A 71,180-nucleotide genomic window follows, 5' to 3' on the forward strand; every position below is an offset into this window, starting at 1 on the left:
TTAAAACATCTATTTCAACCATTTGTCCATCATCTTTAACTAAAGGTTTCAACATTTTGCTGCTTGTTGGCTAGTTTTCAGACACACCCTCAGCACATGGTGTTCAGGTGTTAATCCCCTAAGACTTTACCCCCGAGACATTGCAGATTCCCATGGGTGAGCACGTCTAGTTGGGAATCACCAGATTATGATAGCTATATATTGTAACTGCCAGCAAGTGCAAACATTTCTGTATGCATCTACATGCAATCTAGTCCAAACTTTCACTGAATTCCTTTTCCTCTTGCTTTTCTTTCCATAATAAACAAAGAACAACCAATACAGTGACCTTCACTTCTTGCACCCAGTTGCTTCCACTTCACTCCTTTATGCTTTCATACTGTGTGCTGCAGGAATGATGTTAATGGACCTCAGCCACAGGTGAAAACGTCATTGAATTCTAAGCATGGAAAAAAAAAAAAAAACTCAAATCCTTCTTCTGCAGCATTTTAATCATCATGTAACAATCACAAGCTCACTTATGTACCATCATTTTCACACAAGCGCTCTAACAACCAAATTACACAGGCTTAAAGTTGCCCTTGTGTAATCCTGCAGTGAATGCCTGGTATCGGCTAACCTGTTCTCACACACCTTCCCTATTCCGCGACAAGGGAGAACGAAGCGAGGAGGATTAGGATGCAGAGAGAGTTCTATAATCTGTGTATTAACAGCAGCCAATTGAATCAGGCTGTCTTGGGCAGGCAGATTTTGGGATGTAATCTGTATCTGTGTTAAAAGCACAGAGCTAATTGGAATGAAGAAACATATGCTTAGATTGCTCAAAGATGTGGAAGGTATGTCTACACTCAGTCATAAAGAAATATGTGTCATTCTCACACTCTCCTGCCTGTTTTATTAGTCCACACACACACCACTACGCACACAGCATCTCTGCTCCTGCACATACACACACACACACACAGAGGAATCTGACATCTGAAAGTTGCAACAGATCGGAAATGGCATTACATTTTCCTACTGATGAAACATGAAGAAGGGCAGAAATAGAGGAACAGAGCGTGTGTGTGTGTGTGTGTGTGTGTGTGTGTGTGTGTGTGTGTGTGTGTGTGCGTGTGTGTGTCCAACAGCTGAGTTCCCTCTGTATGAAAAAATAATTGGCTCTTAGTTCTGGACCAAGAACTTATTATTAGACTGCTGCCTTTGCAGATGAGACTGCGATTTTACAGCAACACAGAATGCTTTTCTACTTATCTCTCTGAACTGTTGTTTTACCTTTTGCGCTCCCTGTTTAAACTTCAAGTCATTTTGGTGCTAATGTTTAAATCCACTTTCACCCTTATTGTGATTCTCTCGGCGTTAGGGGGCGGCTTTTCTTTAAATGCGACGTCTGAGTTGCACCCTCCACCCCAGAAAATAAAAACATCAGCCCCTCATGTATCATAAATGAGGATGGTTCCTCAGCCATCTTTTCTGGTTTAATAAGGGTAGAAAAAAATGTCTGCTATGCTCTCCTCCTACTAACCAGTGACTTTAATTATTGACCAGACGAGGGAGGCTCTCCAGCACACTTTTGTACGCACACAAACATCCTAGCGTACATGGGCACACATGCATACAAACAGTGGTGAGTGATATCAGGACAGGCTTTTACAGTACACTGTCACCAACGCGGGGGTCAGCGAGGAGTCAGCTGGATAATAGATGAGCTTGAAAGAGGCAGCCAACAAATCTATAGCACTCGCCTTACACCCTGGCTGTCTGCCCGGGTGCCTGATTTTCCTTTCTGTGTGTGACAATGTGACTGTGTTGGAGGAACAGAGAGAAGAACTGCCAGTCTGAGGAGACACTTTCTGCAACACAAGTGAGAGGGAGACTGGCAGAGACAGAGGTAGAGGAGGGAAGAAGGGAAAGTAGAGCAGGATGCCTCTTTGATTTATTGTGAATGTGGTTGAGTGTGCACTACAAAAATCCCCTTCATTTTAGCTGAGCATATGTTAAACTGGCTTTGTCCCATTTGTTTGTTTACATAGTAACTGTGCTGGCATTCAAGTACAATTGTAGAAGCCATCAGCTGATTAATCAATTAGCCAGTTGACAGAATCAACAACAATTTTGACAGTCAATTAATTGTTTAAAGGGTTTTTCAGGATTTTCAGCAGCCAATTAGCTTAGCTTAGCTTAGCTTAGCATAAGGACTGGAAATAGCAAGCCTTGCTCTGTCTAAAGGTGTCGCCAAAAATTGTTGCGTTTGATATGGTGCTAAAAATCACTGGGTCCATCTTCTCAAATAATCAACAGATTCATCGATAATAAAAAACAATCTAAAGCTGGATCTCTATGTTATTATGAATGTTAGAAGACAAGTGGAGCAGAGGGACAGCAGTCTGGTGCAAATGCCCTGTCTCACCACACACGCTGATTACAATGCGTTGTAGTTATCGATCGATACTGCTTATGTGGCTTCACCCCCTGACCGCCATCATTAACACCTTCCGCTGTGTCCCACCTCTGTGTCTCCAAGACCTCCTGCCACCTCAGCCTTTCTTTTCCCTTGACGTCTCTCCACGTTCCCTGTCGAGGTTGTTTTCACCTCTTCACACCTCTCTTATATAGAATAATTGAGGGTGGGCCTTCAGTGGTTTTGTGAGGATCAATTTGTGGAAAAGGTTTAAAGGTTTATCTTACTTAACATGATAAGAGTAATAACGTAAAATCACACACATCTACAAATTGGAAAATCTACAGAAAGAATCCAATTAAATCCACGAGTTAGATTATTATCATTGTGCTGATGTGAAGCCAGTGAAGATCCTTGAGTTCAGGTGAGTAGGCAACATCTCACCTGTACAGTTATGTGTTAATAGTCAGCTTAAAGACTTAGAGGAGAAGACCAAGATCACTCTCACGTCTGTATGATAAATATGTAGCCTTATCCAGTAGCCAGTTAGCTTAGCTTAGCATTAAGAGAAGAAACGGGGGAAATAGCTAAGCTGGTAACCAAAGGTAACAAAATCCACCTGCCAGCACCTCTAAAACTCAGTAATTAACACAATTTCTTGTTTATTTCATACAAAAAAAGTGTAAAAAGTTATTTGTTGTTATTTGTTGGACTGCTAAGCTAAGCTAACAGGCTTCAGGTACAAGTTTAGGCTTGCCGCAAAGACATGAGAATTGTAACGAGCTTCCCATCTAACTCTGCAAGAAAGTGAATGAATATTTTCCAAAATATCAAATAATTCAATAGGAAACAAAAAAGGATGACATCCCTCTGCATTATTCACAGTATTTGTGTGCCTTCCACTAACTTTCCTTCATCATTTCTTTCCAGTTGTGTTCTCTTACATCAGCTACTGTCATTTCACTGCAGTCAGTGCAGGTTTTAAAGTGCTTCTACTCTTCCACGTCCCCAGCTATATGAATACATTCAGTTCAAAGCGTTCAGCTGAACAAGAGCCCTGTACTAGCAGTCTAATTCAGCAGTAAGACTTGACATTGTGCTTGTTATAGTGAAATGCAAATGCCCGACTGTGATGTAAACTTGTGAAAAACATTTTATCTGTTATATAATCTCCTCCACGCTTTCATTCTGCCACCAAGACTGTCTGGCTGCTGTGTTCTTCAAGTGCACTTCGACATGAACATCTGCTGGGCCGGATCGTCTAGACGCTCCGTTTCAAAGACCTTTTAAAAAACTCAAATCAATAAAGTTGCTGCCTCATCAACACACTGCTTCCCTAGACGCCTGGCCACAAGAGGCCCGCCAACATTGTGATTCTACAAACTCAGCAGCACCATCAACTAATCTTTATCTTCGTGTCTCTCTGCATGCGTAGTCATTGTTGTAAGTGAAGAAGACTTCTCTCTGTGAGGGAGAGCCCCGGGATAAAGTTGCTGTGTTTGTTCTCACTGTTTGTTTATGCTGGATGACAATGAACCTTCATGTTTGCATGTGATTATGTGTGCTTATGTGTTATCTGTGCATGGGGGAGTGTAGACTTATGTACAGTAAATGTTGGAAAATGTTTCCACTTACATTTGGTGTGGTAATCATCTCCCACGGTTGTAAATGTACATGTTTAGTGCTTAATTTGTGTGCAATATTGTGCCTGTATCTACATTTTGTGTATAGTAATTATTCACATGTACGTATCTATGAGTAAGACTGCACTGTAAGGTAAAATCTGCAGACATTAGGAGACAAAATAATAGACTCAAATAATGATGGAAACACAGAGACGCAGAGCCATGAACGACAAAAATATATATTTACCTTTTTTGCACATTTAATTTCACATAAATTGCATGCATTATTGTTAATTTGGCCCTGGATTAATGGATTAATGAAATACAAATGATGTCCTCATACAAGGAGACTGAGTTAATTAACAGATACTCGTGACATTTGTAGATTAACATTGATACAAATAAGGATTTCAAAGAGATATAAAAATTAGCTTTCAGAAAATTCAAAGGGATTCAAATGTTAGCTATTTTGGCTTTGTCTTCTGTCTGCTCTCTTCTTCTATTCAAACAACCTTTAATCTTTATTTATAGATCGCTTCCTCTTTAATTTCGTAGTCGTTGGGATTTTCAATTATGCAGACTTTTTAAGTATACTAGCTGGAATTGATGAACACATCTCATGCCTGACCGTGGATCATTTGACGATTTCAGTTAATGGTTTCGGACTGTGTTTGATATTAAGCTGAATGTACAAAATACAGACCATACTTTGTCCTACAAATGCCCTCACAACTTTACAGAAGCCAACACTCACTGGCTTTCCATGCGTATTTGAGTCATGCATTGCAGCCGATGGTTTCCTCTTCTGTGCGTGTGTGTGTGTGTGCGTGTGTGTGTGTGTGTGTGACTCATTTACAGTGGAAAACAGAAGGGTTTTCCAAGTTCTATAAATATCTGTGGCAGCGTACTCTATGCATGTTGCCTGCAAACATGGTTAAGTTATCACATGTACGCAACCAGGACAAAGACACATTTCACCACACACTCAACATCCTCCTTGTACAAGATCTGATCATGAAAGGATGCATCTAGTCATGGATTGTGAAGCACTACTTGAAATATGTTTCCTGAAATTAATCATGTGTGACAAGAAACAAAGGGGCAAAAAAAAGAGCCCAAACTCCGGTTGATGGAGGACAGGAGGCCGATCATTATGAGTCAAACTAAAGGGAATAACTGTAACATGTAGCTGTGCAAAGGGCAAACAGGAAATTGTGAAATGTAATGGCTGAAATAGTGAAAACATCTGCCCAGTACTGGCAGCTGAGAAAGAGGTGCCTTGTGGGAATGGGTGGGGAGGGAAAGGCGAACGTGAGCAAACCAACTCGCATTGATGAAGAGCAGAGTTAATTTAGATGGAATTGTTCAGACACACACTGCCTTCTAATAGCATTACTGAAACAGCTCTCCCATCAAGGACAACAAAAACCCTTGAAAACCTGCGTGTATTCATTTGCAACTGATATCCTATGCGTTACTTTTCCAGTTTCCTGTTTTGTAAAAGTAAATTATTAAAGTAAATCTTTGTTGGAACCACGTCATCAGTGCAGTTAGAGACTGTATGTTCTGTGTATGGGCCTCTTTTAAAAAGGCTCTTAATCACACTCGTGCAACCGCCTAATTAAGATTTATCCTATGAAGTCAAATGGTGTATCTCCATTTGTGTGCAGTTATGCATCCGTGCATGTGCGTGTGCATGTGTTTGTGTGAGTGTGCTTGCTCTCCATTCTATTAATAGCGGACCTCCAGTAGCTGACCCTGCAATAACACATGTTGTCAGTCAGCAGGCCAGATTATGACCCATCAGATTGTTACTCCGCCATCTGGGATGGGATTTCTCTGATTCCCCTAACCCCCCCCCCCCACACACACACACACAGAAAACCCCACTAAACATGATTACTGTACAAACTGTAGAATATTGTGTATTTCAACATGCAAGTATATAATTTAAGACTAAATAAAACCAACCCCTTATATTTCAGTCAAGCATGTTTCTGTCACATCATGTTACAGTGAGTTTAGATGGTAATCAGCTGTGGGTAAAATGACAAATTCATGCTCAAACTCCCTGCTTCCTTTGTCCCTTTTCATCCTTTTCACTTTTCATTCTGGTTTGCCTTCGTGTTCTTATTCTCCTCCCACTCACCTCCTCGAAACCACTTCACACAGTCACACACATAAATGCTATCTGTCTACAGACATATGCATCTGCACATATGGACATACAGTACGCCTACACCAGCAGCCTCTCCAGGATTATTTTAGATGTGTGAGTCTGTGGGACTCACTGGCATACAGTACATACCTCCACAAGGGGGAACCAGGTGGTGGGTCTGCTGAGGCCCCCACTGAAGAGTCACTAATCCTGGGTCACTGCTGGCTGTCAGGGCCTGCAGCCTGAAACTCCCACGCATCAACACAGCTTCACAGACGACACGAATGCTCTGTAGAGTCACTCTGCTGAGGGATTAAATGCACAACTCAGGACTGTATGTTCAGTATGTTCTCAGACACGCACACACACACACACACACACACAAACCCTTACTTGAACCTCCTCAAACATTTTTGATTAAAATACTGTTTGTGCTCCTGCAGTGCATTTTAAAACTGGATCACTGCTTTGATGTATTCCCAATCTAACTCTGTAAATATAGATACACAGTACATAAAGATAAATGTTTGCCATACTCGCTCACGCATGTTTGAGGGCAGAAGTTGTGCAAGAGAGTACATGTGAGAAAATAATGAATTCACAAGAGGGAGAGGCACAGAGGGTGGGGCGCATTTATGGATCTTAAGCAACGTAGAACAGCTGACAGTACTGCTTTTTACACACACACACACACACACACACACACACACACACACACACACACACACACACACACACACACACACACACTGCACAATAAGACTACTGCTCTGTCATCGAGTGCTTACCACTTCCTCCTCCGCTCTACTTGTCTCCTCCCTCTATCCGCATATAGTATAGTACTACATGCTCTGGTTGACAGCTCATGCCGAGCCAGCACATTCCACGTTATTACTACTTCAGATGTTTGTGGCCCAGAAGTGCGCCGATTGGTTGAGCTGCCTCCGACACTGGGGCTACTGAGAACCAATGAACAGCCTGCTCTGGGGAGCCAGGACACAGACAGTAAATTCAAAGGGAACTCCCTCTGCTGGGTAATACAGAGAACGGCTGAGTTAGTCTAAACTCAGACTGAACTGCCTGTTAATGGAATGTAATCTGGCATTCGCTTCACAAGGGAGGTTACAGTTGTGTCCTAATTGCTTATGCTCCTATTAGCTTTTATATTTGCTCTCCTTCTCGCTCTATTACCTTCCCCAGCTCCTCCTCCTTTCTTCTCCTCTCTCCACTCAGACTCTATCTTACTACTCAGTTTCTGCACACATCTTCCTCCCTTATATGAATGTGTGCACACGCCGTTTTTCCTTCCTTTACCTCTCGCTCTCCAGATCCGTCCCCTCCTCATCCACTCATTTTTTCTCAGGATGTAGTATATCAGTCGGTCGCAGTCCTGCAGCTCAGCCTGCTGCTGCCATGCACTGATGCCAGTGTAAGAATACCAAGTGAATTTGGCTTCGCCTCACAGATTTACACACTGGATTTCATCAGTAATAAACAAATCATGGACAACAGCTTCAGACGTGCAGACATGCAAAAACCACTAGAACAAACACAAAGTACAAAGACCTGTTGTTGCTGATCCCCAGGAGGGAGTGCTTAACCCTGTGCACTCTGAGAGCATCCAAAGGCCAGGAATGAGGTTCTGTGAGATATCTGAGGGTGGAGACTCCCTCTATAAAAAAAAATGTCCGTTTGGTATCAGTCTATTGAGTCAGATTGAAGGTCAAAATGTGTTTTTCTCAGTCAAAATCAAATGAAGCTCAAGGCAGGTGTGATTAATACTGACACCAATTCTATTGAATTTTCTTAAACTCACTTAGTCTTCACTCCCCGTTTTATGTAGTTAGTAAAGATGTGAAAGAATGTTGTTAAAGGACCAATGTGTAGGATTTAGTGGCATCTAGTGACGAGGGTGTAGATTGCAACCAACTGAATACCCCTCGCCTCACCCCTCCCTTTCTAAATGTGGAATTTGTAGGTTGGACAGAGACAAACGATTGCTAATGTTGCTCCACATTTGTTTTTTTATGTCATCTGAGAAGCCACAAATCCTTAACAGCGAGGATGGCCACGAATGCAAGCAACTGTTTGCTAATTAGTTTGTCATATCAACACCAGAGCAATAAAGGCAGTAATATGCAACTGTTGGGTTTACAGCTTGTTTCTGCTGCCCTCAAGTGGTCAGAAAATCAGTTAATTTCCATACAAAACAATATTCTTCTTAAAACAGTGTTGATTGGGGTGTGTACAGTGAGTCTTTACTGCAGCCCTTCGAAGCATGTCATCCCCTCTCTCTCCCCTGCCCTTAGGTCTCTATTATAATGAAGCAGAAATGGAAAAAAAAAAAAAAAAAAAAAACAACTTGAAAAAGATTTTCCCAAATTGGTCAGTGATATTTGCTAAAACCCCATTAAAGCCCTTAAAACCTACACACTTTCACTGCTGCAGCTTCTGATGAAGTTTTAAAGTTGTACATTACTGTATGAAGTGATGTTCAAAAGCACCGTCCTCAAGTTTCCTCCTTTGTCTGTAAGGGAAGACGACTTTGGTTCTGTGTGTGTGTGTGTGTGTGTGTGTGTGTGTGTGTGTGTGTGTGTGTGTGTGTGTGTGTGTGTTTGGGTGCGTGCGTATGCGTCTGTTTGCCTTTCGTCTTTCCTGTGCGTGTCCATGTACTGTGTGTATGCGACAGAGAGCAAACAGGGAAAGCTGAGCTGTGCAGGGCATCTCTTGTATAATAACTGAGAGCTTTAGCGAGGCTGGATGAATTTTAATAGAGTTCTGCGGGGTATTCCATCGCCTCTGGTCCCACGGCTCAAAGATCAGAGAGAATTTTCAAGCACGGTGTCCCTCAGCCGCTCGTACTCACTCCCTCTCATTCTTTCTCTCTTCATCCCCCCTTTTTCCCCCCCTGCTCTTCTCTTCCCATTTTCAGCTCCCTTTTCCAATCCATTCCTTCCTCTTGGGCTTTTGTCTCTCTCTTAATCCCTTTCTGTGTCTCACACTTTCTGTTGGTTTCTCTCTCCACTCTGTCTCCCTGTGAAATTTGTATTAGAGCCACTCGAGGCGTAATTATTGCTAAGCCGCTCTCAGTTCCCTGGCACAGAGAACAACTCATGACTCTCAGCACAAAAACTTGCTACTGAAGGACAAAATGCTGTGATGAACTTTTAAAATCATGCACAATGGCTGACAAAATGTTTGGATAGTTTTTTTCTACGCATGGAGATTATACAACAGAAAGCTAATTTTCTCACTGCCTCGAAGCCATTTATGGAGTTTAGTACTTTTTTTTAACTCATATCTAAGTTCTACAAGTTCCAAATTTATGGAGGGTGTTACACATTTATAATTCAGATGGTCCATTTACATACATTCAACCACTCCTCACTGGCATCAGACCTCACATGTCGGTGCAAACTCCAACATGATCTACTGATCCCGATAGGAAAGGAATTAAAACGGGAAACACACACGAGGAATGTGCAGATGAATACAACAAGGTAAACCCCAGCTGCATGACACACACACACAGCTCAAGAGTGCCAAACTAAAAGACTAAAGGCTAGGGAAAAAAAGACTTGAATGGTGGCTTTGATTTGTGTATTTTGTTTCATGTGTGAGCATGTTGGAGTGAGAAAGTTGGCGAGAGACTGGTGATAATTACTAATTCATGAGGATTAATGGTTGCTATTTAAAAACCTACCATTCTGAGGAGAGCCGAATGAACGCTGTGTCTTCCTACTGGGACCTAAGACAAAATATGCCCCCGGCTAATCTTACATGAATACAGCTCATAAAAATTCAGCTCCACAGCACTTTGGCTCTGGAAATCCAAAAGATGAGTCTTTAACTGAAGTTATGCATTAGCTTGTGTTACCTAAATGAATTGTCTCTGAATAACATATGAGCAACTCTATTAATTATCTTAGACCTTTCAAGGAGCTTTAATTTTTGTTGTTTTTGGCGGCCCCTGTGGTCAAAAGCAGTAGTATTTCTGCAACCTTAGCGCTACATGCTAATAAATCCTACACAGTGGTCCTTTAAAAAGTACTAAAGGTACTAAAGTTGAGGTACTAAATCACCTTGTTTCTCACTCCTTAAGGGCCCAAAATTGTTTCTCATACATCTTACAAGTGATGGGATACTGTTGTATATGAACACAGCATTTTCTGCTGAAGTTAGAACAGTTTTGGTTATTTCACATGAGAGATTTCTTTACTTGTGTTTTCTCTGAACTCTTCTGACTGGTTTCAAATGGAAGAGGCTCTGTAGAAAAAAATATTTAGCACCATTTCAACCAGAATCTGGTGATAACGGCTGGGTTGTTTCGTCTCTGTCCAACAAAATCTGATTCTTAATAAATAATAACTAAGGATGTTTTCTTTCCTTAGATGCTGCTCATTTGGTCATGAGAAATTTATGATCCAGAGGAATAACAATTTGAATGTTTAAAAGTTGAAAAAGTAACACAAGTGAGACCTTAAAATCAACTTTTCCAAATTTACAAAAGCACAATCAGAAAATGCTTCTTTTGTGCACCTGATCTCACTGCAAATCTATAACAGGCTGAACCCCACAATCCCTGTGTGACATGTAATTAATAAAGGAAAGTACTCACACAAGTAAAGTATCATTGTTTATCCAAGTGCATAATCCTGCATGACCTGTGGCCTAACGATAATGTTGCTCCAGTAGCGAGTTTGCAGATGTCAGCAACTCAAATATAGCTGATGTCACAAATGCTGTGTGAGGGTTAAAAGGGACGCCTGTCAGCAATGTGTGCATATAATGTGTTCACACCGTTAGTGGAGCTGTGAAGACAGACAGCAAGGTGAGAGGGCAGGAAGGCAGGTACTGCAGAAATATATGAAGTCAGCATGTTGTTTTTGTCCATTTTAATAAAGGTTATTTATTTGTTGAGAAAGCACAGGTCATGCTTTTCACCACTCCATGCAGAATATTTGAAAATACTGCCAACATCCTGTAACTACAGTCTATTTCCATCTGCTGTATCTAGGCCACAGCATGCATTGATGTGTTGTCTAACGTCGCCCCCATGTGGCAACGAGTGGTTTAGCAACTTATACTTGAAGATGCAACTTCCCAAATGCTGTTTGTAACTTCTATACGAAATTCTCTTTTCAACATGAAAAGAGCAAAACTGTAATTTGGGAGTGTACAGGAAAGACAGAGACGACATCACTGCCACTGTAGATTTAATGGCATCCTGACGGTGGAGTTTGGGTGACTTGTCACCGTTCTTAGCTGGAAGTTGGTCTGTACTTCAGTTTAAAGTACTGCCAAATACTGACATTAAGGTGCACACCATGTGCCTGTTTCACCAGAGCGTGTAATGTCCTTTACAGGTCTTTAAGTAAAAACTAATCCCTTTAATCCTGGATTCTTATAGCACAGCAGCTCAATTACCCACATGCTTGGCCATGAGACAAAGAAAATTGATTTCTTAATGCATTTTGAAAATCCTGTCAATTATGTTCACAGTTTATTTTGCTAAATCAGCCGTTTTTACTGTCTAAACTCTGAAACTACCTCAGCTTTGTCCCATAGGTAATAATGGCCCTTCCCATATGCCTGCTGGTATGTTTTAAACTTAGTCAGTGCTGAGTAGACACTGCACTGTCATCAAATACATGTTCCTCTCTAACATTACCTCATGCTTTTCTAAGTTCCACGCTGCACTCAAACGTCTCCTCCGTGCACAGCTGCAGCCCTTTACTTAAGAGCTGCACAGATCAAGGCTGTCAAAAAACATGCCCCCCCCTCCTTAATGATGCTGCACCCGCTTTGGATCAAGGCCACCAATTAAAATTTCATTTCAGCAAGAGCAAAAAAGTCATCGAGAATCTAAAAGAAGAAGCTTATGTGGAATCTTTTATTTAATCATCACAGCCACTCCCCCAGCGTTAATCAGTGTCATGCTCTACATGCCCGATCAGCAGCGAGCCTTTGCATTCAGGCTTTATCACAAATTGACTGGTAAATTTAAATATCATGCGCACGACAATTAGCAAAATGTGTGAATTTGTGTTTCATTCAAATGTGAAGACGTGGATATTTGAGAGCATGAATCAAATCTGATTCCAGCTGTAACATTTCGCATGAATCGTGCACGGCTCGGCTATGACACGACATCCCGTGGTCATCTATTTAATACCAGTGGACAAATCATGAGCTGCCTTTCTGACTGTGTTGTTTGGCATCCAACATGAGTGTACTTGCTGCTTAGCACAATGCAAAACATTAAATTTTATTGCAAAATTCAATTAAATACACTGAGCCACAACATTAAAACCACCTGCCTAATATTGTGTAGGTCCCCGTCCTGCCGTCAAAACACCTCAGACCCAACCAGGCATGGACAGAAGACCTCCGAGGGTGTCCTGTGTTATCCGGCACTGAGACGTTAGCAGCAGATCCTTTAAGTCCTGTGAGAAGCGAGATGGGGCCTTCATGGATCAGACTTGTTCCAGCACATCCCACAGATGCTCGATCAGATTGAGATCTGGATTATCTGGAGGCCAAGTCCTTGAACACGCAGACTTGAAAGTGTGTATTTGTCCTGCAACACATGAATGCCAGGACATCTTTCTCTGCACAACTCCCAGCAGATGATCAATGTTGGTCACTTCACCTGGTTTTAATGTTGTGGTCGGTGTAAGCGGCCATACTGTGTACACTCTGTGGACTGCTAGACCAGCGTTATAGTATGTGAACAAATCATTTATAATCTTTAATACCAGAAGAGTTTTACAGTGTGCATAATTAATAATCTGACATGAGCAGTGGCGTTCAATAATCAGACAATCAGTGGTTCTGCCCTGAGAATTACGAGTCTGAAGACAGAGAACATTTAACATTTCCTGTGTTTAAACGTCACACACTGGAAAGAAAAGATATTGTTAGATTTCACTATGACAGAAAGATAGCAACACTTCTTCAATAAAGCATCCATAGGCACAAAGCATGGATACAAATAAGCCTGGGGTTAGTTTCCCTCAGTCCAAGTGCTTACAAATAATCAGAGTGTAACAAAATAAACCAAACATTTGATTCACCATTATTACCTTGAAAGATATAAGATGTTGCAACCTCTTGAACCTAATCATGTTTAATCCTGCTTTAAAGCCCCTATGTGTACGACTCACACGCAATTATAGCATGTGCCAAATTATTCTGACTGTGAAATTTGGAGGGCGTATAAGAGTCTTTTCCTGTCTGGCCACTGGGGGTCGCAAGAGCTCCAAGTTTTTCAATCCTACACACAGGGGCTTTAAACTTCGCAAAAATAAACCATATATGATGACATAGCACACAAATTGAGATCCACATCACATGAGGAAGAGTCTCGGGATAATCCGGAAACACTGGGCAGCACCTAACATAGAAAAGTCGCAATACTTCAGAGGGTTTCCTGACAGCTTGTTTGTTGATTCAGTGGTTAAAAAAAATGAAACTTACACCAAAAGATGCAAAGTTGGATTCTTTTGATTCCAAAGAACCAGACCTTAACCTGCATGTGTCCAGTTTTAAAGTGCAGTGAGTCGCTGCTTGATCCAGTGAGCAGATGAGAAATGCTTTTTTTCAAAGCTCTGTGACTTATTTAAATGTTCGAGAGTCTGCAGATGCAGGAGAGGCTATCTGCCCCCTCTGCGCTGCACAACAATGGTCCCTGCGACAATGTCGTACACAGTCCTGTTGTGCTGGAAGAAGAGGAGGGTGATGAAGACGGGAAAGAGGAAGGCAATGGAGAAGTTCTTATTTAGTGCCCTCACTGTGGAGCTGTGAAAGTTAGGACAAAAGAGACAAAACAAGACAAGATGTTAGATGAAATACGTCAATACTTTGAAAACAACGTGTCCATTGTGTGATCACTCACGCAGAGAAGGAAACGTTAGATGCCGGGACTACGAGGACCCGGTTGGGTCGGACCAGTGTGGACGTGTCGCACGTCACCACCCGCAGGCCAAGCAGGAACTTCCCCGGCGTGGCACCACCAGCACCCCAGATACAGATTGTCTGATTGGACAAGAAGGAAAGGTCAGATGCACGTTGTCAATACCCCCGTGGATTTCTGACCATGCCAATAAAATGCATCGTACAACCAGTAAGAGCAGAGCTTGTCTACCACTCCGTCACATGAGGGAGTAAAAAAGACAAGAAATTGAATTTTCAGGTTTACACAAACAAGGTAAAAGGAAAGGAAACGTGCCAGATGTCATTAGTCTGAGCCGAGGAGCGTGAACGTCCCAGTGCTGGTTCCCACCTGGGAAAAGAAGCCACTGATGCACGAGTTGAACAAGAGACGTGATACATGACTTCATCCCAGGCAACAATGAATGCAACGTTGCATCACTGTCCTTTGTGGGAAATGCTGTTGTGCTGTAGATGAACTGCGACTCCCCTCATTAAATACAAGCATGTGGCAACCAGGCACCGAACGTGAAAGGTTAAAATGGGGAATTTTATATTTTAACTCAGTATTTTCTTTTATTTTCGTCTATATGACCCAAAACATGACTCACCTCATAGATGCACACTAGCACCCTGTAGACCAGAGCTACAGCCATCATCTTCTGCAGGTCCTCCATGGACGTGTTCTCGTCAATCTCCTCCACAATGAAGTGGGTAATGAATTTGGCAATGTCCCTTTAAAGAGGAGAGAAAAGCAATGATGCAAAACTTCATTCATGCAAATGCATGTTGCAGAACTGGCCCACAACCAGTTTTATTGGCCAGTTTAGACTCTGTTTTCCATACCCTCATTTGTTTATCTGTTTTACTATGAAAGATCTGTTTCCCCTGAATGGTGTTTAACGGCTTCACTCACTTCATACCACTCAGATGCATGATCCACAGCACAATGGTGGCCTTCACACAAAACAGGATGAAGAAGTCCACAGTCTCCGCCAGGAACCTCTGGAGAGGAGAGGGGATGGTGTACTCCCGTCCTGTGTGAGGCAGATGTGAAGACAAGTGTACTGAGAAAGCTTTTTTCTTTCTATTTACACATTTCTACATTGGCCTGCCTAATGTTTACACTCAGACAAATCGCCTTGAATCAGTGACAAGCTGCTGAAACGTGCCAGAGGTTAACAGAGCACCCAGAGACCTCTAAGCATATAAGCTTGTTTTCAAAGGGCTACTTTCTTAAGCCACACTCATGACCTGGCTTATATAAAATCAAGGCCACACATTACAGGAGACAGCCTGCAGTAGGTAGCCTACTACAGCAGCTGTCTGTCAAACTGAACCATACCTGCCTGAGGTGGATTCCCATTCTGCTGCTGGGCTGGCCGTGCATCAGTCGCTGCGGTCGGGGTCGCTGCTGAACTGTGCTCGGTCTGGGCACCACCCGGATGAGTAGAGGATGCTGGGAAACTGAGGGGATAAGGGTAGCTGTACCAGTTTGCCGTGTCAAAAGCCGGCTGCCCGCCGCCCGACGATGAGGCAGGTGTACCCGGTGTCTGAGCGCTTGTCCCCGGCGGGTGAAAGCTGCACGGCGGGGGGAAGGCTGTCAGAGTCAGCCAGCTCTGCCAGTTGGCGTAACCCCAGTAATACTGCCACATCCAGCGCTGCAACTTGGCGCAGTATTCCGCTGTTGCGGTGGTAGGCGGCTTCACGTCGCTGTCAGGGGCCTCACGGCGGATGTCATTCATCGTGGTCGCAAACATGACTGACCTAACTTCACACTCTTCGCTAATTTGCCGTGAAAACCTTTTTAAATGTCTTCGTTATGTCTTTTCCTTCGTTCGTTAGCTCTCAGCAGGTTCCGAGCAGAGCGCTGGCTGAGGTACCGGTAAGTGTTTGGAGATACAGGGATTTCCGGGATCGCTCAACGTCAGACTTTACTCTCTAGATCAGCGTCATTGTATAATTTTCGCTAATTCAAAGTTAATAATAATGTGTAATTTAGAATTACAGCGCCTACCTTGTGTGTTTAATAGATATCCGCGAAATACGCTAATGTTGTGGAAATAGCTAATATCAGTCCCCCCCTGCTGGCATTAATGGTATGAGCCTTTTAAAGGCGCTTCCTATGTATTTGCCCAGTGTTCAACAGCCCCATCATTAGGCACTAAATTCACTTTCTCACAGCGGCTTGTACTAACAAAGACTATTTATTGCACCACTGGTAAACATAAAATAAGATATAAAAATAATTATATATTTAACTTTATAGCTGTTTCTATAGAGATTAAGCTTTTATTGTTTTCTTCATGTTAGTCCAAAGCATACACTGTGCATGTCCACTCATTTCATGATGACCAGCGTGTCTCTTGTCACATGTAATTTAATGCTGTGTATCACCTTGAAATGTTTTAGTTGCATCATTGTGAGCTCGATAATTACAGAACAGAATATTTTAGGAATTAAATAGATTCTGCAGGTTCTTCAAGGAACAGTATGAAGGAGAGCTTACATTTACCTTAAATTATCATATTATCATATACATTGCCATATATTTTAAGTTGAATATCTATCACACTGAAGGAAGTTCAACATGTTTAGCTTGTAAGGTCATTAACACAAATCTTTTCGGTACGGCGGCTTTATTTATGTAGCACATTTTAATTCAATTCAATTCAATTCAATATTCCTTTATTCGTCCCTCGAGGGGAAATTCCAAATTTCACAGCAGCATCAATAAGTGAACAGAATATTCAAAAAGACAACAAGTGCATACAATTAACACAGTATATACAAAGGGGTGTAATAGAAAGAGAAAGAGAAACAACATCATCCTAAGAAAGTGTACCGAAAATATTGCACAGGTTATTGCCCAGGTGCACAGACTGTCTCACATGTTCGTGTTCAGTTGAGTTATTGCACTGATTGTAATACAAATTATTGTACCCCCTACTTGGAGCAGTTTCTGTTGTAAAGTCTGACAGCTGCAGGAAGGTAAAAGGTGAAACCTTTCAGTGAAATGAGGAACTAAGTTGCTTCCTTTTTTTAAATTGAAATGAGTGACTCTGCACTCAATCACAAATTTCTATGACAAGCAGGTGTGGAAAAAATAAACACTGCTGCAACAGATAAGTGTCCTTCCTCTTAATAGTATCTTAATGAACACAACCTTTCAGTTGCACCACAAGAGAGCAGCAGAGGCCAGTTTATACATACTATCATAGTCATCTCTATTATTTCCATTAACAACATGTATGTCAAACAATGGCATAATCTCATGTATGCAGTTGGGAAACATTTCCTAGCTGCATTTTTCATTGTATCATGTTTGCCTTGGGTCAGGTATATAATACATTTTTTTTTAAGCACATGCAGGTTTTGACCATTATCTGTGCATCCCAGGGGTGGGAGGCGGGGGTTTCAGGCTGCAGCCACTTTTAGGGATCCCAAACGTCTGAGTTTAATGACAAGTCAGTTTTGCCACAGAGGCCATCAGGGTCAAAAACTCCAAACTCTGTGAAAGCTGCTGCGGAAATGGCTTTGATTCAAAAGACCTACTGACCAGTCAGCTGATTTTGTTAACGCGCGCGCGCACACGCACACACACACACACACACACACACACACACACACACACACACACACACACACACACACACACTTTCTCTCTTTTCTATAGGCGCCTCTTTCCCAATATGCAGGAGTTGCTCACTCATGTCTCCCACTCTCTCCTCCGTTCCACCTCTGCTCTTACTTCTCTCTGTCTCTTTCTTTGTCTCACCCTTCCTCTCATTTTTACTCCCCCTCCCCTCTGGTCACTAAAGGGGTGAGGCGGGGGTGGATCGGGTGTTGTATTTGCTGACTGGGCTGGCCCAGCTCTGTGGGTTAGGTGTTAGGTCCGCCAGTTCTAAATGATTGTGCCTGGCCCAGTGAATGGAACCAGTGAGGCGGACGCCAATCCGACCCCAATGAGCGTTATCCCTGTCGACAGAGGCCATGCGATGACTGTGCCCAAAAGTAATCGGGCCCAAATAAAAGCCACGTCCGGCAAACGCTGACCCCCATAGAACCCAACAACCTGGTGGGATTAATGCTGTGGAGGTGTGTGAGTGTTTGTGTGTCTGGGAGAGTGAGTGTGTATTGTAGGAGAGGGGTGAGTGGATAGGGGAGATTGGGTGAGGGGGTTAGTGTACTAGTAGCAGGTGGCCAGTGTATGAAACAGATCTGGAAAGTAACTGAGTACATTGAGCATAGTTTTAAAGTAATGCTTTTATTTTATGAGGCTTGTTTCTTGTGTTTTGCACTTTACTTCCATCACACATTTACTCCATCACATCTGACGGCTGAAGGAACTTCTTAGAATATGTTTGTTTGCAGAATGAATGAGCTCATAAAATATGATAGTGAGAGTTTCAGCATTGGACTCACAGCCTTAGATAAAGTGAATTTAATTTTTCAACCTACTCCTGTGCTGACCATCATTAAGGTGCACATAAATACAGGTTTGCAATAAGAGCAGCTAAGAGCACTGGTACACAAATCTTCCATGCCAAATCATACTGAGATGAGGGTATCTTTAGCAAATATTGAGCACACTGGCACATCAACAGAACTCACAGTGTGTTACTTGTCAGCTGAAATCAGAGCTAATCTAATTTACCTTTACTCTTTTGAGTCAATGCAGGTTGATAGCACGGTGAGTGCCAGGAGATGAACATGTTGCAGTGCAGTGTAAGCAGTGAAATGTTTGTGCAAACTCTAATGTCACACAAGAAGGGAAACATGGGCTACAGGAGCACACGCTGGTTGGCACAAAGCACACGCTCTTCTGGTGGGGTCAGGTTTACTGTAGAGACACATGACACCTGTAAGAGGACATTTGCACGTTTAATTTTTCTTGATGTTATAAGGAAAATTTCTGCCCTCTGCAGCAGCCTAAATGTTGACACAAAGTTTGCATGCATACATAATGCATGGAAGACAAGTTATTGAATTTTTGCCCTTAAGAAAGCCTGTGCACGCCAAAGAGAGTGAGACAGACAGGAGGGAGAGTGATGTGTGTGAAGTTCATACAGCTTCTAAAGGTTCTTGTGAAAAAGTTTGCTGTGTCTGTGCAGGATGTGTGCCATGCTCCGAGACATAAACTATAGGAACAAGGTCACCAAATCATTGCTCAGAAAGGAACTCAATTTTCTGTGTATTTGGTCTTGCTTTTTGTAAGGTGAGCAGTGGGGGAGGACGTATTCAGGTCTCTAAGTGAAAGCCCTGCATTGAAAATATAACTTCAGTAAAAGTATGTAAGTATAATCAGGAAAATGTACTAACTCATTGCAGAAAAACATCCCCTGTGACTATTAGACATTCTATTACTGTTACTCATGCATTAATGTAAAAGCAAGGTTTTACTGCAACTATTTCATTATGGATTAATATACTGATTATTTTCCTCCTTTAATAGATTGATTGTTTGTAAAAATCCTGAAAATAGTGAGAAATGTTGTCTCAGAGCCAAAAGTGACACCTTCACAATGCTTGTTTTGTCCAAACCTCAAAACTGTTAATCTCAGATGGAAATGATTGAAATAATCAAAAGGAAAAGCAACAAATCTTCTCTTTTGCAAATCTGGAACCATGAAATGTTTTTAAATAAAAAAAGGCCACCACTCAATTTTAAATTTTAATTTTAAATGACTAATTGATTAATTGACTAGTTATTTCAGCTGTATAAACCGCTGAGTCGTTTCATTTATTACAAAACATCATACTTTATAAAATCTTTGTATGTTTTCTGTGCGCAAATCTTAAATAATAAACATAGTGCAGATAAAAGTACAATGTTTCCCTCTGAGATGTAATGGAGTAGAAGTAAAAAATGATTTCCCTAAAATAATCTAGCATTATACAACTAGCTCACATGGGATCTTAAATAATTTGGTTTTTAGCCGACTAACTATCAGTGTTGTCTATTTACAATGGGCAAAATGAGTGACTCCCACAGCTATGTGGGACTTGGCCAGTTTACATTACGCCTCCATAGATAGCAGCATATCAGGTCTAAGCTAACAGTGATTTGGACCAAAAAGCAGCGACTCTTGGAGGTTGAAATTCATCATTCAGATAAGTTTGTCAGGAAGCATCAGGGGAAATATTCCACCATCGTCCATGTGGGAGCTCAAGATTTAGGTTTCTGCAGATTTGGCTTTGTTCTGTCCTCATGAGGTTTTCGTACTGGCGTGTTGCCTTGTACAACCGTGCACTGGTTTAAGCTCTTGGTGCTCACAAAGGTTAGAGCACACTGAGTTATCCCGGTCAGAATGTGTTCAGTGGGTCGCAGGTTAAAGAAATGAGCAAAGCATTCATCAGTCGCCGGAGAATTTAGGGAAAGAGGTCACTCACGTCCTGTTTTGAGAATGCATGGAGGAGAACTGCTATATGTATAAATCCTGAGACTGTTTATGTGATGGTGTAAATCCATCAACAGGCTACAGCACACTACAACGAGAGCAACAGGACCTATTGAAGAGGAGTGGATCTTTTAGCGTTTCATGTTTCAGGCAGTTCTTTAGAGATGAATCTCTGTGATTCATAGATTTCAAGCAGAGATCAAAGAGTCTGTAATGTTCACTCATGTTGTTACTTTACTGTGATTTGTGCTTATACCTTTTCAAATTAGCTTTGATCAAATTAACAAGGCTGTGATTGTAAGCACTGCTTTGTGTGTCACAGAAAATGTGCAACTGGAGCAGAGCACTGAAGGAAAAACGGCCTCAGCTGCTGAGACAGCAGAGGGAAGTCCTTGCTACCTTTGGCCCAGAGAGGAGAAAAAATCCCTCTGAGATTCTGTTGCTTTGTCTTATACGTGTAACAGTGAGAACCAATTAAGTGAATTATGTCTGCTTCCCTGGAGCCCTGACAGGAACACCCAAGGGGAGAGTGAGAGTACGACTGCTCTCCCACCGGATCCTGCCTCAAGCAATTCCCCTCCCCGTCTCCTCATCCTCCACCTAATCCTCTTTATTTCCTGCACCTTCAACGTATTGGTCACCTTTCCCCTGCTGCTGGCACACCGTGGCGAAGAGGTGAGAGGTTTGTTCATGTACAGTACTGACACTCCTCCGCTCCTTTCCCTCTTCTGTGCATGATCTGCTCTGCACCGAATGGCAAGGAGGCAAAGTTTGTCACATAATGGAGCATTTAGCAGGTAAATTTGAAGAGATGGTGGAGATCAAAGCAGAGCTGGAAGAACTCTTAAACTCATAAATAGGAAACACACATTCACCATATCAACATTTTAAGGTGATCGAATAGTAATGCAGATTCAAGGGAAAAGATGTGTATAAGTATGTTTTCAGCCAGGCCAACAGCAGCATGTCATGAAAGTTACGTTCTTTGTGATGAAACCTAAGTTCTTCTTCTATTGCTCTCTGTAGAGCAGCAAAGCAGGAGAGCTCTGCAGTCCAGCTGATTCACGTCATTCTGAAGTCTCTGGATGTTCCACCATCTCTCATTTCACTGCACTGCTGTCAGGATCTTAACTTTTAGTCACACGCTCCACTTTTGTCCCTCCTCAAAAAGGCCTGACAAGCACAAAAGGCGAGAGTCGACCCACACCCACAGAAGGCGCTTGCCTGCTCAACGCGCAGGGAGGGCAGCTGAGTTCTTTCACACGGGCGTCGACTCAAACAGCTGTAAACCCACGGATGTCAGATTTATGATTAAGCTTCATAAAGAAATACAGTCCTGCTCTGCAATTACGGCTGCTTCACAGCTTTTATGGGAGCGCTGTTACCGTGCACTGACAAAACACTCACAGTACCATGACTATCCATCGATTGTCACCTCGGCAATAAACCTAGAAAAAGAAAACTTAGTGGTGGTTTAATAAATCTCACCTGAAGGGCTCAGAGAGGTTTTTGGGTGTTTGGGTTTGTGCTGCTCAAAGGCCTGTTGACAAGCCAGTTGGAGAAAGGTCAGCCTGTGACTAATAGCTTCCGTTTTCCTCCCGCCTATCAGAGGCTGCGGTTATCTCTGCAGCGCATTGTCTGGAAGTGCCTGTTGCCTTCAGCACGTCTCAAAGTGTCCATCAGGCCAACTTTCCTGATGACCTATTGTTTGTTTTAACAAACATTTCCCAAGTCCAAACTGTCTGCGTTCAGTCAGCGATGAAATGTGATGACAATTACAAGCAAGATGGCATATTCTAAATGAAATGACTTTGCTCTCTACATTGGTTGGTTTGACACCTTTTCATCATCATACAGCTAATTTGAACATGAGGTAAAACCTCTTTAGAACTGACGAGCATGCACCAGCAACACGATAAATCTGAAGTTTAGAAAGTCTGAGCTTCCGCGTCTCATGTTTCATTGTCTGCCTCTGTCTGCAGTTCCATGACTTGATAAAAATTGTAAACCATGAAGCCATGGCAGACAAACAGCATCGTCTGACCTTTAAAATATCAACACCACTCAGCCACACCACCTGCGATAGAAGGTCAGTGTGTCTGTGTGAATACTTCAGGCATAGAAACCATAAAAAACACACTTTTCCACGATTTTATCTGTCGAGGTTGCTTGAACTCGTCCTCTGTGCTATCATAAGCAGTGCAACAGTCTGCTGTTGTTTAGAGGGAGTATTGTGTGTGTTCGCATGTTTGTGTGTAAAGGTGTTGTGTATTCATATATGCATGAGTGGAAGTGAGTGTCAGTGTTGATTCCACGAGCATCCTGGAAAGGCTCAGTCGTTCACAAGCGAGGATGGAGCGAGGTTCACCTCTTTGTGAACACGTTTGTATAAAGATATTACAACATGGGTAACTTCTTTAGGGATGAATATGTAAAATTAATACATATTACAGTCACACCGGTTCGATCATGTGATAATTTAGTGTTTGATGTTCATTTTCTGCTCACAGAAGTTCCGTTCACGCTCTTTGTGCTGCAGCCGTTAAACAAACTGCTCTGCATGTTACAGAGCCACTGAGTTCTTTCTGGCCGAGCACAAAGAAGGCTTGATGTGAACAAACAGTTCTACACTATGTTATTTCCCATCTGGGTTAACACACACACACACACGCACGCACACACTGGTTTCAAAGATCACCCCATTCCTCACTCCCCCATCACCATCACCCATTCCAGATTACAGATCACATGTGCCGTCACACAGTAGTCATAGCGGGAGGAGCGGATAAGCCCAACACTGTGGCGACTCAAAGCTGAGAACGCTTCCTTTTATTACCGAGCGATGCGTTTTTAATCTGTTTTTGAACAGAAATGCACAACTATAAACTCAAGGACAAAGGAGCCGGCAGGTAAACAGCATGTATGTGCAGAAAAGCCATGGTGGGGTAGCGCTCTCCGGGGGAAACCATTGTGTAGAATCTGGTTTGTATAGCCTCACTTTAAAGATTTCCACCATCCTTCCTCTGACCTTTACAATCACTCAGAGGGGTCTCGCTCCATGATTAGCTTTGGCAGGAACTCCTGGTGGGACGACTTGAAAAACAGCGATTCTTTGTGGTGTCCTCAAAGGCACAAATGTATTTCCTCATATACAGTGCAGAGACCTTCAGAAGTTATATTTTGAGCTGGCTCTGCACTGTTAGAAGCCACCAGCGTTATTAGAATATCATAAAGACCATCTCAGTATACCTCAGTGTTCATCAAGCCATTAATGCAAAGGTTTCAACCAGAGAAACACATGAATATGTCTCATGCTAGTTGGCTTTCTGTCCACATTCTTTAGCTTAGCCTGTGACCTCTGACCTCTCTGTGTGGGAGCCCAAAGGGAAAAGAGCATTCAGAGTTTTTTTGGTCACTGTTTTTTCATGCAGTGGGTAATTTAGAGATTTTGGGGCTATTTTGCTTCTTCAGCGTGAGTAGAAAGATAACACAAATTTAGGTGTTCATGTTAGTTCACATTGATGCAAATGAGCACATATTTAGTAATTAATGACTCAATTGTGTCAAAAGATGTTGTGTTAATGTCAGTAGTTCACTGGGAAAGTTTCATGATGGTATCTATCAATTAAATTTTTTTTCCTCTGTTCATGTCATGTCTTATACTGCCTTTGCACCAGTGACATCTGTGGTTGGATGCATTACCTACGCACAGGTGTAAGTATGAACGGGGATCCTTATTTACAGTACGCATCTTTAAAGGCCATTTTTTTCTGAATATGTTGTTTTCACAAATCTCCACTGCCAGCAGCACTTACACACACCAAAGTCTCCAGTTTTATTTATATTCTGAAGGGTTTTTACAGGGCTGGTTTGCTCATGTATCATTCATGCCCTGATTTATAGAACATTTTATTCCAAAAAACAAAGTGAAAATGGATTTTTTTATGAAGTGATAAATCCAAAATTACCTCTGTAAAAAGCCAATAAAACAAACAAGTAACAAAATTTTACTTTGCTTCATCCAACATTTACATTTCTGCTCTGGAAATATATGCAAATGTGTGCATATTTACTTAGACAGTGCTTCACTGGCACACTCAAACCTAAAATGTCCAAAAACTTGTCATAGAAAAAAATGTTTTTCTTAATGCCAGTAATCCCCTGGAAAAGTTTCACGGTGATATCTATTAGTTAATCCGATCACTTGCAGCGTCAAGCTTTAACGCCATATAAGGAAGTACGTATAAATTAACTGTAAATGTGTTAAAAGTGGAAATGACTCATTGTGCCCACCAGATGCAGAATTAAGCACTAATGGCTGATGTGTGACAATACGACTAATCGCTCCCTTTGAGGTTTTGGAGCGATCGAGTCCAGTGTTCCTCATCGCAGTTTCGATCCTAAACAGCGTCCCTTCCTGGAATCCCAGCCCTGTCTCTCTCATTGTTTTGGGGAGACAGTAGAACGGTCTGCCTCTGAGCAACCAGACAGGGCACAGCTTGCATAACACCGACAGACTTGTTGATGAAATGAGAGTTCACTCTGAAGTATAACTGGATAGCGAGGCTCAGTGGAAAGAAAGCTTGCTCCCCTGCAGTTCTGTGGGGCCTCAGCTGACATAGTTCTGCCCAGCTGTTTGGTTGCCCTTGGACACTGATCTCGGGTCAGCATAGGTGCCTTGGGCCCCGTGGAGAGGGTTGAGGTAAAACTGATGTGCGTTCAATTCTTTGAGTGGATGTGGAGGCGTGTGTGCCGAAACCCTCCTGGAGTCAGAGAGATGGATCTGGGTGGGGGACGATCCCAAGGTCGTCTCCACCCTCCAGCAGAAACTTAAGACGAAAAACACGACGAGCAGGAGCGGGATTTGTGCTGTTATCTGTTTTTTCTTCAATTTCCCTGAAACCATAGTGGTTCAGACTCAACATCAAGGCTATAATGACTTGTCGCAGTTTTTTTCTCTGTGTTTTATTGTTTTAATGCTCATATTCAGTTACAGTCTTACCATGTTAACATAGACTGCTGGCTCTAAAATGAAGCTGTTTCAGGATTTTAAAGTCTAATTTGATGGGCTGATTGATTGAGAGCAAGCATAAAACCTGTCCAGCGAGTCAGAGTAAAAAGCAGACCATCAAACATCACGGCTGAATAACGAATTTGTCTCATCACTCAAGGAAATGATCTTCCTTATTAGACGATATCTGCAAAACCCAGCTAATCTTCACATTCCTTCAGATGTGGAAACATGTTGCCCCTGAGTTTGTTCCTAACTTTCCTGGAGTTTTCTATTTCCTGTGATCCATGTTTAGAAAAACCCAAACTCTCCCCTCCTGCTTTACAGATTAGATTGTTGTGACTGAACATTTACAACCCCAGACACATCGTGCTCGCTCGCCAACCTCAGCGCAGCATCCCTGAATTAACAATGGACCACAAAAATGACTCAAATGACAGACGGTCTGCTCAGACTTTATTACAACAGCACCTTTTTAATGTGATTTGATTGGAAAATTCAGCCACAAGCCGAATTTTAGTGGCATGAGAATCAAAGCTTATACATCATGCATCTTAAGGCCTGTCGATGCACTTAAACATGAAAGGTGTTTGTGTTTGACAGAGTTTAAGTTAAGGACAAGTGGAGGACAAGCAGAGGAAGGGTGTCAGCGCTGAAGCTCAAGTGGAGCTTTCCAGATGTTATGCAAAGGATGTGAGTTCATTCTTCTAAAGTCCCAGACAATCTCTCTTAACACAAAACAACCCCAGCGTCAACAAGATACCTTTGTCTGTCAGGCATGAGAACACACCACACACACACACACGGACACACACACGCGCTCAGGCATATGTAGACAAACAGCAGGCAACAAGGGGAAACTGTGTGAGTCTCTTTCAGTGAGATAAGATATATGCAACATTATTAATATAATGATTAATGTACCTGAATGTGACAAGGTACATTGACTCAGGTTCTGTATTTAAGTACAAATTTGATGTTTTTCACTTAATAAAGATCTTAAAAACTAACTACTACTCAGAAGCTACTCAGCAGTTTCAACGAGAACAGCTTAAATGATTCGTCAAACATTCTCCTTTTAGTTGTTTTCATTCTTTTAATTTATTTGTAATAAATTTAAGGTTCGGACAAAACAAGCGCTGTGAAGGTGTCACATGGGCTTCTGGGTAATTTTGGCAGCATTTCTAACTGTTTTCAGAATTTTTACAAACCAAACAGTCGTTTAATGTGGAAAATCATCAACATGTTAGCTGATAATGTAAATAATCATGAGGTGGATTCCTGTACAAACAGTAAAATCCTGCTTTTACATTAATGCATGACTAGTAATAGCATAACTGTCAATTTAATACTGTACTTTTAATACTTGAAGTACATTTCACTTAACTTACATTTTCAGTGCAGGGCTTTTTCTGGTAACCACTTATTTTTACTGTGTGGTATTAGTACTTTTACTTAACCAAAGTAATGCTACTATCTGAATACTTTTTCCACCTCTGATGACATTACAAGAAATGTCCTAACAGCACTAAACATCATAACTGCAGGTCATCCTGCGGTCCCTTTGTTTTCCACCGTGCTGCTCTGCCGATCAACTCTCAGCAGGCTTCTCACTATCATGTTCCTTCCTGAACAGTTTCCTAATTTGCCCTTTGAAACCACTCTGCTGATGCACAGAAAGCTTTGCCTCCGTCGAGTGTGGGCAGCGGAGGAGGATCAGGACCTTTCCTCTGCAGTGGAATACCTCCCTTTCTATCCTGTTTGGCCTGAGACTAATAGAGTATTATTTCAGATGGTCTGCCTCATGCATGCTGTTAATGTTTGCGTTTTTACTGCCCAGCTCTTACTGTACCTTTTCAAACATTAAAGCTGCAACTGGTGGATAAATGCTTTCTAAAAAAAGATCAATGCCAGCGGCTTGCAGAATGATGTTTTGCTCAGTTGAGTTGAAGTTTCCAGCTCCAGTTCCCTTATTCTATTTTGACTAATTAAGAAGCACAGAGGACCATCAAATCAAGATGTCTGAGATAAAACAGCGAGGTGGAGACCTGCCTCATTCCCCGCAGTTATCCAAACAAAGTGACGGGGATGCCTGTGGATCACAAGCACTGCACCTGTAAGTCAATCCAGAGCAGATGTGATCTTTTCTCTCTCCGGCTGTGAGAAAAATGTCATCCTTTTAGAGTACAGTTATAATGTGCATACAGAATACCACAGTGTGCACGCAGACATCAAGAGCAGATTAAAGCAGGAGCCCGTCGGATGATGAAGGATTACAGAGCATACACATATGAAAGCAACATGATTTACTTTTACTAACTTCAGCTGCATGTATGTATCAGAAACCATCATACTGGTGCAAAGGACTATTCATGTTGACATGGATCACATTCATCTCTGCACGATGATTCATGGTCCACAGAAAGGAGGCCAAGCTTGCTTTTCTTTGGCTTTTCATCCTTTAGCACAGATCTTTTGTCTTTGTGTCCACCAAAGACAAAACAGGATCCCATGTTCACATCTTTGAGAGTTTGTCACACAGTCTGATCAGCTTGTTTTAGGGACCCTGATGGCTCTGGGCTCCCAGGTACAGTGAATGCAGCACACTATTGATGACCTCCTCCTAAGCCATCTACCAACCAACTACCTGGGCTCAGGTTTTTTGTGTGTGTTTCTTTGTGGTAACACAACTTTATTTAGGTCAGTACATCATGTGAGCATAATATATGTTGTAGTTCAATAATGTCAGCGTTAGAACTAGATTTTGGTGCAGTGCCTCTCTTTGCCCAGCCATCATTTCAGTGCCAATTTGCTTCTCTTTGTCACTGTGTGGGAACAGATTAGGTGTTTAGTGCATGAAGGAAACTGTACCTCCTCTGACTGATTCAGTGAAAAGCCTTTGAGGCATTAAAAACACAGCCAATGACCCACTACTACAACTCTACACTGGTGACCTTTGCTTGCCGTCCACTGCGATATTCTCATCCACTTGGCGTCTCCCCAAAAGTTCAAATACTGTATGTCCTCGACCGCTGCCAGCACCATTGTCCAGGCAGAGGGGAACAAGAGTGTTGGCCCATGATTCCACCTGTTTCAGCTGTTTTGGCCATTAGGTCCAATCAGTGCTATCGTCTCCCTTTCCTGTCATGGGAAAGTGGCCGTTGCCTCTGGAACAATCCCCCCCCCGCCCCCCAACACACACAAACACTTGACCAGCAGCCAAAGGGTGGGGACGTCTGCGGGGACGACCCATCATGCTTTTTTAGTTTCTCCGTGCGCAGCTGCCAGTACATGTGCAATGGGAAATGTTCGAGTTCCCAAAAAGGAAGAGGGGATACATTTCCTCACCGACCTCCCTGCATGATGCTCAGTACTCCTCTAAGAGTTCACATTCCTCAAGGAGTCCCTGCCAACACACACCATGCATCATCAGGACGGCTGACAGTTTACTTCTTGACCTTTAAATAGGCGATACGCTTTTTCGCTTTTGTCTTCTGACCAAAATAAGGAACCACGAAAGAACTGTGCGAGCCAAAGCAGCTGGAAAAAGTGACTCCATGTGGCATAATTACAGTAATATTTGCCAATCTTGGGAATAAACCATTAAAGTCAGGAAATCAGCTTGTCAGATTAGGTGGTATGTTCCCATTAGAGCACTTCTTTTCTTCACAGCATTCCTCAGCATGCACTGATGACTGGAATGCTTTGAAGAATGCCATAATTGAATTTGGACATTACACCATTCGAACACCAGGAGAAGAAAAAAAAAAAAAAGACAGCTCCCCCATTAACCTTCAACAAACTCACGGAGGCGGCATTTTGACAAATTTAATTTTTATTCATATCACCACAAAAAATTCCAAATGAAACCAAATGTGTTGGAGAACAGAGGCACAGAAATTTAAATTTTTGGCAACACAGCGAAGATGAAGAATAGGAGGAGCAGAACACTTCAGTTTGGGATTACGCTCATTGAACTGAGCCCGCCATCCAGCGATGCATCCAACGAGAGGGCCGAGGGGACCCCCGTCACGCCTCCTTTATATACGTCCTCACTGCGACCACTTCTCCCATTATGCATTTCTGCGGGACAAGATGGAGATCAGGTGAGGTGTGAACATCAAGAAGATGTGAAGACGGCGATGGTGAATTCCTGCATATGTTTGGAGTTTGGGGAGTTTAGGCTGCAGATATCATGCATAACACTCTGTAATACATTCCTTTATACACTATATTCCTACTGCAGTGTCTGTGTTTAGTGCTTTTATCCTTTCTGGGATTTTCTTAATCTCTTCTGATACAACTACACTCCTCCTTGTACGCATAATAGGGGATACTCTGAGTTACAGTACTTCACTGTATAGCTTCCTCTTCACTTCATGAGGGTTTCCTGCAGGACAATGTCATTTGAATCCATTATTTTTACCCTCAGATGGATGTTTGCTCTCTCTCATGTGGAATATGGGCACAGCCTCATAAAGGTAGGATTCAGAAACCATTGCATTGGGAGCATATTTAATACAACTCCATCACCACATCAAACGTGAAAAGAGGCTACAGCTTTAGAAAAAAAGGGGGTAAAAAAAAAAAAAAAAAAAAAAACAAGGATGCTGATGAGTGATGAGACAAACTAGTATAAGGGATTTAGTTACCACACTGGTTTTATTTCCCAGAAAAAAAGCCTGAAAAAGCAAAATCCTTACCGCTACCAATTTTCCATCTGCGATCTCCCTCTCGATATTCGTTTCTTTGCCGTCCCAGCTCTGTTTCTGCACAAGTTTGCCGTTCTCCAGAGTCACCACGGTCTGCGGAGCAACACAACACAGACAAGCCGTTAATTCCAGCACAGAAAAGACCCCCAGCCTGCTTTTTTTCCTGCTCTCAGACCCCACTAACCATTGTTTTCCTGTCGTCGGCGGTCGTCTCTTCGAAGGGCTCGTTGAGCTTGAACTTGATTTCAGTCGTTTTGAAGGTGCTCTGAGACTTCATGCATACAATCCCTTGATCGTCCACGGTCACTATCAAATTGGGCTTGGTCCGATTCCCCACCTGCCGGGTCGCAAATCCCACACCTGCAGAGTGGGAGGGCGAGATCACCAAAATGCATGAAATATGACACACGGATGAGCAAATTGCGTTTGAAAGATTAGTTTTAATGTGCAGCCAGGCCGTTTAATGAATCAGACATTAATTCTATCAAATAATTAAACTGGATTTTATGAAAGCCGCTCCAGATGTTGGAGATGCAGCCTGGTGAGTTAAGCCGCACACTCTCCTACCAATTGCCTTCATGTAGTCGTCAAAGTTCTCGCTGGAAACCATCTTCCACGTCCCAACAAACTTATCAACCATTGTTGCAGCTTCTGATGTGATATCCTCAACAACCACCTGTGGAGTGACTCCGGATTCAACTCTCTTACGCTGTGGGAACAGACGCGTTTTTAAAGGGCCTGTCCGACGTCCAGCGACGCGGTAGGAACCAATCACAGCCCGAGATGTCACGTAACACAGCGTTGAGATCCCGCCTCTAGCCTCCTCTGCTACTAGCATCTGTAGCCTTAATAGGTTTCTCATGAGGGGGGTGTTTTAATTGTGCTTTCCCCAAAGCTGTGACATCTTCATGACTTAATTTTTTTTGCTTGTTTTAAAACCTAAACGGGGTTCTGTCACTTGTCTCTGTAGTAAAGTTTCAACATTTTGTTATTTTAACGATGGCAAACAGTGGTCATTTTGTTAGCATGCAGCAACAACATATCCCATGAGCCTTTAAGTAGAGGCACACTGTCAAAGCCTCATGGGAAGTGTAGTCGGTGAATGGGTATAAACGCTTTATTAATCGTTCGTCAAAATCTTACTCGGGATTTATAGATGAATTATAAGCCATCATACACATCCGGGTTGCCAGTTTGGGGGGGGGGTAATCCCTTTTGGGCTACTTAAATTGTTTAACCACTTATTTCTACAGATGGACTGCAGACAAAGTAGACCATAAACCATATTAACTACTTATTGTCATTTGCTACTGCAGACTTGATCATTAAAACCTTTTATTCCCTTGTTAATGATTTATTAACATTCATATTGCAGACTTAATGGACTGTTAGACAGTGAATAACCCTATTATTTAATAATGTATTAGCGACATTTAGAGCGTATGAATGTAAAATTCTTAATGGTTTGTAATTGGTCTACAAGGCACAAATCATTTACTAATCAAGCCATTAGTTGGAACTTTAAAACATTTTACAGATGGTGATTCATTTGGTGGCACTAATTTTACTTGCCAGTGCAGTAGAAGATATTAAAGTTACTTTAGATTATAAATGGTAAACCCCATCAGGAACATGCTTCATCCTATCAGAAAAAACTGATTAAAAGACATTTTCTAAATGGAAACATGAATGTAATAATAATCCATCCATAGAGAAACACATGAAGTCACAGATGCTAATGGCATAGAGGTTAGCTGACAGAGGGAACAGGATTTCAGTTGTCTGTGACTGGGTGAAAGGTTTTTTTCTTTTTTTTTCCATTTCAGTGGGGCAGTATCTAAAACTGTGCCAAATTACATTTAAGCCTGCTGTGTCAAAGGTTGGAGCTTGCATAATGTTCTCTCAAACACTGGAATGGTCTCTTTCATCAGGAAAATGGCACATTATGCAAGGACACGCCATGACCTGCACTGATCACAGCACGCTGTTAGCAGCATAGGTCGATGGGGCTATTTCACCTTAACAACAGGATGCAAAGCTTTTTCAAGCTGACAGTAGGAAAGTCCACATTGACAGCAAAGAACATCCAGTCCTTAAATGGGGGAGGAACGTGTGATTCAACAGCAGGAGGGGTAACTGACTCAATATCACGCCTGTCAAAATGACATCACATCACAGCCGATGCGAAGCAGCTTCAGTCAAAGGTCAACTCACACCAGAAGCAGCACATTTTAATGAAATACTTTTATTATAAATATCCAGGAATATACTCATTCATACAGATCAATTCAACACATTTAACACAGCTCTCTATTTCTTTTGTGCCTGTGGATCCTTAGCGTTGCACCGTGACAGAAAGGCATTCAGCATCTCGCTGTGGGTCAAATTTGCTCCCTTCATCACCAGCTTCTCTCCGTCTACTGTAGTGGAGAAAGACAGAGACGCAGTGAGATGACTCATAAAGCCACAATGACTGATCTCCCTGTATAAGGAGTACAAGAAGGAAAAAGGTGAAAAGTTAACTCTGAGCAAAAGTCACGTAGCACACAATGGGCAGCATCCGTATGATGTTCTGCTGACCTATGGCAGACATCTTTACCTTTGGTAAGGACATGGCTCATTGTGTGTGAGCACCACTTAGTGAGTAATATCATGCAGTAACAACAAAAACAACATGAAATTCCAGGACTAGGTCATACTGTCCTGAGTATACTGGGTGTTGTGTTGCCACATTTTTCTGTTTTTTAACAAACAAGAAAGATTACTACTGATGCTGCAATCTGCCTTTTCACAATTACATCCACCAGTAAACCACAGTGGTTCCACTGGGTCCAGTCCCTTTAGCTATAGATCACTTTTCAACATAAACACATTCCAGTGGACTTTTTAAAGACAGAGCCCATCTGGACTTACTGTAACTAAACATTAAAACAGGTCAAAATCATCTTCAAACACTGGCTCCAGTGACATCCTTAGCTAGTTTTCATTCTTTTCACTTTCATTCATAGAGATTCACACGTCAAAAGTGTATTTAAGGGTTCTCCTGCTGCGTTATGATGCTTTTAGTTTTATGACGTTACTTTATTGCATCTCTCTCTTAGCCCAAACTTGCTAAATATGTGTGTCAGTGTTAAAATGTTCTCTTTAATATCATCTGCATAAGCTGATTTACAAGATCCCAAATTCAACACTCTCTCTTGTATAACTACTAAAGCATATAGACATATAATTATAATATATATAACAGACATATAATTCCTTTGTAGTATAAGAATGATGAATGAAACTCAGCTATGAGAAATCTAGAGTAGCTCACACACTCACACGCCTCATTCTGTCCCATAAAGCCTCCCTTACGTATCTTCTCCCACACATTTGAATGCAGTTGGGTAATACTTACTGTAAGTAACCTCCACTACAGGTTCAGACTTGTCATGTTTCACGTTGCACATCACCTCACAGTTCATGTTGGTAGCTCTGGCCTTCTCTGAGGCCACGATGGCCAGGAACTCTCTGTGAGGCAACATATAGACCATATTACAGACTGATTAGAAGAAGAAATGTACTTTTATTTATCACACACGTAGTTAGTTGCACACTACATGCACACACGCCATGCTTCCATGAAATTATTTTCTCCGCCTTTAACCCATCCTTGGGGAGTCCTTCCTCCACGGCAGACCAGAAGCAGTGCCCGGGGACCCAACATCATTGGTCAGGTGGTGATCTTCTTGCATGTTTTTAGTGGGGGTTATTTAAGGAGGATACCGGGGGTGAACACGGGGAGAACATGCAAACTCCACACAGAAAGGCCACTTTTTCCTCAAGCAGGCACTGAAGGCATGTGAGTGTTCACATATAGGGCTTACAACTTGTGACATTCTCCAAAAATACTAAAATCCTTATTTAAAATTAAACTGTGGGAGTTTTTTTAAGGTGCAACACACCCATGGTCCATCAGCACAAGTGTTTTCAGGGCTGGGTGGGAGATGCTACACCTTAGTTATTTTAATGAGGTTTGGTTATGTCATATAGTTCCTACAGTGTGAAACGCCTACGTGAGTGTGCAGGCTTATGTGAGTAAATCAGTTCAGTTTCAGACCATTTTAAAACAGTTAAGTATACACCTGTCACACACTGTGTCGCTCAGTGGTTATGCTCAGTGGCTAAACATCAATTCAAGCCGTTTCCCTCAGCTGGTATCAGTAATGTGTTTTAGGTATACGGACTACTATGCCTGTGCAGAGGAGGAAAACTTGTTAGGAGAAAAACAGTATGTCGCGGGTATTTAACGTGTCGACATCCCATTCTTCACTTATCCTCCACAGACATTAACAAGTTACTAGCTACGTACACTACAGCCTACAGACCGAGCACGCTAATGTGTGCTAACCGTCTGACGGCGTGTTTCAAACACCGTCGCTTCATTGTCCAGTTACTTTCACACAAAACGACACAACAACACAGTAAACACACGCTTCTTACCGTGTGGACTGGACATTAGACTCAAACGGACAAAACTGAATCGCTATTTTCTTCACTGCCTTGAGGACCACGGTCACTTTTCTGGAAGCCGCCATGTTTTCTGTTGTGACCTCGGTTGTGACGGGGTTTGGCGCCTCTCGCGTGAGCCACTAGAGGGCGTCAGAGGATAAAGAACTCACCAGTGCTGCCTCGTAAACACACAAGTAAGGTACAGCCAGGTCAGCGGCGGGTTTTATTTGAACCTCATAAATGTGGCTTTCTGCGGCGATGTTTATGATATAAGTTGTATTTTTTTTATGGCCGTTCATTACTTCAATCTATTTTTAATCCTCTCTTACTTGTTTTTTTTAGTGATTTATATTTGAACCTCCTCCTCCATAGTTTTTATGAAGTTACGGGCAGGCCTCATGGAAATTAAAAATATGTTTTTCTATACTTTATGGATCTTGTATATGTGTTATGAGAGCTGGTTCATTAATATTTCTGAGGTGATATGTGGAATATATTGGCTGCAACACTGTTCAGACTGCAGGAGCATCTGCAGATATTAATGATGTACAACCACGTTCCTGCTCGCGCCTGTCATGTCAGGTGTGAATGCAAGCACACGGTGACGTTCAACAACACCACCAGTAGTAGGATTCACAGCCTTTCTATGGGAATTTTAAAATGCAACATAGTTAGCGATATGTAAACAGCAACATCTAGTTCACAATGACATGACAAAGCTCATTAAAGCAAACTCACAGGGAAAACGAGTGTGGCACCTTCCTGTGATCATCTGACAGACGATGTCATGGAGCAGAATTACATTAGGAGAGGATGAGCTGGGGGTCTGTCAGGCACTAAGTCAATAAAGGAGGTGCTGCTCTCCAAATAGACAATCAAACAGACACATCTCATAATCAAATAGACAAGGATGAGAGAACGGTCCCCAGCTACTGCTGCTTCCTGCACTGAGCAGATGAGAAAAGGTCAAAAGCCCGTCAGAGTATAAACACATGTCAGAAATGGAAATGCGTTTGAATTTTGATCGTGTTAGTTCTTCAGTTGAATATAATCAGGGCATGAATCGCTTCTCTGAAATAAGTGAGCCTTCATGTGTAATGGAGGAGTGCGCAACAATTATGCTCTTTTTGTGAGGGAAGGTTGTCAAATTAGTTTTTCACAGTGGAGGGTGTAACCGTGTGTGTGTGTGTGTGTGTGTGTGTGTGTGTGTGTGTGTGTGTGGAAGGAAGTGTATTACTCACGTTGTGGGTACATATATCTGTTTACACACTCACATTGTGGGGACTCGCATTCCTTTTAGGGACATTTTGCAGGAAATGTATAAGTTCAGCGCATTTTCTCAATAAACTGATAATTCAGTTTCAGTGGTCAGATATTCTTTTCTCCCATTAAATGACTTGACAGCACACTAAACACCTCATCTACTCACTTTGTAAAAAACTTTGCACTTCCCTGACCTCTGGTCAGTATGGCAGGGTATTTATAGCCACCCTGTTTTCAAGGCATGTGAAGAACAAATGTGTTATTTTCAGATCAGCACACCCGAGCTTGTACGATTTATCCTGACTTCAACACGCCTTGAGTCTCTTTCCTGAACAGCCGACAGTCAGACCCAGCCTGTGACGGCTGGACAGTGGAGGCATGGGGCTCTAAATTTAGACATACGGCTACTGAGAGGCAGAAGCATTTCCTATACACTCCCCACACCCACTGCAACACACACACAGATACTTATTAAGTAGCTGCACTGTAAGGCCAGCAATGAGAAAGTGGGGAAGAGGGCGCTCAGAAACAATGAATGCTCAAGGGGAGTGTTGACCTAAAAGAAAACAGAGGTATTGTCTTGGTGCAGGATTTCATCTATCAAGTTCTCTGCCGGAGCACAATAATAAGTTATGAAATGTCCTTTTCATTATGATTTTACAAGGAAACACTGGTGTTCAGGATGTTCTGTTTGTGTCCTTTTAAAACTATTAATGCTGCTCGTATCATTAGTGTTAAAGGTGGAGCTGCTCCTTGGAAATGGAAAGACTGTCTCAGTGTATGAGAGCGCTCAGGAGGTTTCTTGGGAAATAACATTTACTGTTGGAGGAAAGCTTACCCCCCTTGGGACTAATATGCAAGGAAGCAGCACTGTGTTCATTACAGCAGTCACTATTCAGGTTTAGTCTCCCTGAGGACTCCCACAAGTCCTCAGGGTCTCCCCAGGAGTGTGAGGAACATAAATTTAGTCACTTTGAATTGTATTTCTCACTTTTTTATACTTCTCTCTACATGTGAAATATAAGTAAACATGCTGCTCATGCATCATAAAGTCATTATCAGTAAAAACAAAAGTCTCGCTGAGCTCCTCAAGGAAACCTGTTTAAAGCTGCTGCTGTGTTAGTGTGTAAACCACAAGCACCAGCAAAGCTTTTTCATTTCATTATGAGAAAGCTTTATGGGTTGCTTTTGTGGTTAATACACAGCACGTGAAAACTACCATTTGTTCGAAAAAATACTCCAAGTCAAATCCATTTTATTGATACACTATAGCCCAAAAACACAAATCCAATCATCCTTAAGATGCTTTACAGTCTGTAAGCTACAACATACGACACCTCAGACTCTTATATGTACACTGATAGTCACATATGCTTTCATTTAAGATTCATATATGTCCAAATACATCCAATATATACTTAACCACAACATAAAGTTTACTGAAACTTCTGTAAAACTATTATATATGTTGCACTGGAAAGGCTAATTAATAAGCCTCACCAACACACATTTTTTGCTATTTCTTTATCTCTTAATATTTTGGAAACAACGGATATTGATCCGCCTAACACATGATCAGCTTTAGCACTTCCCATCACACCCAGCCATGCTCACCTGCGTACTTCAGCAGAACTACCAAGCGCCAGTCAAGCTGTTCGCCACCGTTAACTACATTACCCATGAAGCACCGCGCAGCTCCCCGGCCCTCCTCCTCCCAGCAGAGTCCTGGCTCGCGGAGCTCAGCTTAGAGTGAAGCAGACTGATGAACAGCTCCGCGACCCTCGTGTCCACAAAATGTGCGCAGGCTGAAGAAGGAGTCTCGTCGCCCCGAGTGGTCTCCGCAGACGCCGCGTCAGCCTCACGTCTTCGCCGCAGCGCTGGAAGCTTCATACGGAGGAGAAACGAAACAAAACCGACCACTTTCTGCCGAGGCAGCCGCTGAATGCTGAGCCCCGCGAACAGTCCTCTTCCCCGGGTGAGCGCTCCTCTCTTATCGGCCACATCTGGATGTTAAAAGTTGTGTTGTTGTCCTGTCACTCCTGCACCGGTGTGTGTGTGTGTGTGTGTGTGTGTGTGTGTGTGTGTGTGTGTGTGTGTGTGTGTGTGTGTGTGTGTGTGTGTGTGTGGACGCATCGGGAAACTTCACTGACAGAGTGTGTATAGTTGTGACTGCGGCAGCCTCAGTGGTCGCAGTGAAACCTGACTTGAGGAGCGGTGACAGCCGAGCTGGAGCAGGTTGACTTGTTGCCTTCCACTGAAATCTTTCGTGTTCTCTGTTAATATTAAACAGTTTCATGACTCTCATATATTTTTTGAGCAACTCTCTCCTCTGCCTTCAGTTTTTCTATGTCGTTTAACATCGGCATATAGCTTATTCTCTCCCGTCAGTCTTTTAGGCTTTGGGTTCATTTCTAAGGAAAAACAGCATATTTCTGGCGATTTACTGCTTATGAAATGTAACCTATGACCCCGGTGACAAACCACATGAATCAGTTCTATTAATAAACTTATATTTGAGGTTAAATGATCTTCATCATCTCCTCATTCGTGGCAGCATGTAAGGGAAAGTATTTGATCTTCATTAAAGACAGATACGCCTGTACTTGTTTGTCAGATGCAAATCGGCTTCCCTCATAGTTGCAGATAGATAGACTGGTTTCAATCACAGACATGCACACACACACTCACACACACCCTATGGATGCGTGTGTGTGTGTGTGTGTGTGTGTGTGTATCTTGCCGAGCCCCCTCTGAATATCTGCAGACATGCATATACAGCACTGTCCTCATTGACACTGACATGTACATCTCCTTCCTTTAATGCATGCACACACGAACCAAAACGCATACTGTATGTGCATGCGTGATGCATAGTGAAGCACACACACACACACACACACACACACACACACATACACACACACACACACACACACACACACACAGTATTCTACAGTCATCCTTCTCTGTAATTGTAAATAAGAATTTCATCTCTGCCGACCTGCCAAATAAATAAACACCCTGTTTCACACTCTGTCAGTTCTCCCTTTTCCCTGTCAACCCCCCCCCCCCCCACACACACACACAGACAGACATATACATAAGCGCACAGAGCCAAATGCCACCAACAGAAACCCCCTCCTCCCTCAGTCTGCTGATGTTGTTGAATAGGAACTGTTGGCAGGCCCTGCAGCAGACCGGCTTTCACAGAAGTTGACATTCGCTTCAGCAGACACAATTTGCACTTTGTTTTTAGCTTCCCTTTGCTTTCACTGCACTTCTCATTGAAACATTAATGAATTTGGTATTTCCCTGACATCTCTTAATAGGAACGCGGTCAATAATTACCCGCCGCTCTGCCTAAACCGGCGGCACTCGTGTTTGGAATCCTAAATCTGTAACCGAGCCTGAAATGAGTGTAGAGTTCTTATGAACGCCATGAAAAATGACGTGCTGCGTTCGAGTCCAGCAAGAGAACGAAACGTAGATGCTGCTAAAAAATCCCAAAATGCTCACCCTTCTTTGTATTCATTGTTAAGAAAGTGGCTGGCAGGCTAATGCAGCTTATAGCACACACGACAGGGTCAGAGCTGGATGTCAGTGTATGACTAAATCTCTGCCACTCTCCCAGCGGTCGAGCGTTTGGTGGTGAATAGAAGAGGACAGCGGCCTGGCAAACGCTTTGTGGCAATTTTAACTTCAGAGCATTCATAGTGCGCTGCTAATGCTGGTATTTGGACGGAGGCAAAGTCGGATACGTGCAGCTGTTGCCCGTAAGACGGGAGATGAGTGAGGCGCAAGAAGGGCCAAGAGCGTCCTCCAAGGAGTTTACCAAACCGCACCAGCAAGGCCAAGGAGGGGTTTGTTTTGGGTTGATATGTGTAGCCTTTGTTCACACGCCCCTTAAATGAAAGGATCGCACTCAAGCTGTCCAAACATTTTCTCCTCCAGCTTGGACCGGAGCCTCAGACTGTGTCCACACTGAGCTCAGCTGAATCTAAAAATGCTGCTTATGTGCTTATGTTGTGTTTTATCACAGCCAAACGCGACATTTAGTTGATCTCTGTCTCTGCTTTTCAATGGGAGGCTGGAGTCAGCGGCCCATTAGCTTAGCATAAAGCCTGGAGATGGCGGGAAACAGCTAGCCTGGCTCCGTCCAAAGGTTAAAAAGATCTGCCTACCAGCACCTTTAACACGCTCTAATTAACACATTGCTTTTTTGTTCAAGTTACGTGTTTATGCCAGCAGAGACTGCAGGAAGTTCCTGCACATAAACGCTCAAAAAACCACAACTTCACATTTTTGCACTTCAGTTTTTTACGCTTCACCAGAAGTGCACTGCTTCAACGTACAATGCAAGCTACTATCGTAGGAACAGTACTTTTTTCCTAATGGACAAGCCGATACTTTAGCAAGCTAACTAAGCTAACTGCCTGTCCCACAGAAAACAGGCCAGCTCTGCATCGCTCTTCATCCTCATCCTCTCCTTCTGCACTCAGCAGATGAAAGTCAGTCCCATATTCACTCTCGTTTTTGGCTCCATGTCTGCATGATAATCCTGCTTAATATACCTTTAAACAAAAGATAGAACATGTTAATGAGTGAGTTTCATTGGCAGACAGATTCAGGCTAGCTGTTTCCCCCTGGTTCAAGTCATTATGCTAAGCTAATAACCCTCTCCTGTCTATTGCCCAAAGCATCAAACTCTCCTGTTATGTGTTTGTCAGTTGCTTTCAGGAAGCGTTTCAGAGCAGAATGATTCAAATCAGCTTTTTTTAACCTCAGCAGGCCTGTGCTATCCTCGAAGTAGGCTTTTGAGTCAGAGCACCTTGTGGGGAAAATTACTTTGTTGAAAGTCATTTGCATGACCTGAACTGTTCCCTATTCAGGAGGGGCGAGGCTGAACAGCTGCCTGTAATCCTGCACTCATTAAAACTGGTCCTAATGAGTCTGGACTGATTGAGAACACAGTGATGTGGCTGTACTACGCCTGCAGGTCCTGCTGCTGATGGCAGAAAGTAGAACCGCACTCTGACTGCTGCGAGAGTAGCGTTGCATCATAGGCTGTCAAGATGTCGTTTAAGCAGACTACACACATTTCACACTCACTTAGGCTTTAACAAGCAAGACCCCCATCCCCATCATTGGTAGGCAAACAGTGGAGTGTTTGGCTCTGCGCACCAGGTTTTGCAATTACCCTGCACGCCCTGTTTGACACCTCTGTCCATCTGAAACGCGCACCTCGGGGGATTAGGCCCAGGATTGAGTCTGGAGGAAGCGCGTGTTGCTGCGACTACTAAGTAATTTTTGTTAAATGTCAGGCTTGCTTTGGATTGAGCAGGATTCTAATGCGAAAATGGAAAATCCTGTTTTGTGCTGTTGTTGGAAAGAGTATTTTTCTTTCATTGATCTGGAATGGAGCGCATAGTGGAGCTGAATCTAATTATTTTCCCTTTAGATGCACCGCCTGCTGCATCTAAAGGCTTCTCACAGACTTGAATTTATATGTTTTTGGGCCTCTACTTTGTCGTCACGTTGCACAGCTGTTGTTGTTTTTAACTTGAGGAAGATGTGGGTTTTCGCCTTGCATGTGGGCTTTTTGCTAAGATAGAGGAAATACGCTCACACAGACCGAAGCCATTTAGCAGTCAAGAAGCATGTGGTCGAGGGATGCCTCTGTGGGCTGATTGCTTGTTAGCTGCAAACTGTCAAGGAAACACCCATTTGGTTTGTGTGTAGCTATTGGTAACATTTGCAAGCATTACATATACGCAGCTTCAGGCACTGAGCTGATAAGGTTTAAGGCTCCATTCCCACTTCTGCATTAGAGCCGACACTTTATACAAAGTGCTTTTAATTTAAGGCCTCACAAAGCTGCAGTGCAACAAGTCTATGGTAAATATTTCTGTCTGATTTAAGGCTTTGATTATCATTAGCAGGATTTGGCATCTTTCAGACTCAGCCCCTTCATTTAGTGTGACTGCATGCAGCAATGCTCGTTCATCTTCAATCTGTAATTTGGCTATATGAGGTCTGTCATTTTAGAAAGTGAAAGAAGCTGGCTGCGGGTGGAGAAATGATCATAAACTTTGCACTTACTCACTCCAGCCGAATTGGGGGCAGTTGCTGCAATGGCCTTGTCTCCTGTGCTTGTGAAGATTAGAGAGTTCAGAGTGACAAATGGGAAGAAGGAAGAAGAAAATCAGTCAGATGGAGGGTGTGACAGAAGAGGAGAATGGAAAGTGAGACAGTACATCTAAGAATAAAAAGAGGATATTGAACAACGGTGCATCACTTGGGCCGCTGGTGCTCCTCTCTTCAACGCTATCGACCCTCTCAGGATTGATTTTTCATTTGTTCTTTATAGTGTAAAGGTCACTTGTTATGCTTTTTGAAATCCCATTTGTGGTTCGTCATTAGAGCGCCCAAAGTGCCTCTTCTTCTGAAGGGATGCACTCAGCACAGCTCGTGGGTCTTCTGCAGGTGTAGAGCTGCTGAGCTCAGAAATGCAAATTCCCACAGCGAAACCAGCGCAGGGCGAGAAAGATGGATGACAAATTTCTGTTTGTTCACACTTCACTAAGATTAGGAAATGCCCATGGTGGTTTATTTAAGGCAGGGAAACTACCTAATGCTATGTTCAGCTAAAGCGTTACACGAGCTGATCAATGATAGATCGAAGCGTTGAACCGTGATGAAACTCTTCTTCTTCTGGAGCTTCAGACTCTGGAAATGTTGATCCTCCAGTGAGAGATTTTGTAATGAGGTAAACTTTTTACAGCCTTGTGACTGTGGTGTTATTAAAGCCTATTTCTTCCGATATGGGCAGTGTTGACAGCTGTTGTTATTTTGATTACTTCTCTATTCTCTGGCTGCAATTGTGGTACATAACAAAGTGATATGATTTCAAAAAAATTCTCTTATTGCATCATTTCTTTTCAACCATGCACGTGTGTGTGAAAGCATGTGTGTACATGCTTCACCTCTAATCCCAGGAGGTAACACCTGGGAGGAAAGAAACAGCTGAGCTCATTATGTATACCATGCATACCAAGCTCAGGAATGCCAAGTCTCGTGTGTGTATGTGTGTGCGCGCGTTTGTGTGTGCATGAGTCTTTGCAAGCAACACGTCACACATTGTTGAAGCCAGACTTGTTTGTCTTGACGCACAGTAGTTGGAATCGTGCCTGATCCTGCCCAGAAACACACACACTTACCAGCCAAAGTACACAGCGTGCTAGCAGACATAAACACACGCACCCACAGGTTACTCACACACAGATATGAGCCCTTGTAAACGCATACAGGCATGCATAAATTAGATACAGTCTGTCCAGTCTAAGACACCCACACAAACTTCAAACACACTTTCCTGCACATCAGTTTCCACTTACACACATATAACACGACTGTTTACCTCTTTCATGCACAAAGACCCACACACTGTTATCAACTCAAGGTGGCCCTGAGCAATTTTAGGCGGGGGGTTTCAGCGAGCGTCCGACGGTTCTGCCGCTCTGTGTTTGTGTTGTGTTCAGACTCTCTCCGCTACAGCGCAGGAACAGACCCCAGCTCTGTGCTGCTGCGTGACAGAGAGAGCGAGCGAGGGGGTGAGGGAGAGTGTGGCGTGTTCGAGGCAAGTAAACACTGCGGATGCGATTAACTGAGATTGCCTCGGGGAAGCTCTAATGGGAAATCAGAGACCCTCTTCCCAGGAATTGTGGGTAACACAAGTTGTTGTGTATTCGCCCCCTGATGTGAGAAGCTACTTGGAGAGAGAGGACAGGGTTGAGCTCTATTCAGAGCTTTCAGCTGGATCACACGGTCTTCATCAGAGTTTGCTCAGTTGTCATGAAGACGGCATAAAAGTTAGTAACTCTTGAGTGGGGATTATTCCTTCATGCTTATAGGAATACTTTTTATTTGCTTTCTTGCCCAGAGTTAGATGAGATTAGTGACACCACTCTCGTGTCTGTACTCTAAATATGAAGCTGGGAGACAGTTAGCTTAGCATAACGGCTGGAAACAGGTGGAAACAGCTGGCTTGCTAAGAGCCAGGCCAGCTGTTTCCACCTGCTTCCAGTCTATATATGCTAAGCTAGCTAACTGGCTTCTGGATGTAGCTTCATATTATCATGTGTCCAGAGTTGTAACTAAACCTTGTCTGAGAGACAAGATAATCACTCTCTTGTTTTAAGATTATAGACGTCATAGAGTCCATATTGTCTGGACTGGTTCCCACAGAGGCTGCTTCTGGAAAGATCCAGACACACGATGCCTTTATCTTTTCCACGTTGCAGTTTCTAAACGCTGTCGTCCGTTTATCAAAGGGAATAAATAGTATTTCACTCTCACTTTGTCAGGTACTCAGTCACAGCCCTGGAAGTGGCTGGCAAGCAAGCCAGACGGACCAAGAGATGTGCTCCCCAGCCAGGTTAGCAATACAGACAGACTGGAGAGAGCTGCACCGCACACGAGCACATCAACATCACGTCACTGTTGTTTCCTGACATCTAACTGGGAGAGGGGAGAACACCAGCTTACCTGACTGCTGTTCCCTCATTTCACTCTCAGGGTGTCTCATGGTGTACCCGAAGGATAGCTTCATCCTCTCATTGAACGTGCAACGCTAGCTTTTACACAAGTGGGTGGCGGGGCCCTTTGCAACTTGTCCATTGAGCCTATAGAGCTGCCCGTCTCTGGCAGCCTGTGGTGGACTCTGCACTGGTTTCACTGATTCCAGGTCCATGTTGTTGGACTGCCTGCTCGCTGCTATCATGGGCTGCTATCTTCTGCCATTGTTACCTTTGAAATGTGCCGTGCATACTTTGCGAGCTCATGGCAGCCCCCCAAATGATCAACAGCAATGCGGAGCGCAGCGGAGGGGTGAGGTGAGGTGATGGACAGGAGACATGGGTGAGGGAGCAGAGTGCGTATAGACTGTCCCTTCCCCTCGGTGTAAAGTGCTGCTGATGCAGCAGACGTCCACACACAGTCACACACTGCAGGGATGGGATGCTGTAATGTTACCCAAGGGGAGGATCCTCATCCCACACTCTGCTGGCTAAAGCACTGCGGGGAGCGTTCACACACATATGATACATGCACACATACTGAGCCTTATTTGTATTCTGTGCAGCCGGCTCATTTTTTGTGTTTGTGAGAACAATATCTGTTTCTTTGTGTAAGATCTGTCTTCCTGTTGGACTCACCTGTTCCTGCACACACAAGCAAGCCTTTGTCCTTGTCCACACGTCCGTCCGTGAATCCCTCTCTGGGCACATTCGCCTGCAAAACTATCAGTGAAAATAGCGAGAGAGTAACACTCCTTCTTGTTTTCATAATGCAAGAAATACACAATAGAGCAAGGTGGTGTTCTGTCAATGGAAGTGAGGTCGTCAGATGTTTATGGAGTCAGGTGTTTGACATCATGTGTATGGCGAGAAGTCGAATCTGCTCATGGCTGTTTATAACTCAAGCTGAATGAGGGTCATTGAGGACACGATGAAAAGACAAAGAGATGATTGTTGGTTGGTTTTCTGTCATCTGTGTGCGTGTGCTCAGCGTTTGTCGAACATGAGTGCAATGAAGTGTGCGTTCGGCCCATTTTAAGAATATTCCATCTAAATCGGACGCAGCGGCAAGGCTCGCACACACACATCAGGTGATAGTGGGCTGAGGTTTTTGTGCTCTGCAGGGTGGTTGTTTGCTCTGTCTCTGTGCAGATGAAGGATGGGATGGCCGGTGGATTGGCTTCCATCCATCACCGAGGAGCCGGCTGACAGCGTTTCACACCTTCTCTCTCGATCTGCCTGTGTTTCTGTCTTTTTCCTCCTCTTCCTTTGTTTCTTTCGCTCTACTTTATATCAGTTTATTCCATCTTCTCTCCAGTCTGCCCTATTTTTCTTCGCCGCCATCTCATCTCCTTCTCGTCCTCCCCATGTCCCTCCACTTCGTCTTGTCTTGCGTTCCTGTCCGCCTCCTTTCTAACCTTTTGTCGCCATGTCTCACACACATTCACATTTCCTCTTTATTTGTCTCCTTTCCATTCCTCTTTTTGTAATTACCACCACTCTCTCCTCTACCCTTTCCCCCTTGTGCTCGCTTACCACCTTCCTTCTTTCTCTGTTTCTCAGTGTCTGAAAACCTGCATCGCTGGCATCAATGCAAAGGCAGTCGAGCACACGCACACGCACACGCACACACACACACACACACACACACACACACACACACACACACACACACACAAAGACAGTCTGTCCTGCTTACAATTAAAGTGTACCTCCCTCTTCCCTTTTCCCAAGCAGGCTCATAATAGGAAATGCCCCCGTTATCTCTGCGGGCACCGGCGTATTAATATAAGCCCTAGACAAACAAGGTGTGGATACATGCTCTGCTATGTGTGCACTCTGATAAAATGCAATAGCACAAGGCCGAAATTACATGGCCAGCCATTTCAAACGCTGTTTCCCAAGTGATTTGTACTTGTCAGTGTAGATATGTGGCGAGAGACGGTGAAGGAAAGACAGGTGAGGAAAGAAAAGGCGTGAAATGTGGGAAATGAAGTGAAGGGTAGAGCTCTCCAGGGTCAAATGTTGTTTTTTTTAAGTTTTTTTTGGTTGATTGGATAGCGTTCAGAGAATTGAGCATGAGCAGGGCGGTGTACAGTAAAAGCCAAGAGGCCAGAAGGAAACTCACTCTGTTATAAATTCGATTGCATGAGGCTGCAATTGATGAGTATTTTTCATTTATAATGTTTTTTTCTGTTTCCATCATCCGTTTGAGTCCCAAAAAAACCCCCCCAAAACCCAAAGATAACAATTAACCTTAGCTGGTGAGTTATCCGCTAACATGTTAGCCAAATGGGAACATGCTAGCACTGGTCACAGTCGCTGCCTTATGCATGCTTATTGACAAACTAAGCTAATAAACAAAGATGGAAGACACCAGCTAGCAAAGCCTTGCTGATCATATAATCATGACACCAGAGCATCTGAGAAGCAGTGTGTGAAAGTATTTTGGGCTCTACACTGTAAATGACAGTATTACCAACAAAGATAAAGCTGTCCGCTTCCTTTCTCTACAGGAGCTACAAATTACCGTGAGGGCTTGAGAATTTGTGTGCATGTAAGCCACAGGTCCAGCTGTCACAGCTGTTAAGGTCATTTGTATTAAATATCTTGTCTTTGTGGGTTGATCAACGAGGACGCTTCCACATCTGAGGCTACTAATGACACTAATTCAACTAATCTTCAATAAGGAACCAGCGACTATGAAACAATGAAAGATAAAGTCACTTCCCAATTTATTGTTCAGTTATCTCTTTGATCACTGAGCTCTGTCCTCACTTCAGCATGAGCAGTGAAGGAAGTGATCAGCTTTGATTTGTCCGGGATCAGAGCGTACGACTGCTTGAAACTATTATCTGGCTCGGCTCGGACAGAGGACGTGAGTGGCTGCTTTTATCAATTTTTCTCTGGAGAGTAGCCGTTATCCTTATTGCAAATGACTGTTTATTGCAGGGACAGTGTTTGTTAATGGGCTAAAGGGCATTATGTGCAGCAATCTGCAACATGCGAATTGAAGGAAATCTTGATATGGATGCAATTATAGCCATTAGCATTGTTTGCACATGTCGCATTTTCTCTGAAATGAGGGGATTGCTGACTGAGATCCGCCAGTCATCCAGGGAATTTACTCTCCGTCTCCCTCTGTGTTTTCCCACTCCATCCTCCTCCCTCCTTCCTCCATCTCTGTCACTGCCGAGCTCTTTGAATAGGCTGCTTGTTTGCCTCCGCCGGCTGCTGGTAAATATGCTTCACGATCCAGGAGTAGACAATGGCAATGTCAAAACGTTAAGGAAGGAAAGAAAAAAAAGAGGGAGAGATAGGCAGAGAGCGGCGCAGACAGAGAGAGTCCTGAATGAATGAGTAAATAGATTTGGAGAAAGATGTTCGAGCCAAGTGGGAGAACAAAGAGTTGATTGTTGAGGTAAGTTAGGGGCCTTTCAGCTCCCGGACAGTCAGTCCCTGATGTTGTTCTTAGATTCCCTGATGAAAACTTAAAGGGTTGGGCACGTTCACTGTGCTAACAGTTTCACTCCCTGCTGCCCATCAAGAACACGTGCAGTTCTGTTTATTCAAGAACTATTTTATGGAACATGTTCAAAGAAATGTGGTTTATTTGGACAGTTGGAGCTGTGCAGAAAAGCTCTATACTTCTTCTTTGATTCATTTTTTGGGGCCCATTATTGTTATTGCAAATGGCTTTATTAATGGTTAATAAATGTACTCATGCTTTAGATGAAAAATTATAATCCTTTAATTTAAAAAAAGGCTGTGAAAGATCTCCTGGACCAGAGTTTATCCTTTGTATTTGTTAATAATGTTGTTAGAAATGTTGGGAATCTATTAAGCTATTGATTATTGATGGTTAATTAGTTGTTAATGAAGGGTCAGTGGTTAGTGCTCGTAGTGATCCAGTCGTGCAAAATATGTTTCACAACAATTGCTTATGAAATCTTTAGTAAATAATGTATGAAGCGTTAGTTGGAACTTACTCTTTTCACTCTTTCTTCAGTTTTTGATGGAAATCTTTTGCACATATTTGCCTGTTTTTTTTTTTTTTTGTTTTTTTTTTTTAGGCAAAGTCAGTGCATGTCTGCGTGTGTTTTAGACAGTACTTGACATTTTAGAAAACTTTTTTAAAATGAATAATAGGAAGCAAATATGTTCCTAAGAGGAAGTCATGCAAAGCAGTATTGTTTTGGTATGGGAACCAAAGATCACGCATCAGCACTATTTTAGGACATTTTCAAACAATAGCCAGTCTCAAATAAAGTACAGCTGAAACCACTTGTTGATTAATCAGCTGTCATTTTGATAATCGATCAGTTGTTTCAGCCATTTTTCAGCCTCTTAAATGTGAGAATTGGCTGTTTTTTTGTTGTTTTCTATGAGAGTAACCTGAACATGTTTGGGTTTTTGACTGCTGGGTAAGTAATAGACAAAATTATGAGCAGAACAATAGTTGTTGGTTGTATTGCAAAAATCCAGCTGCTGACTGCTGAGAAGTGACAGTAGGTGAATCTACACTCAGCTTTGTCAAATGCTTATCTTCAACTTTTGTAATGTTTTTTTTGCACAGCTCAGTGAGGCTGTGAAGAGTGTACATGTGGCCCAGGGAGTAGCACGTTTGAAAAATGTCTACAAAGCGTAAACGCCTAAGTTGCATTGTGGAAGCTGCACCTCTTTTTGGATAGCAGGGGTGGGACAAGAGGAAGAAAAAGAGGGAGGGGAAGATGAAAGTGGTTTACCTTCCAGCTTCGGGTAAAGGAAGGGATCCGGATGCCAGAGAGAGAGGGAGAGGGAGATTGGACCTTTTTAAGACCCACCACAGCAGGGTGCCCTGCTGAGCTGCACTGAACAGCGACATAAAAAGGTTTTGAACCGGAGCCAGGCCCCTGAGCTTTCTACGAATACCGAGGAGCCGAGCAGAGGAGGAAAAAAGGAGAGTAAATGATGGGAGGGGAGAAAAGGGAGAGAAAATGGAGGATTAGAAGGAAGTTGTGGAGATGAAAAGAGGAGCAAGGAGACAAGAAGAGAGGAGGAAAATAGGAAAGGACAGGGGAGATGAGAACAAAGTGGAACCCTGTGCAGCGATGGGAGAAAAGTGCTTTCCAGTGTGTTCTTTCAAGATGACAGAGTTTAGGAGGAAGCGTGGTGTAGATGACTGATTTCTAATGCTGGGCTTCAACTCTCTGGGATACTTTCCTTCTCTTATCAGCTGCAAACGCTCTTTGTACGCAGCAGAGAAGTGAACGCGAAGCCTCCCTTAGAGGATGTGAGGGGATCACAGTCGAACTTTATCAAAGGCTCTACTCGAGGTGGAGGTTCTGGTAAGACTTGTTCAGAAAAATGAATTTAGCAGCGTCTCTGGATCCAGAGGAATGTGAGGAGGATGGAGGAAAAAACAGGGAGGAAGAGGAGGAATTTGGAGAAATGAGCCGAATGGCAACTGTCAGACAGACCAGGAAGTGACAGCAGGAAATCCAAGTTGTAATCAGACCTACTGGATGCTGATTCACTAGACATAACACTCATAACTTTCTTAGCCCTCAGATGTAAAATGTTCCTTCTCGCCAGGTTTCCTAATCCTGCAGGGAGAACATAATCCTTTATAGTTTTTGGAAAACATTTGGAGCATCTGAGGAATCTCAGAGCATCAATGAAACGTCTTTTGGCAGTCAATGAGTGCCTGATTAGAAAATTGGATCCTTGTGTTCAGCCTGTCGGACCACCGCTTTGGACCAGACTGAGACAAGCTCAACCTCGACAACTGCTGCACTGAATTAAGCACAGACGTTTGTGCTCCCCAGATGCTGAATCCCACCAACACTTCCTGGGTGACATTTTTGGCTTTTAGCAAAATGTCTCGTCTAAAAACTTTAGTGACCCTTTTACGTCTCCTCTAGCACCATCAACAGGTCAGTTCAGTTTGAATTTATCCAATAGTTTGGTTTACAACCAAATACCTGCAAGCCAGGCTTTGTTTTTATTGCTGAGTAGCAAATGCTAGCATGCTAACATGCTGAATTAAGACGCTGATAATGGCAACCGTTACACCAGCTAAACATCAGCATGTTAGCATCGTCATTGTGAGCATGTCAGCATGCTGATGTTAGCATCTAGCTAAAAGCATTGAAGTGATTGTGGATTTAATAATCTGCAGACAATTTCACTGATTAGTCAAATTTCCCACAGATATTCAGTTTATGATAATATACTATGAAGAATAACAGCAAATCCTCACTGAAACCATCAGTCAGTTATCAACTAATTGATTAATCAGCTTTATTCAGCTGCTAACCTGCGCTTAAAGGTGCACTGAAGATCATCATGGTTCACCAAAATGTTACTAATGTGAGCTGATCTGGAGTCTGCGCCTGCAGATGTGGCTGTTTGTGGCTGTTTCTCCTCTCGCTGTGTGCTTTTGCTGCTGCATTCTCGCTCTAATGTAAATGAATGTTTCGAGGATTGTTCCCTCTCAAGCTGTCAGGGCCGGTAAAGGATGGGCTGATGAGGCCTGTTTTTATCTCTCAGTAAATAGAGCCCATTCAGTCCTCCTGTGTCGCGTTTGATAAAACCAGGCTGCAGTGGCTGCTGCAGTGCAGGAGAGACGCAGGATGGGGGAATTCCACCACAGCTCTCCGTGTACATTATTTGTCAGTTTGCTCCTCTCCCCGCCACGCACAGTCACCTCTCCCCTTCCTCGCGCTGCGGCACACATACTCGCCGACTCGTGGCAATAAACACACACCCGGCCATAAAGTGGTAAATTAAAAGCCTGAGTCAGAGCAACAAATGAGGCTGGGGGATTAGCTTCTTTTCAACCATGTTATGAAGGTTATTTTTAGGCTCCTCTCAGCCACACAATGCCTCATAAAAAAAACAAAGCGGGTTGGGTTTGGCTTTTGAACACAGATCTCTGGCTGTGTCTGTTAGCTCTCAGCGGTACCTCGTTGGTTTGGGCTTCCAGGAAATGTTGCTCTGCAGCCGTTGGTGCATGACACAAGGAGTTTCATATGAGACGAAAAGTGACCTATCTCTCGTAGGCTGGAGTCTTTCAAATAGATGTGTCTCTGCCTGTCTGTCTCAGTTTTACACACACACTAATGGTCCAGCACCTCTTTTCCCTCCAAACACACAAATGTACAAACCCCCCGCCTCGTGCACACACACACACAGAAATTAGTGTTGGCCCTCATCCTCCACAGTAACTAATCACTCAGACAGCGTGGCCTTGCCCTCTCATTAAGCATGCTGTACGCTGAAAGCTACACCGCTAATGACTCTGCGTTGCCTGTTAAGCCACACATACTCTGCAGACAGACAGACAGACAGACAGACAGACAGACAGACAGACAGACAGACAGACAGACAGACACAATCACACTCTTGCCTGGCTGTTTTTGCAGAGATGCGTTGCAGGGACAATTAACAGGCAAACTCTTGGAGAATGTGTGATTTTCTACCGTGAGATGCTGAAACTAGCTGCACAGTAGCTGTCAGTTAATGCATACAGATGAGTGCTTTCTATCCGTAAACAGACGCCATGCGGAGACGGTAACCTAAAGCCCCCCTGCAGCACTCTCCCAACGATCCCATGGCTGTTCCAGAAACTTCACATCCCATTTGCTCTGACGTCGGCGCTGCCGGTTCACTCCGAGCTTTTTTACCACTTGTTTCCACGCCGTCGTCTTGCATCCGCTGATGGCTGGAAGTTAACATATAGCCCGCTCATTTGCTCTCACGGAGTTAGCCCGCTGGCGCTTCACGAACTTGACATTGTCAGCCGAGCATGCACGGATTCAGTCAACAGGAATTTGCAGGCAGGCGGATCACGGCGCCGTTGAATCACTCCACAAAATCTGGTTTGCGATTTGTAAATGCAAAGATTTCTTATTCTTTTGCAAATTGATGTGGACTTGGCACTCCTCGACGCTGTTATTGACAGAAGCGTGTCTCCTCTTCGTGTGTCTTTTGGCTCTTGTTTGCTGACTGCTCCTAAACAGTCTTCTTGAATAGTCTTATGCTGTTAGCTGCTGATGAATTGCATGGATCGTGTAACAGTATCGATTTCTCTTTTCTCAATGTGAGGTAGCATATTGACTGTCTCAGTAACTCAATCACTTGGATAATAACACAGAGGAACACGTCCGTGTCCGTACTCAAGTGCGCGCAGGCTTGTGTTTGACGTTCTGTCCCTTTACGTATTTGCAGGAGGCGTCAGTCCGCGCCTTTGCATTGTGTTTTCTTGCATACACAAGTCGTCCTCTGCCTGTGTGTGCCTGTCTCTCTCTGTGTGTGCGGAGCTGAAAGGTCTGCATTATCAGCCTCTTGGCAACAAGCAAATGGAGAACCACTGAGTTCTGTCTGTTCATCGTCAAGGCCCCGTCGCCCTGGGTTACAGGGTTGCTAGGGGATGGATGGACAGACTGGCATCACCAAAGTGCCAGCTAGGCATGTGGGTGCTACGTATCCTGATTTCCTGCCCTTTTTCCTCACCCTCCTCCCCTCTGTTTTGTACCTGGAGAAGTCTGAGTATCGATTTCACCTTATTTATACGTTTTGGTTTAAAATGTAATTGTTTTTAAAGGAGTCGTGAGGCTTATGCACAAAAGCAGCGATGTGGCAAAAGAGCTTTCTTAGAGCTGAGTTTATTATGTACAAGTCAGTTTTCCTTAGTAGGTACGACTCAAAAAGGCACTCCACAAACAAAGATTTGCAGATGCTAATACCGAGTCTAATACCCAACGATTTGGGGATTAGGAAGCAAAGTTTGTGTGTGCGTTGGATTAAACCGCTGCATGAACAGGACGTGCTCTGTCCCGGCAAACAGGAAGCGAGCGCGCCGTTTCATCTTGCTTCGTCCACTGCGAGTCAGCCCAGTGATTTTTATTCTGTCGCAATTAGCAGATGAGAAATGGTACGTTGTGAATGGAGTTCCTGTTTGTTTACAGTTATCGAGTCGTCCTGGTGATGAATGAGCGCGTTTGTGCGCTGCAGTCAATTGCATCCTTCCAACACACTGTCGTTTACTATTACTGGTGCATAAATAATCATGATGCGGCATCGGGGTGGATATTGTTTTAAGTTGTGTTGTGGTTGTAGAGTGTGTGTGTGTGTGTGTGTGTGTGTGTGTGTGTGTGTGTGAAAGAGAGAGAGAGGAAAGGAGTGGAGGCTTGAGGCGCCAGCAAAGAGGATATGTCTGGCAGCTGTGTCATTTCGTAGAGTAAAGGATTATGGGAGAATTACGACGAATGAGCAGGAGGACCCGCACACACAACTTTCCCTCCACATTGTGTGTGTTAAAGAGTGTGTGCACTGCTGCTCATCGCTCAGTTGCTGCCAGTGATTCGCTGCTTTGGCATTCACAGCAGCTGGCACTGCTTTAGTCACAGTCTACCTGGGACTTCCTGCAAACACACACTAACATTAAGCCATCTCACACCAAATGAACACAGGCAGGTGAAACATAAAGCTCTGCAAAGAAAGGTGACAATAGGGTTTAGTAGATTATTTACTTTACATAAGCCTGCCAGATATGAAGGATAAACACAGGTTTGTAGGCTGTAGTAACTCTCAGATTACTGTGTGGTTACCATAAGATTATTATAGGCTTCTTCTTTTGTCACTGTAGTAGATATTGACAGCGACTTCTAACCCTCACAGCCGTCCGTTCTTCTCATTTCAATCTCAGTGACACATGAGCATGATTGCAGAATGCGAGTTGTGGCATTAACTTGTCATAAGGACAAACCCACACAGGCATACAAACAAACACGCCCCAGACACTCCAGTGATGTTCGAGGCCAGCCAGTCATCAGGAGTAATCGGTGTGTAATGTGTTTTTTTTTTGTGTGTGTCATCTCTCATCCGCTCTCATGCCGCACTTCCAAGGTTGTTTGATGCCCTCCGAGGCATCCCTGAGCAGCTCCGAGGCCGCCGTTATGCATTGTTGTTCTTACAGCCTATTATTGGGACACGGCGCTTTGGTGTGACGCGGCCTGCGGAGTGATAACAAGATCTGGGGTGGGCGTCCAACCTCTGAACATCAGGAGGGGTGTTAACAAGCTTTTCTTGATCCCTGGGTGTTCGTCATACACACACCCGTGCAAATGTGAGGTTTCACAAGAGCGAGCGCCAAGTTCAGTTAACACAGATAAAGATGAGCTAGTTAATTTCTGCATTAGCTGCAAAGACTGCACATCTCCTAAAATGTAGCCTAGAAAGTTACCTGTCTGTCTACTTCATTAATGATTTCTTCTTTCTCGATGAGTTGTTTCAAATTCGTTGCCCGTGTCGCTAATGTTCAGGCGTGTTTTGTCCCACCCGACAGCCACAATTTGCATAAAAATGTGGTTGAGGTTGAGGTTTTGTTCTACGGAATCTGCACTGATTTGTTCACAAAACAAGTGCATCTGAATTGCCAGTTACACTAGCTAAGCCAGAATATTTTTTTTTATCCTAGGATGGCAAAGACATGACCTGCACTCGTCTCCTCTGTCACTTGTAAAAAGAACAGACAAAGCCAATCACAGTCACAGTAGGCCGGGTCATGTTTTGGCATGCCAGGTGCCAAAAAACACAGAAGGTGTGCGTCACTGATTTTCACTGAGGTTAGCAAACAAAGTTCGTGCAACAAAACACGTAGCGCGTTCATGCACACCTCTACAGTTGTGTGTGAAGCAAATGGATATCTATAAATATACAGACTCAATCACAGCTGACTGGAGGTAAGAGAGCTTTAATATCCTGCAGTAACACAGCTACTAATCATGGATTCACTTTGGTCCTCACAGCTTTGACTGAGCTCTAGACGGCGCTGTTTTCTATAGGTTTCTTTAATTAATTGATTAAACATTTATGTAGGGTCAAACATAGTGACAGGTGCTTGCCATATGTCATCAAAGCCAAACATGATGCCTTGAAATAACAGATTTGCTCTGATGGTTAAATGGTTGTTGATACTATTGATATTACGCATACGAAAGCTGTATTTGCATAGTTAGTGGGGTATTTTTACTTGATAATGACTTAAAAATAATCCAGTAGGACTTCAGAAAACGGCACTTTTTTCCAAAGTAAAAGCCATAAAAACACTCTTTGACAGAAACGTGTCCATGGATGGGTGGACATGTGGACCAAATCGATCCCCCTGTCATTTTAGCACCATGATGCTGCCTTCACATACTGAAAGACTACATGCAAGCCTGACTCCTCTGTCAGCACTTCCTCTCTATGGGTCAGTGCACTAATTTGACACCATGTGTGTCGCCGGGTAGAGTCCAGGTTCAAACATATGTCACACATCGCACCTTTTTGCACATCCTGTCTTTGCTGCAGCTCCTTATTCTTCCAACAGATATAATCCATCTCCCCCCAGAGACTGTGTGATGCTCCACTCGGCAAATCCCAGCATCAGGCTATGGAGCTCATTATTGAATCATCATATGGATCAACAGCTCCACGCGTTGATTAATTATTCATAGGAATTTCTGTGAGTAGAATAACAAGTGCCACTTTGTTCAGTTCGGACTGTGTGCTTCTGTAAAACATCAGATCTAAGGTCAGTAACTTTCTACTGAGAGTTTTTACCTCCCAAAGGTGCTGAGCTTCTCCCAGGGGGTCAGATTGAGTCTCCCAGCAGCTTGTTGTGCTTCTGCAGTCAATTCATGTCTTCTTCTACTTCCCTTCCACTCAATCTGTGTCATTTCCTGTAGAAATCTTAGAGGATGAGGTGGGGGCTTTTTGGATTGACTCCAAACATCTGCTATAACTCTGTTTACCTATACAGACCTTCACATGATAAGACTCAGCTTGACACTTTCTGTTGTGGGCTAATTTAATGGGCCATAATGACCATACAGTGAAGTATAAGGCCAGTTTAAGCACATAAAGAGTGTTGTTTTATTCTACAGACTGTCTCTCCTCTCTCATTTTAATTGATGGAGTTGGGAGATCAATGTGGAAGGTGTGATACGTTCTATGCAGAAGTCAGTACTAAAAGTTACACATAACTTTTCCTGCTCGCTGTCAAAAAATAGTGTGATCCTTTGTGGCTTTTTTTTATGTCCTCTGATGTATTCCTGTTCCTTCACCCGTGAGGTTTTTCTAAACAAACGTGCCAGCCGGTTTTTGCAATCAAAACACTCTATAAAAGGACTTGAAAGCTGAAATGAGCGCAGCCTCTCTCTGTGCTAAAGAAAGGATGCCCAACTTGAAACAATGGGAATCCACCCTTTCAAAGGCAGACGACTTCAAGGTCCCAGGGAGCTTTATTTGCAGCGGTTGTGGCTAGTTTAGCAGCAGGAACATGGGGTGCCACCGGCTGTTTATTAGTGGCCTGTCAGCAGAACAATAGCTGCCATAGCCACAAGCAGAAGGAAGGCTAACTCTGCTAAGCTAAGCAGCAAAGCTAACCACAGGACAGGGTCAGGAGAAGCCAAAACACAGGAAATTAGCTGCTGTTTACTTTCGCTTGTCTAGACATGTTCCTGCTAATTAAGTGCAACGAGCCGCCTTGTGAAGTTCTGATTTCCCAACAATGAACCAAGGTTCGTGCCGGGTGTTTCATTGTTTGTGCCGCTTTTGAAACGAGGCAGCGTTTGACCCATTTGCGGCCCCCAGGACTTCGTGCTGCGACGTTAGCCCTACAGTAATCCCCCCACGACCCAGAAAGTCATTTCTAGAGCAGCTGGTTATGTGGGCCATAGGCCTAATAACACAACAATAGCGTCATATGGATGAGAAAGTGTAGAAGACAGCAGGGGTTTGGCAGCTCGGTGCGCATTGTTAAAAGCAGCATGTCGAGTTCATGCCACTGGCCACCGCGCCACCTGCAAAGTTTAGCTCTGCTACAAGTGCAATTGATTAGTCATCTAACGCAGCTGAAATGTATGTTGTGTGTGAGAACTGCTGCTGAATGATGTGTCTGAGCACACACACACGCACACTCAGGATTGTAGAAATTATATGTGACCCAGAGAGTTTTATTAACGGGAGAAGGGCTGGTGTCACTTATCCGAGCCCCGCACAGGATTAGAATGAAGTATTGCGTGTGTGTAAGTGTGACTCACAGGGATAATAATATTAAATCTTTGTACCCTTTAGTTTAGCTACAGCCTAAGCGCTAATGTCTTCAGTATGGCCGAGTGCAGCTGCATCATTTTACCCGCAATTCTGTAAGATTTTGTACACAGGATGTTCAGTACAAAACAAAAGGGTGAAGGTTGACATATTTCCCAGCATGCAGCTGCATTCCTGTGGCCTCTCATGGGGTGTTTGGAGGACGGTGTGCGGACAGAGGGGGTAAAACCACGAGGACAAACCCAACAAACTGCACTGTTCTCTGGGGCATCTTTTTCCAGATGAGGCCGTCGTCTCACGGCCTCTGATTAAGCACTTTGAATGTGTGTGTGTGTGTGTGTGTGTGTGTGTGTGTGTGTGTGTGTGTGTGTGTGTGTGTGTGTGTGTGTGTGTGTGAGAGAGAGAGAGAGAGAGAGAGAGAGAGTGGGTGGCCTGTTTACATTCCACTGATTCCTCACGGGAATCCCACTGTCTATCCTCTGTTCCCTTGTTTATTTGTTTGGGAAGGTACATGTGCATGTGTTTGTTTGTGTGTGTGTGTGTGTGTGTGTGTGTGTGTGTGTGTGTGTGTTTAGGATATTTTTAGACTTCTCACTGGAATTCAATTGGCAACTGTCCTCACACCAGAGCTTACCCCTGGTCAAACTTCACCCCCTCACAAACACACACATCCTGATGGACTCTTTAACCTTGAGCGGACTCCTGTTGGAGCTCACGTGTACGGTACGTCCCTGAACACATCATGAGTGCATTTGCAAATTCAAGTTTCCAAACTTTATTGTATATTTCTAGGAAATCGTGTTTAACATGTTTGTTATTGGAAGCGAAGGGATTGCACATGCCTTTTTTGTGCCCAAGCAGCTTAGGACCAAATGTGCAATCTCTTCTCTGGCTCTGCTCACGCTGTTAATTCCTCCTTCACCCGATGATTTCATGCTCCTTGCTGTGTCAGTTGACGGTGAACTGGTAGCCTTTCCTGTCTCCCCTCAATCTTCAGAAGCAACAGCCACACGAAGCTGAGCTGGGTTATTTTTAAAAGATTTCTTTCATTATTTTTGAGCTTTGTTGGATCGAGAGGATGAGACAGAGATCGTGAGCTGGTTAACTTCACTCAGCATCTGAACATCTAAGACTCTCTGTCTGTTTTCCTTTAATCGACTTCCTCTTTTGAGAAATTGTCGCCATCTACCCAACATCCTGTCTGCTCTGATCAGCTGATTCACAGTAATTGATGTGATGCTGATAGTCACAAAGTTCTTAAGTAACCACCAAACCATATAGACAAATCATTATCACGATAACATGATGTCATATGTTGCATTACACATTTCACCAAGGCGATATCAACTGGAGAAATCACCATCAGCAGCACTCGAGGGGTCAGCAGCGTGGCGTGTGTGTGTGTTGTGTAGAGTGTGTTAAGTGTCCGGGGCTTTGCTAAATGGCCAAATATGAGTGTGCGGTCAGGAGCGCTGAGAGGTAATTTACAAACGCTGTAATGTAATGGCTCTTGATATCGAGGGGCACTCCGGAAGAGTGTGTGTATGGTTAGAGTTCAGACGCGTGTGTGTGTTCTGAGTGGTGGGCAGTGGTGTGTAAAGGACAGGGAAATTGGAATAGAAATCAGAGACAAAGAGTGTTTTGTGTTTGCCCTTGATGGAGGTCTCCCCTCTACAGGTGTCCTTCATCATTAATTGGTTAATTGGCTGGTGTATTAAATGTTAAATTGCCCCCAAATTGTCAGAGAATTTTCGGCATTTTTGCTTGACTTGACATGAATTATCAAAAGTTCTGGTTCCAGCGCCGAAGCTGCTCTGACGCCGATGGATTTTCCTTTGAACTGTCGCCCATCTGCACTCAGCACAATTCATTTTCTCAAAGCCTGGCTGTGTGCTCCACTTCCTTTCCCTCCTCAGTGTCACTCTGTGAATAATATCAGTGAGTGTCACCCCTATCTGTCCTGCTCTCTCCACACATTTTGCCACATTATCCACCCCCTGTGTCAGGATGGATTTGCCTCTGGCCACCTCAGCTCCCTTGAAAGTGTGAGAGTGTGAAGGTGTCTCGGTTGCATTTCCCTCTCAGGCTGCCGCCCGCACGCCGAGGGCTTTAATGTATTCTTTCCCTTCGCTCACTCCTCCTTCCTCCCTCCATCTCTCTCTGTCACGCTGCTGTCTGTCGCCTGCTAATTGGTTCATCTCTATTCAGATGACTGTGTGTGTGTGTCCCTTTCTCGTTGTATTTTTTGTGTCTAAATTCCCGAGTGTGCGTGCACGTGTAAATAATTGTGTTTGTGTGTGTGACTGACAGCAGATTTTCCGCCACCAGCAGGCGTTCAGTTTGCTGCTCTGATGCACATTCAGTTGGTTCATTTGGTTTTCTGCTCTCCCTTGGGACACACTGAGCCGCCCCCATTAACTGATTTGAGAGGGGCTGTGGCAGCCACCGCCGCTTTGTAAATAAATATTCTATCCTGTTATATATTTATTATACATGATTTGGCATCTAGTTCATGCAGCTGTTGAATATAGAAAGCAGTTTGTGGAAAAGGGAGCTTCAGCTGGGTGATTATGCAGCTTTTGGCTCCAGTCGTGGTTGTAAGAGAGACATCTGCAGAGCATTTCTGTGTTTGGTGTCTTCACAGGCAAACAACAGGTGATAGCAGTGGGGCAGGCTGCATACTTTGACTATCAGCTTAAAGGAGCTTGATGGTTTTAGAAATGAGATTGATCCCACTCTTGTGTCTATACAGCAAACAGACGGTTAGCTTAGCTTAGCGCAAAAGTGGAAACAAGAGGAAACAGCTTGCCTGGCTCGGTCTGAAGGTAACAAAATCTGCCTGAAGCTCATTATTAAATAGGTTAAACCTTGTCTTTTTACTCTGTATGAAAACCTCAGTGTTAAAATAACACATTGTGGTTTCACAGGTATAATGTGCCAGACAATTTCTTGGCCAGGTGCAGTGACTTCCTGGAGTCTCCACCTGGCAACCTCGCGGTGATGAGGAAGGAGGTCCTCAGCCAAGAAATCGCCCAAAAATCATAGCTTAACATATTTTGTTAACCTTTGGATAAAAGTTTCCAGCCTTTAAGCGAAGGTGAGCTATCCAGCTGCTAAAAAGCAATTGATCCTACTATCCAAATATTTTGCCAGGCCTTTAAAATAGGAACAAAAAAACAAAACTTTATGCACATTTTCTTCCAATTTGCTGCTGCTTTCGATTCCTCCTCTCAGGGCTCGAGTGTTTGTTCATCACTGAAACACCTTTCCTACTTACCGCCATGAAATACGGAAAAAGCTTTCGGCTCATGAAATGAGAAATCAAATGGAATTGTGAAAAAGGCGGCAGCAGAGCCGTATCTGCTGCGTGCAATCTCCCAGAGTTGCTCAAGCGTACGGATTTAACCAGAAATCTGAAGATTGCTGTCTGAGGGTTGCCATGTCTCGCAGCACCCCCCTCTCACCCCCACCTCCTCCTCCTCCTCAGCCCTTATAGAGGTTGCCACGAATGTTTGGCTGCAACCCCCCACGGCCACCCCAGCCGTCCACCCCACCCCCAGCTGCTGTTCCTGATTGTAGATATGCCCTTTGAGCCCCTGCAGGCTTCCATATTTTACCATATCTTTATGGTGTAGCAGACGTGTTGAATATGCTGGAGAGGGACGAGGCTGTGGAGGGACGGAGGGAGAGGTGAGAGGAGAGGTGGAGGGCGTAAGGGCGAGGAGAGAAAGGTGGAGGGAGAGCAGACCAGCAGATTAAACAGAGACAAAGAGGACGGGGAAGACAGAACTGGTGGTTTGTGTGAGGTGGAGGACAAGCTAGACGTGCATGGCCGGGACCAGATCGGGAGGAAGCGGCCTGAGTGTGTATGTGCATGCGGTGCGATATTAAGCCATTCCAGCCAGAGGAAGAATGTCTGAAAAATGGCTCCCATCAAAAGGTCACAAGCTGCATAAGCACGCCCCGGCCTCCTTCCACTCCTTCACTTTGTCACTTCTTCTTCCCCTTCATCCCTCCTCTCTGCTCCTTAACCTCTGCTCAAATATGCGCACACACACACACACTCATTAGCACACCAGACTTGTGTTCCCTCTCATGCGTAGCCATAATGTGTTATAGTCCAGCGCTGCGGAGGGTTGAAAGGGTCCGACCCCCCGCCATTCTCCCCGTCTGGGTCGCCTAATAAACCCACCCCTGCTGTGGTCAGACCCTTGTAAAGAAGGAACACATTTCCATTTCAGTTGCTCGCCTGCTCACACACACATACAGACACACACCTCCTATTAATTCCCACTATTGGCCTGTGCCTTTTGTCCAAAAGGCTGGTGTCACAGGAGGAGATAAATGAAGTGCTGCGTGGCAGTTTTTCAGAGCGGCGGCGACGGTGTGCAGCCTCCACGGCTTTGGGGTGTGTCTGCAAGACCTGGAAGAGGAAAGACTGATGCGGGTGCGTGTTAATGCGTCTTTGATGGCGACGGTGTGCGTGCAAGTCGTCCGTGCGCGTTTGCATGAGCGAGAATGAGATCACGCGTCTCCAGGCATCTGTTGCATCTCATTAGCGGCCCAGAATGAATTACCTCACACACACACGCTCATGCAGCATCCCTCATCCTATTCTATCCACCCCGATAATCCCTTTATCTTGGCGGCTATTCAACACATAAAGGCCAATGCCACTGAATAATGATGTGGTCGGATCTGCTCCTCATTCACTCTAATGCTAATCTTCATCTCAAGGTGACAGTGATAGAGAAATTGTATGCATGCAGTCGTTCAGCGCTGAATAAATCTGCCGCTTCCTGATCAGAGGTGTGTGTGTGTGTGTGTGTGTGTGTGTGTGTGTGTGTGTGTGTGTGTGTGTGTGTGTGTGTGTGTGTGTGTGTGTGTGTGTGTGTGTAATTGTTTGTTTTTGAAGTTCAGCATCAATTTAGTTGCGAGCAAGTGAGACACACACGCTCACACATGAACACACTTTGTTAGCACTTTGCTGCCCTTCTCATCCTCAAATTCCCAGAGTTCAACAGTTCAGTGCAACCCCCCCACCCCCCCACCCTCCATTCATGTTTGCAGAGAAGGTCACTTACAATGAGAGCGACAATCCCTGAAATCATTACAGCCATCCGTCTCTCTTTTCACGCTCCGCGCTCACATTTACATATTTGGATGACACACCTGGCTGGTTTGTTTAATCACAGAAAATTGCTCCGCTGCACAATTACTGAAGTTTCTTTTTTTTTTTTTTATTTTAGCATCGTGTCATTAGGTGAGCTGCGGCGCCGTCGCAAAGCTAATCCATTCCAGACAATGACAGCACGCGTTTTTCTGCTGGAGCGGAGGGAGTAAAAGTGCTTCGTCAGGAGGTGGAGAATGGAAAAAAAAGAAAGGCTTGTGTAGAATTTAGCTCAGTTCATTAAATTTCAATGTATGTTTTCTTGCAAGGCAGCGTGGCAAAAAAACCCCATGAGCGTTAACGCTGGGCGGGGAAAGTTTTTGCTTGTCATAGTTTTGGGAGTTGCTGACAATGATGTTTTTAGTAATGGGCGAGGTTCTTAACGCTGACAACGCTGTACACTTCCCCTTTTCAGGGAGCGGAGGGAGTGTGTGAAATAGCATCGAAATCGAAAGATTTATCTTGTGAGACACAACGATGCGAGCCTGAGAAAGCTGTGCTTCACGAAGAGCGAGGGAAGGAGAAAAGGGGAACTGAAATTGAAAGGTTTTAAGTGTTTGAGGGTGAGAGAGTGAGTATGCTTTCTGTAGAGTGTGGTAGCGGCTCACAGTCACACACTGTTGAGCCTAGTTGAACGAACACTCGCAAAATCACGTCCAAACGATTTAAATGCAAAGCAACGGCCTCGGGCGTCGGGGAAAAAGGACGATAACAGCGTAGATAAGAAGTAGGAGAGGGAAAAGCTCACCAGAGATGCAAAAATCAGAGAAATTAAGACAAACTGTGAACAATTTACCCCAAATATAAGCTTGTTGTCTTCTATTTGTCGCAAGAATTGCCTGAAATTCAGAGCTCCAGCCTCACCTGAGTTGCAGCTTTGTGTTCATCCAGTTCAAATCCAGTAGATTCTGGTTTGACATCTGCAGGCCTTTCCAAGACGTCATGGTCGTCAGCTTCCTCGGGAGAAAAAAATACAGGGGAGGAAGACAGGAAACGCTTCTTTCCCACGGCGCTGTGTGACATTAACTGGAGGCAGATTTTACAGGCGCACACACATGTTTACACAAACCCTGCATTTGCACACAGAGCCTCTGTGGACTGCAGTGACTCAGGACAGCGTGCAGAAAGGCTGTCATTTATGGTGAAGACGGAAGACACATGTTGCTGCTTCGGGGCTTTGCAGCTGGTTGGGACTCAGGCGAGGTTGGATCCTTGAAACCACATTCTCCGGTTAACCGCAGGACCACCCTGCCGTTCTGCAAAATGTGGTCGTGAAAGATTTACCATAAAATATACAAATACGAGAGGAGGATACAGTTCATCTCTGGTGACATGTTTTCATTGTGGTACAATCCGCATTCAGAGAAAAAGGAAAAAGAAAGAGCTAACATGTGTGCAAACGTTCAGCACGCTATGCAGGATGAAAGATAAGACGCTTGCATGGCTGTTGTATCTATTTGAATCTTCAGGGACTGAAACGTTTATCTGCTCAGGGGGGGAAATGCTTCATATTTCGTTTTTGTGTCCCCGGTGGGAGATCGATATAAATGCTGCTGCAGCAGATGTAGCTGCTGTGTGTTGCGATATAGAGGAGCGCGGCCCTGTGTATGGATGAAGATATAACACGTAATATGTGTAATATGAGGGGGGGGCGAGAAAACGGGGGAGCCTTGCTAAATTATGCAGTTTCAATTTCCCCATTTAGGGAGGATGGATCAATTTCTCATGCTAAAACCATTAACCCTTAGGATGGGCAGTGTTGCCGTGGCAACATGAATTATGTCCCTTGATCAGAAGCACCTGTTTTCATGCTCACACAAGCTCGCAGACACACACACACACGCGGACACACATGCAGATACAGACAGTGGTTAGTGGAGCACTGCAGGAGTGATGAATATACAATGACCCGCCCTCCAGCTACACACCCACACACACACACACACACACACACACACACGCTCCTCCTTTATGAACTGACACTTGTAGGTTTCTTCATTAGTAATGATGCATTTAATTCAGCAGATATGGCTCTGCGTGTGCGCGTGTGTGTATGTCTGTGTACTTAATTGCACTGTCTCCGTCAGGGCAGGGTCCCTCTTGCACTGCAGTCTGTGGGGAATTGAATTTCATCAACCATCTCTGGGGTTGGGTGTGTGTGTGTGTGTGTGTGTGTGTGTGTGTGTGTGTGTGTGTGTGTGTGTGTGTGTGTGTATCTCTGCCTCTATGACTATGCACACAGAGACTCCTTCCTGCTTTCCCTCTTGTCTTTTCTTTCCCCTCTTTATTCTTTCATCGTCCTCTCTCCTCTTCTTCAGATTCCCTTTTGGCTGCATTATGGTCTGTGTACATCTTGGTGACCCCCTCCATCCCTCTTTCTCTCTTAATCTTCCGCCCTCTCCTCCCTTGGCAGCGGTCCCCTATCCTTCCTCTCCCCTCCCCCCATCTCTCCCACCCCCACCATCCAAATGGCCCTCCGGTCAGGACACAAGATGGTCAGTGGGTTGTATATTATATGGTGCATCCATGGTCATTGTTTTTCTTATAATAACCAATGAAACCCCACAAAAGCCCTTTAAACTGACTGACTGTGCATTTAATGTAATGCAGACTATTGTGCATTGAATGGAAATATGTTTGTGTGTGTGTGTGTATACATATATATGTTATTTAGACACAAACATACATGTTTATAAGTGTGATACTCTGAATTGGTCAGCTGCACTTTTCATGCTTCTGTGTATGCACTTATATATGTCTATGTGTATATATGCACATACCACTTTCACTGATTTGCAGCTCATTGATTAGCCATGCCTCACATCACCCTGGTGATATTATAATATCAACAAAGAGTACACCCCCCCTCCTCTGACAACCACTGGCCAGCTAATAATGCTGGGGCATGATGCTGCATGCTGGGAGTGAGAAATGGAGATGACAGGGGAAGATGGAGCTTATTAGAGGAGGCTTTGATGTGTTCTTTTTCTTTTTAAAATTTGATAGTTTTATTTGAAATGTGCTACTCAGTGTGGGTTGTGCTGAATCCCTGCAGAGCTACAAAGTAGTGTCAGTGGCATCATGTGTGCACTGTTAAATCTGCATCGTGTGCATGACTGTATTCACGTTTCTGCTGCCCGGAGCGATCACAGAAAAGTAGACAAAGTGGTGCTTTTGCATACAATGCTTTTGGAGCAGAAACAGTAACTGATTAATTTTCCAAAATGGTGCACAAAAAGGAGCCTCTGCTAAAATTCCCAATGTTTGGAATAAACTTCAGCCATCACTCTCTTCTCTCCAAACTGCTTTTATAATGTTCGAAATGATGCTTTGAGCTTCCTGCAGTGCGCCACACTAGCATGACTGCTTAAAGAAAACAGAGACTTTCTCTCCCCCCAAAAAACTAGATTATTTATTATTGTGGAAATGCGTCTGGCTCTCCTCTGAGAAGCTTCCCGGGGCTCATTTCTCAGCAGCCATCCAGCTGTAAACCTTCCCCGTCTGCGCCCGGAGGATCTTGCAGAGGGAGGTGTCACGCAGCCACAAAGGCGTCCGCAGACGGCGAAGCCCTGCTCTGCCTGTGGATGTTCGTTCTCTCTTTCTCCCTCTGTCTTTCGCTGCCGTCCAACAGCTTGTCCAACAGATGACACACACACACACAGGCAGACACACACACACGTGGCTCTGCCTGGCTGGTACGCTTCACTGCAGTGTCAGGTAGGGTCTCTGCCTGCAGAGCAGCAGGGCTCAGATTGGATTCCTTGGCTCCTTGGCTCTAGTTTCTTGCATGGTAGGTTTGCCTTGATGAGGCTTTTTGGGTAGTCCCATGTCTGTGTGTGTGTGTGTGTGTGTGTGTGTGTGTGTGTGTGTGTGTGTGTGTTTGTGTGTGTACAGCTGTGTGCGGGTAGAATTTGGATTTCTGCATTTATTTCCCAAAACACATTCCTTTTCAAATGACTTTTCCAGTCAGTTATTTTTTATGGCATGAAACAGAAGACAGCCACACTGATTGTCTCTCTTCCAAGGCTTCTGTTTTCTTTCATTAAAGCGCCGGGAGAAAGAGAATGACAGCATGAGAGAGTACAGTTGTAGCGCTTGGCTCGGCGTCTTGTATCACACGGTGGTGTCCTTTGAGGAGTTTTCCACAGTGAAAAAGATACTCAGAGCTTTTATGTATGGTATTTGTTAAGAATGCAGCGTGTCCTCAGAGCGCAGACAGGATGGTTTACTCCACACATGTTTTCTGCTCAGCAGGAAAATATGTCAGCAATGTTATCCAGAGCTGCATCTGTATTAGCACTTAACAGGTTCTTCATACCATTTAGGTTAAGGTGGCGGAGACATTACATAAAATGTAACTGGAATGAAAGGATGCAAGTGTTGGGAATGTGCTGGAGGTCTGCCTCAGAGGGAATTCAATGCTCCTTCAAAGCAAGGCTATGTAATATTTACTGAATGGGGCCGTTGCAAATGCTAAAGTCTGTTATAACAGTAGGATAAGTAGAGATGAGTCAGCAAACTGACTTAGTAATTTGAATGAGACCGCAACCTCCAGCTTAAGTTTGCTAATAACATTAGCCACCGTGAGCTACTGGTCGCACCAGACCAAGTGAGGCTCGAGCAGCAGAACCTGTTTTGGATTGACAAAGACTTTTATTGCTTTTGAGTTCAACTTTCATTTTGGTAGCTTGAGATGTTATTTTTGTCCAAATGACAAGTCATAGTGAACAGAGTAGATGGCATGTAGCACAAACTGCTATTACTTTTGGCTGAATTGCTGAAATGATGAGTTGATCATGTTAGAAATCTGGTTTATTGTTGCAGCTTCATATGTGTGAAGAGCTGCTTGCTTTTCAGTGCTTCACATCATCATGAATTCAACTCAGTTTTCACAGTTTATCTGACACCTTGTATAATAAATGATGAATCTGGGAATCTGATCTGCTCCATCAAGCCAGCATCAGACACGATATACCTGAGTCACATCAGGTACAGTCTCCTTGTCAGTGACATTATAGACTTATGTGTTTGTTTGCAGTTGCACACATTCGTTCAGTCATGGCAGACCAATTAACTTCCATGGAAATGATCCCATTGAGCACTAAACTGTACATGATGTTTTTAAATGAGGGGTAAAGAAAGCCTGCTGCATTATGGGAGCATCCCTCGATGAATGCCAGCATCAACATGTCAAAATGAACAACTAAATTATGTAGTTTGTAATGTCGAAATGCACATTTCTCTGTGCTTTTAGTAACCTTGGAAACATCATCTCAACAACTTGTCTCGTCTCCCGCTCAGTTGTCATGGAGTTTGCTTCCCTCCGATGATGGTTGCCATGCCTGAGCAGAGACGGGGGTTGTGGTATCTCCCCCGTACACCACCACCTGTTACTAGGGGACAGCTAGACCATGTCCATGACAACTGAGCAACACTGTCCTACTGTCCACTGTCCTGTTCTAGAAGACGACCCCGAACTTTCTGTTGTCCAGGACGCCTTGCATGTGTGTCCACATCATTGCACTGAACGCCGGCGTCACACCTAAACACGCGCACACACATCACCTGCAGCTCCGTATTCCTCCACGGTTTGAGTTGCCTTCAAAACATTTCTCTGCATTTTTTTTTCTCTCCGCCACCATAAATAGCGCTGATGGGAAGAAGGGAATGTTGCCATGGTGACACAGTGCTGTGGCAGCCGGTAATTATTCTGGTTTAAGTGCCAGAAGAGACACGCGCGAGCTGGCACACAGTGGCTGGTAGTGACACCTGGACAAGAGCGTGGCAGACAGAGACCTAGTAAAGGAACTTATCAAGCCAGGCGTTAGTCCCATTAAGGGTGGAGGACCTGACAACATGTTGACCACATGTTGACTTTTGAGGGGGAAAAAAAAATCAGGAAATGAAGGTCAAAAAATCTCAAGTTTGTAGACTGAAACATGGCAGCTCTGGGAGTGTGTGTGTGTATCATGTGTGATACGGTGAGATCACATGGCTGTTATCCTCTCAGTTACATGAGCAGACCAGTCAATAAAGTGGACATTGTTTGCGCATGTGAAGACACTGCACATGGCTGAAGGTGTGTGTGTGTGTGTGTGCGCGTGTGTGTCTGAGAGGTTGCAGGCAGCCTGTTGTCCAATATGTATTTGATATGGGTATTAAAAAGCACAAACTCCCTTGCTGCTCTCCCACTCACACACCAGCCTACATTCATGCTTCTACACACACACACACACACACACACACACACACACACACACACGCCTTCCAAGGATAATATTCAGCTCAGTGCTCCCCCCTCCGCCACCACCCCACCCCTTCTCATTTTTATCTTCTCTCTTCCAGGCGAGGCCAACCTGACTAATCATCCAAGGTGTCAAGGTAAGGTTGTGTTTGCCTCTCACCAGCCACTCACACTGATAGCAACAAGAGCCCCGGTGTGTTTTTCATCCGGGAAAACACAATCCGCCGTTTCAACAAAAACAGGAATTCCTCAGCGCGCTTTGAAGAAGAAGTTAAAATTGGCTTCTGCGGCTCCGTCTCATTCGCCACGAAACTTCCTTCGCTGCTCGAAGACTGGAGGAGCGCTTCCCCGTCTCCCACACTCCCCGGTCGAATTAGCATAGCCGAGCAGAAAGAGACACAATGGAGTTTTTCACCACCGGCGCAAAATACACATATTCTGTTTGCACATGCACACACACATTGCCCCTGACAGGAGTTTGGCTCGTGCACATGCCGGAAAAGGAGACGAGGAAAGATAGACTGACATATTGTTATCGCTGCCTCCCGATCCTTGGCAGGTCTGCTGTAGCTGTCTATTCAGATGATTGAAAGGAGAAGGACACGTAAAAGAGGGCAGATAGATAGATAAGCGGAGAGAAAACACTCCTGACTTTCTGTGTTTTTTCCCTCCCTGCTCTCTGTCTTTCCCCCGCAGTCGGTCCTGCATGTTACTCTCTCTGTGATCATCTTCTCATCGCTGCCCTCCCTCTCTACCACACACTGCAGTGCCAAATGTCCACACATGCAAGCACAAACCCTCTGCTCATTTATTTGTTTTATTTGGAGTTTTCTGAGGCTCGGCGTGGCACACCAGCCCGTCCCTACTGCCGCCTCCCCCACCGTGGTCCACCTGCAGCTCCACACGGCGTCATAAATCAGCCATGATAACATCAGGGCCTCCATCAGTTCAGTGAAACCCAACTTTGGCTGTTAGACAGAGACGTGACGAGGTTGCTTATGCTGTGCGCAGAGCCCAGACACCAGTTGTGGAGGCTCTGGTGTGAGGGCCACTGCAGCAGGCTCCCTGTCTGCACTGCGGTCTGACTCTGCTATGTGCTGCCACCTGCTGGGCACAATATGCAGTTGAGCTTCATGCTATTAAACCCTTCATTCTTTATTAATTAATGTTAAGGAGTGAAGTGATCAAGGACATTACAGGACCTGCATAAGAGTACGATTTAAGGGCGTCAGATCACATATTTTATTTAAGATATCAGATGTAAGTTTTACTGTTGCTCATTACTGTTTCATAATTGAATTGGTGGATGAATAATGCGGCTTCCCGCGATGAAGCAGCTACACCAAAATCAATTCAGTCCAGTGTGTTTGCTTGACAAATAAGACACAGTTTGCACAGTTTGGCTGGTTGTATCCTTCAGTAAATTCTTCTTATCCTCAACCTACAACAATCATTAAGGATGTGCTGAAAAAGGGAAAACACGCAGATTCTTCCACTGCATAGTTAATCTCACATTTGCTCAAAGCTGCTCGTCCAAATAAGAAATGATCTAACAAGGAAATCGTTGCTGGCAAATGATTTTAATTCTGTTTGTAGCATTCCAGGCCGCAAAGAGCTTAAATGACAAGTTTTCTTGTGTGTATTTGTCTTGTGTTTCCCCAGCCGGTACCTGTCAGATGTCCTCCCCTCCCACAGTGTGATGCGTCATGGCTCCGGTGCTGAGTGGAGTGTGGTGGGGCCCAGAGGCGGGTGTCGTGGGGTCAGGGGCTGCAGCTGCTACCGGGGTGGCGTCGTGGCTGGGCAGTGGGCAGCTGGTCCTGGCCGTCACCCTCAGCACCCTCGCCGCCCTGCTGCTGGTCTCTGTGCTGTTGCTGCTGTGTGCTAGCTGCCAGGGGTGAGCAACATCTCACACACACATATGAGCATATATTATTGCTATAGCTGTTGTTGTTGAGGGTTTACTGGTTTCACTTATCGATTCATCCTGCAGCCAGCTATCTAAATGACTCCTGCTGGAAATGTCAGATCTACATTGTAGTGTTGAAAGTTGCATAAATAACTGAGAGGGCATTCTTCGCTGCAGAAATTATAGGTACAGCAACGATGAAGAACAATT

The 71,180-nt window shown here is 43.9% G+C and overlaps 4 protein-coding genes across 4 annotated transcripts in view; 1 reads left to right on the forward strand and 3 right to left on the reverse strand.

The window, feature by feature from the left end:
- Window positions 1-12,919: 12,919 nt before the first annotated feature.
- Window positions 12,920-16,019, reverse strand: fam8a1a (family with sequence similarity 8 member A1a). The gene is made up of 5 exons (XM_070983920.1): window positions 15,462-16,019; window positions 15,033-15,153; window positions 14,728-14,851; window positions 14,082-14,221; window positions 12,920-13,984 (listed from the first exon to the last, which is right to left on the reverse strand). Exons 1-5 carry the CDS (start codon window positions 15,874-15,876, stop codon window positions 13,840-13,842), a joined length of 945 nt encoding a protein of 314 aa, XP_070840021.1. The 5' UTR covers window positions 15,877-16,019; the 3' UTR covers window positions 12,920-13,839.
- A 13,330-nt stretch (window positions 16,020-29,349) lies between these two features.
- fabp4a (fatty acid binding protein 4a) lies at window positions 29,350-30,952 on the reverse strand. Its single transcript, XM_070984810.1, has 4 exons — window positions 30,808-30,952; window positions 30,425-30,600; window positions 30,232-30,333; window positions 29,350-29,611 (listed from the first exon to the last, which is right to left on the reverse strand). Exons 1-4 carry the CDS (start codon window positions 30,878-30,880, stop codon window positions 29,558-29,560), a joined length of 405 nt encoding a protein of 134 aa, XP_070840911.1. The 5' UTR covers window positions 30,881-30,952; the 3' UTR covers window positions 29,350-29,557.
- Window positions 30,953-32,465: 1,513 nt separating this feature from the next.
- mrpl53 (mitochondrial ribosomal protein L53) lies at window positions 32,466-34,843 on the reverse strand. The gene is made up of 3 exons (XM_070984811.1): window positions 34,726-34,843; window positions 33,641-33,753; window positions 32,466-32,660 (listed from the first exon to the last, which is right to left on the reverse strand). The coding sequence occupies exons 1-3, from the start codon at window positions 34,818-34,820 to the stop codon at window positions 32,551-32,553; spliced, it is 318 nt and encodes a 105-aa protein (XP_070840912.1). The 5' UTR covers window positions 34,821-34,843; the 3' UTR covers window positions 32,466-32,550.
- Window positions 34,844-37,731: 2,888 nt separating this feature from the next.
- pag1 (phosphoprotein membrane anchor with glycosphingolipid microdomains 1) overlaps window positions 37,732-71,180 on the forward strand; it is a 47,834-nt gene continuing 14,385 nt past the window's right edge. Inside the window, exons 1-3 of the mRNA XM_070984832.1 lie at window positions 37,732-37,972; window positions 69,166-69,201; window positions 70,727-70,958. Of these exons, the coding sequence (XP_070840933.1) occupies window positions 70,771-70,958 (188 nt within the window). The 5' untranslated portion in view covers window positions 37,732-37,972; window positions 69,166-69,201; window positions 70,727-70,770. The remainder of the gene's footprint in view (window positions 37,973-69,165; window positions 69,202-70,726; window positions 70,959-71,180) is intronic.

The sequence above is a fragment of the Chaetodon trifascialis genome, chromosome 17 (genome assembly GCF_039877785.1).
Source record: "Chaetodon trifascialis isolate fChaTrf1 chromosome 17, fChaTrf1.hap1, whole genome shotgun sequence".
In the NCBI taxonomy this organism is placed as follows: domain Eukaryota; kingdom Metazoa; phylum Chordata; class Actinopteri; order Chaetodontiformes; family Chaetodontidae; genus Chaetodon; species Chaetodon trifascialis.

Excerpts from the sequence above, each read along its gene's own strand:
- fam8a1a (XM_070983920.1), bottom strand. The coding sequence starts at position 15,876 with ATGTTTGCGACCACGATGAATGACATCCGCCGTGAGGCCCCTGACAGC. Across the intron at positions 14,852-15,032 it reads ATGCATCTGAGTGGTATGAA|GGACATTGCCAAATTCATTA; the intron begins GTGAGTGAAGCC and ends TCCTCTTTAAAG. Across the intron at positions 13,985-14,081 it reads TCTAACGTTTCCTTCTCTGC|CTCCACAGTGAGGGCACTAA; the intron begins GTGAGTGATCAC and ends TAACTTTCACAG.
- fabp4a (XM_070984810.1), bottom strand. The coding sequence starts at position 30,880 with ATGGTTGATAAGTTTGTTGGGACGTGGAAGATGGTTTCCAGCGAGAAC. Across the intron at positions 30,601-30,807 it reads CGACTACATGAAGGCAATTG|GTGTGGGATTTGCGACCCGG; the intron begins GTAGGAGAGTGT and ends CCCACTCTGCAG. Across the intron at positions 29,612-30,231 it reads CAGATGGAAAATTGGTAGCG|AAATGCATAATGGGAGAAGT; the intron begins GTAAGGATTTTG and ends CTTGTCCCGCAG.
- mrpl53 (XM_070984811.1), bottom strand. The coding sequence starts at position 34,820 with ATGGCGGCTTCCAGAAAAGTGACCGTGGTCCTCAAGGCAGTGAAGAAA. Across the intron at positions 33,754-34,725 it reads TCTAATGTCCAGTCCACACG|AGAGTTCCTGGCCATCGTGG; the intron begins GTAAGAAGCGTG and ends GTTGCCTCACAG. Across the intron at positions 32,661-33,640 it reads TGTAGTGGAGGTTACTTACA|TAGACGGAGAGAAGCTGGTG; the intron begins GTAAGTATTACC and ends TCTCCACTACAG.